This window comes from Emydura macquarii, unplaced genomic scaffold (genome assembly GCF_026122565.2).
Source record: "Emydura macquarii macquarii isolate MOO-44397 ecotype Brisbane River unplaced genomic scaffold, CSIRO-AGI_Emac_v2 contig_1253, whole genome shotgun sequence".
NCBI lineage: Eukaryota > Metazoa > Chordata > Testudines > Chelidae > Emydura > Emydura macquarii.
In genome coordinates, this window is record NW_027131390.1 from 46,903,548 (window position 1) to 46,975,636 (window position 72,089).

Below are 72,089 nucleotides of genomic sequence, written 5' to 3' on the forward strand. Positions count from 1 at the left end.
CAAAAGCCAAAGCAGAGGAGGATGCTGGTTGGATGCTGTGCTCAGACAAGTCAATAGGTCACCTTGGGTGAGAAGGTTCTACTAAACTGAGCATCATAATTTGGTCCACAGTAAAATGAATGTCTTCCAATTTGATACCATCCATTCAGCACAGCAGCGCATCCGTAACTTGTGTGGCATGCCACCTGCAGTCCAAATCCTGACACAGATGGCTCCGTCAGGTTGACTCTTCCCTTCCAGTTTACAGGTGAAACCCTGGCCCCATTGAAATCAAAGGTAAAGCTCCCATTGGCTTTAAGGGGGCCAGGACTTCTCCCTAAATATTTTCACATCCGTGTAATTCCACCATGCACGCATGTCAATTGTTTTATCACAGTGAATGGCGCATAATGCAGCTCACCTCAGAAAGGTAACCGCTAATCATTAATTTAGTCATTGCTCAGACAGCGAGCTGTCTGTGCTGACATCCAATTGGCTCATGATGCCAGCCTCCACTAACCACTTGCTCAATTGTCAAGCAAGTACTGTTGTGCTTTTTGCCCCACATGAGTGGGAGGCACTCCCAGCAAACATCCACAATATCACTTCATTATCCTCCAAATCCCTGCTCACAACTCTCCTTTGGTGTGATGCCTACAAGAAATCTGATGATTAGCTGTTTGTGTGCTGAGACCCCTATCATACTAACATCATCTCTTTGTTTCCTTGTACTCCGGTCTATTTGCCTTTATCTATCGTCTCCTGTCTTATAACTACACAGCAGCTGGAGGACTCCCAGCTCAGGCAGATGTACATGTACTAGCTCTGCTTGAGCCAGCACACTAAGGATAGCAGAGTGGCCATGATGGTATGGGCGGAGGCTCAGGCTAGTCAACCAAGTGCATATGTAGGCTGTTGGATGGAACTGTACTCAGGCAGCCAGCCCGAGACGCAACCCATGCCACTATGGCCACACTGCTATTTTTAGCACACTATCTCAATCAGAGCTAGCTCACGTATGTCTGCATGAACTGGGAATTACACCTCCCAGCAGCAGTGTAGACATACCCTCAAATTGTAATCTCCTTGCTCTGTGTTTATACAGTGCCTAGCACTACGGGGTCTTATTCCATGACTAGGACTCCTAGGGGCTACGGTAATACATATAATAAATAATGATGATGCTATAAATTAATACTGAAACAATACTACTATAGTACAGAGCCTTTTAGCAGAAAGGCTGAGATAGCAAAGTGATAGTCAGAGACATGAATTAAGTACCACAAGCCCATTCCCCTGTAAGATAATCAAGTATTATCCCATTTTACTCAAGCAAAGAAGAAGGGCCCAGTTGCACAACCTTTATCTGCAGTGAACTCTTACTCACATGAATAATACAATTCTCTTCAGTGAGATTATTCAAGTGAGCAAGATTCCTCAATGGGAATTGGACGTCTTTAAGGATCTAAAAAGTGCTCACCAAATGTGAATAAGGGTTGTGTAAATCAGACCCTTTACCTGTGAGACATACAACCCAAGACTCCGGGTTTAAGTCTTCCTTATTTTGGGGAACGGGTGCTCCTTCTCTCACCTTGCATAGTTAGATATGGTCATGCTCTGTGACCCTTTCAAATACAGTCCTGGGTGTGCGCGGACATGCAGCTTGGCAGCTCCCTCTCTGTTAAAAGGGGAGAGAGAGGCAGCTGTTTGTGTCTTTTCATTATACGCCTTTTCTGCCACTTCCAGTCTTCTTACCTGCTTTACGTCCAGTCTGTTCTGGCCTCCACGGGGCTACTCAGGTGTTTAAAGAACAGCCATACAGGGTCAGAGCGATGGTCCATCCAGCCCAGTGTCCTGTCTTCCGCCAGCGCCAGGTGCTTCAGAGGGAGTGAGTAGAACAGGGAATCACCAAGTGACCCATCCCATCGCCCACTCCCTGCCTCTGGCAAACAGCCACCCCTGCCTATCCTGGCCAGCAGCCATTGAGGGACCTGTCCCCCAGGAACTTCTCTCCTTTTTCGACCCCCACTGAAGCTAGGATGGGTGCCCTTAAGTGTCCTGCCTATGTGGGAGGCCTGGGTGAGCATCGCCTCCCAAGCAGCCAGGGAGTCAGTCACTGCGCTGGGGCAGGGGCTCCCCCTCACACTCGCACCTTGGCGAAGCCGGGCGTTGGGGGCGGCCCCATTCCCTCATCACTCTTCTCCGTGCCTGGGAGGCGGCGGGGCGGGAGAGGCGCTGGGATCCCCACCCACACGCCCTGAGGCGAGGAGCCGGCTGGGTGGGTTTTCCCGCTCGGCAGCGCGAGGGAGGCACCAGAATTAACCCCCCCACAGCCGGGCGGGGCGGACGGGCGGACCGGACCGGGAGGAGGCGGCGCTGCTGCCGCCGCCGGGCCCATGCGCAGCCGGAGTCTGGGCAGGGCAGGGGAACCCCAGGCGGGCGGCGGCCTGCCATGGTAGCGCGGCCGGGCAGGCGCTGGGCCGGGCCGCCTGGTGGGTTCGCGCGGCGCGGCGGCTCCATGGGGTTGCGGGAGTGGCTGGGCGCGCTGTGCTGCTGCTGTCGCTGCTGCCTGGCCGAGGCCGCGCTGCCGGAGAAGGAGCCGCTGGTCAGGTAAGGGGCCGGCGGCGGTGGGGAGCGGGTGTGGGACCCCCCCAGGGAAAGGCAGGCAGGCAGGCTGGCTGGCTGGCTTCTTCCCCCGCATCGAGCGAGCACCGGCAGCACCTCCCTGCCCCTGCCCCTGGCGCACGATACAAACATTCCTCTTTTTTTTTTTTTTTTTAAAGCGATTTTTCCCCTGACATCGGATCATTTTGAAGAGGGGTGGGTGGGAATGAGTCCGGTTCATTTTACACCAGCGGCGAGGGCTTAATAACATCCTCAGAAACGCGAGTGGATGCACAGGTGCTGCGAGATGTCCTGGGAATGTCTTGTCGGTCTAAATAAACCTGCTGCAAGATCATTCCAAGTGGAAATCTGGGCTCCAGGCAGGTGTATCTGTAGGTATCTTACATTAAACAGCGTCCCTATGGAGTAAATTACTTAATTCTGTTGTGCTTCTTGACTCCCTCAGGGAATTCAATGGACAAGGGTGATCCGGTTGATATAGTGTACCTGGCTTTTCAGAAAGCCTTGGACAAGGTCCCTCGTTAAAGGCTTTTAAGGAAACTAAGGAGCCATGGGATCAGAGGGAAGGTCCTGGATCAATAACTGTCTAAAAGATGGTTTCCAGAGGGGTAACCGTGTTAGTCTGTTTTCAGCAAAACAATGTGAGTTCTGTGGCACCTTAAAGACTGACAGATTTATTTGGGCATAAGCTTTCAGGGGCAGAAAAAGCTTATGCCCAAATAAATCTGTTAGTCTTTAAGGTGCCACTGAACTCTCGTTGTTTAAAAGATGTGTGTGTGTGGGGGGGAGGGTAGGAATAAATCACCCATTTTCAGAATGGAGAAATGTGAACAGTGGGGTTCCCCCAAGGATCTGTACTGGGACCTGTGCTGTGCAACATAGTCATTGATGATCTGAAAAGGGAGTGAACAGTGAGGTAGTGAAGTTTGCAGATGATACACAATTATTTAAGATACCTAAGTCAAAAGCAGACTGCAAGGAATTATAGGCAGATCTGACAAAACAGAGTGACTGGGCAACAAAATGGTAGGTGAAATTCAACATTCATAGGTGCAAAGTAATGCATATTAGAAAAAATAATCCCAACTATATATTATAATGATGGGTTCTAAATTAGCAGTTACCATCCAAAAAAGAGATCTTGGAGTCACTGTGGACAGTTCTCTGAAAACTTCCACTCAGTGCATAGTAGTGGTCAAAAAGGCTAACAGCATGTTAGGAACTATTGGGAAAATAGAAAATAAGACAGAAGATATCATAATGCAACTTTATAGATCCATGGTGTGCCCACACCTTGAATACTTTGTCCAGTTCGGTCACCCCATCTCAAAAAATATATAAAACGAGAATGTCCTGAAATTGACTCTGAGCTTAGGGAAGCTACTAATAAAATAGATTGAGTAACATGAATATTTAGAACATTTGAGGTGAAATAAAAGCTTGGAGTCAATTTCAGAACATTTTTGTTTTAAGTATACTGTATTAGTGAAAGATCATAATCCTCAAAGTCTGAATCCCTTTTTTAAAATAGTTATTCTATTCCTTAGGAAGAATAGCCTTAGTAAACCAGGAATATGAATTTCAAAAGGAGACTACTTCCTTTTATACAAAGTTTTACATGGTAGTTCTAGTTGTGTTACTATCTGTTATACAAGAATTCTAAAGTATTTCCCCAGCTATCTTTATTTTAAAACTCTCTGTAGACTAATCTCTGTGGTTTTCACAAAGTCACATTTAAAAAAAGCAGACATTTTTTCAATTTTATAAAAGCATCAGAGGTATAGTGCACCTTCAGTTTCTTTTCTTTTTTTTTTTTTTTGTATACGGAGCATGCATGACTTAAAACGCTTCCGATTTTATCTGAAAATGGTGAAAACAATTTCTCCCTCAATCATATGAATTAGGAGTTTGATCCTGAAAAGACAAGCACATGCACAACTTTGAGTGTTTTGACTAGTCTTGAAATCAGTGCAAAGTTAAGCACTTGAATAAAATGTTTCAGGATTGGGGTGCCTGAGGAACTACTCATGGGGACTACTCCCACTATGAATTGAAGTCAATGTTAAGTACGTGTCTGTGTGCTCTGTCAGGGTTCTGGGCAGGCTTGGATTGACCACAGTGAAATATGCACTGTTGTGGAATCACACCTCAGGACTGTAGTATAAACAGACCCACTCTCTGCAGACATATTTTGGAGACTTACATAAACTGTTCTGTGAAGGGAGAGGAGAAACTTCAGTCTCCAGGGCTGTCAAAGCAGAACCAAGTGACCTAGATTCACTTCTGCTGCAGAAAGCTTATGCAGTCAGGGTCTTTGTGGCTGAACTCTGTGAGTGTGGAGGAAATCCTTGACCCACCCTGGAGTAGGATGCAGTGTCGCAGCATGGTGACTGGAGCAGCAGTTGCAGTCTCCCTCTTCTTCTTCCCACCTGCTTCCTAACATCACTTGTGCTATTAGAGCCTGATCCAAAGAGGTATGTGGGGGAAATCTTTCCAATGACTTCACTAAACTTTGGGTCTGTAGGCCTTTACATAGAATAATGCAGGGGTAGGGCTATTAGATTCAATGTAACAGTGTCTTCTTATACACCAGTCTGTTCAGGCCACCTCCCCAGATGGGAGAACCTCTCTATCTTTAATGAGCAATAAAGGGGTATGGATGTGACAAACCAAGGTGGGGAGCAATAAGGATTTAACTGTCCTGAATTCCTGTTTTTAAATAAGCTACCTAAATAATAATACAGACAGAAGTTTAATCCTGACCTTGGTGCAGACAGCTACAGGAAATTCCTATTAACTTAATGAGAGCTAATGCATGGAGAGAGGAATAGCCCCTTATTGTTTCATTGACCTGTGAAGAGTGAATCTCTCTTCAGTCTGTGAGCTGATTACACGGAACACCTTTCTTTAGTAACACCTTAAAATAATGATCCAGTTACTTAATGCTAGCTTTTCATAAGAAATCCAATAAAAGTACTGTCCAGCTGACAGCCACATTTGTATCACGAGTCCGTCGTTGCTATTAGTGTCCCTACAACCCAGTAATTAAGCCGTTATTTGAAAGAGTTGCACTTTTATTTAATTTGAGGACCTTGCAGTCATCTTTTTATTGTTTGGAATTTCAGCTCCCCCATCTGAGTTTTAGAAGGTTACTCTGGAGTTCTAATTCCCGAATAAGTGAAGTTTGAATTAAAAATCATTAAAATTTCCCCAAACCCTAGCTGAATGTTTCATACTGCATTAAAATAGCATATTACTCAATTGATGTCAGAGAGACTTTTCCCCCCAGTCTAGTCAGGTCTCGCTCTAGACAATAGTGAAATCTAGTATAGCAGAGCTTTCCATCTAAATGAGTTGCTGAATGTTTAATGTAACCTTTGTAAGTGACAGACTGATTAACAATTGGTTTGGTAGCTTCTTCCATCAACCACAAGAAACTCATGTTAATCTGTGTCTCGCCCTGAACATGAGCTCTCTGGAAGTATGGCCTTCTCTGGATGCAGCTGAACAGAGAGAACTGAAGCTCGTAATATTTGAGAATGAATAATCTAGGCTGAAAGCTGCTTGGAGCAGTGACCAGTTCATAAAACACGAATTCTCAGCATTTGCTGGATAGAGGCCAGACTAGGCAATGTGTCAAATGCTATCAACTCCCATTGAGGTTACTATATCTGGGAGGGTGTGGTGCTGTTCTAGTGCTGGGTCCCCCCCTTCCAAATCTCTTCCTTCTAAATGTCACTTAAGAGCATTCATCACTATGGGAATAAGCTGAGATCGTGGCTGGCCTGCATGGACACTTTAAACAACTCCTCCTGGCTCTAGCAGGCATTTGCCCCAGCATCCCAACAATGTCCCTCTTTGCACAGTCTTGAGTATGTGCTACATGGTGAGATGATGCTGCCCTCCACCTCAGAGGTGGCTGCGTTTCTGTGACACTGAAGTATGTGTAAACCACTTGTGGAGAACTTCTTGGCTGGAAAAAAGTATTACTGCTCTAAAAATGTGAATAACAAAATATTTGAGGTTCACCCTAGCTTTGTTCCGACCTAACTGAACTTTAGGTGACCATGATTTAAGTCCTGTACTCGTCCGAAGATGGTCCAAAAAGATGATTTTGTGGCATGGGACAGTATGAACATGCAGAATATCCTGAGTTGTTTATCTTGCTACATTAGCCGAATGAGTAAAACTTTACTGACATTTAAGATCAAATAAGGACGTATAATTGAAATACAGCTTGAAAACCTATTAAAATATAGCGAGCATGCTGGTTTTATATATGACTTCTTGCTCCTGTTGAAATTAAGAGCGAAACTCCAATTAATCTTAATGGGAGCAGGGTTGTGCCTTAAATGAAGTGGTTGGGATATAAAGTGAAGTCCAGAAACATTTAATTTGGAAATGGCTTTACTGAACACCTGCCAGCACTAGTATAGAAATAATGGTGTTGTGCCATCCTTGTCTCTGAAGTCTCTTTCCTTTGCTTGTTTTTTAATTATAGTTTGCAAGAGATTAAACGGGTCATACAAAGAAAACCAGTTTCTGGGCTAGTAGAAGCTTAAATAAAATTGCTGTATGGATATCTGTGGTAAAGTACAAAAATACAAGCTAGCGCTCCAATAAGTACAGTTTATAAGGGGCCTTATTCACAGGTAAAATGCCTATAGGGTTGTTAAAGGCTCTAATAAATACAATTTTTAAGCACTAAATTTAAGGTAACAAATAGTGTAAATATTGGGTCCAGTCATTTTGTCCCTGACAAGAACTGAGCAGATCTACTTCTCACCTTTCAGAATCCCCATCTGATGTTTTTATTTCTTTAAATTTAAGTGGTAATTAAAAAAAATCTAGTCATTCTTATTAAGAAAACCGAATTAGAGTTACAACAACATAATAATGACCAGCCGCACTCAGCAGGATTACAGCACCCAGGCTGATCAGCACACATGCTGCGCCCACCAGCCACATTAATCAATCCAGTAAATCAAAACAGCAGAAAATCTCTTTGTATCACTGTAGCAGTGAGGGATCCCACTGTGCTAGCCACTGAGCAAAGCCCTAGACCGAGACAGTCCCTGCCCCAAAGAGCTTGCAATCTAAATAGGCAAGACAAAGGCAGTATTGTTATCCCCATTTGACAGACAGGGAACTCAGGCACAGACACTAAATGACTTGCCCAAGTTTGTAGAGCAGGTCTGTGACAGAGCCAGGAATTCAGCCCAGTTCTTCCCAGTCCTAGTCTAATGCCCTAAGCACACATCCATCCTCCCCTAATGCTGCTGAGTACCCAGTGTCCTTATTGGTCAGGTATGTGCAGGCATATGCTCTGCTGCCCTATCTGGGGTTCGTATTTATCCAATGACTTCAACATCCAGGTTTTGAGCTGATAAGGAGCAAGCAGGGTGGGAGGGGTACAACTGTGTCCCTAGCCAGGATAAAGTGCCATTGTATTCCAATGACTTTCCCTTCTCGGAGGGATGAAAGGAATGTAGACCCTGTTCTGCTGGCCCAGGATCTGTGAGAGGGGGTAGGAGAGGCATCCTCTTCAAATCTGCCCCCTTTCAAACTTCATGGGATCCCCTCAGTGCAATCTGCATGTGGATGGACACTTGGGAGGGAGGGGGGTCAGCAGGAATAGTGTCACTCCGTGTCTCGGGAAAGCTGGGGATTTTCTAGCTTAAATTAATTAAGGCCCTTTCCGCATTAAGATAAGCACGTTCTGCTCTTTCAAATCCTATCAGGAGGCAGGGGATGAGGTCAAGGCCTCCCAGATCTTCAGCTGTCTGTGCTGCCATGAGGGATGGGGAAGGATCTTCTTGGCCTCTCTGCAGATTCCCCTGCCCTCCTTAAAGGATCTGTGATCCCTTGAGGGAGTTTTCCTTACAGTTTCCCTTCAAGACTGGTGATGTCTGCTGGTTGGGATTATGTTTCCTCTGCAAACTTCCCCCTCCCTGCTGACCGCAGGGTACCTTGGGAACTTCGAGATTTTGGGCCTGTGGAATTATTGGATTATCTCTTGCCCTGGTTAGGTTTTTCTGGGGGACTGGCATGTTTTGGTCCAGAACCACTGCTATAATATGTATGGAGCATGCAGGCCATGAATAACACATGTGGGAAGTTAATTTCTTAAATTGTATGCCTAGATGTATATTATCTTTTATATGATTGGGGGCTGAAAATTTTCCTGGCATTTAACATGCTGAGTACTCGGAGTGTTTTCTAGTGTGAAAAATATTGATGCCACTCCATCCTCCACACCAACCAAAGAACCAACTGTTAGACAAAAACAAGCAATATAAGCAAGCATGCACTTTTAAGGCTTTGACAAGAGCAGGCACAACAAGGTAAAAAAGCTCAAATGACATTCTCCTCTGCTTGCGCCTTTTGTGTCTTAAGCAGACTACAGGAACTAAAATGCCTGCAGACAACAGGAGTTAAGGATGGAAAGCCAGCTTTCTTGAATTTCCTTGTGTATTGGCAGTGGCACACAAGGTCAAACTTGACATAAACATAGATTTTTGGGTGTGTGTAAATAGTGGGTTCCATTAAATATCCGTACAGTCCCAACCCACCATTGCATGTTTTATGTAGTTAACTCAAAACTCAAATTGAGTAATTTACAATCCCTGCCCAGATGTGGTCAGGGGCTGGGCAGGGCAGGAGATCAGAGCCCTGCCTTTGAAGATGACAGGGAGGATCTTAGTCTATGCTGGACCTGTGGCAGAGTGTCCCATGATGAAATCTACAAAGGGTGAAGACCCAATGGGGACCCACCCTTAGCTATAAAAAGAAGCGGGAGCTGCTGATAGCTGCCTGTGCTTCTTGCATAGCTGCTATGGGAGTAAGTGGAGGGATCTCTTTCCTCCCCTGAAACACTTGCTCCTTTTCCCAATGATAGCTGCAGGACTTCTGTGCCACCAGTGGAAATAGCCGCAGCTGCCACTGCTACAGACTCCTTCTCCTGCTTGATAGTAGTGAAACTCTGCCACTGGCTATTGGCATCCTGAAATATTGGTTTCTTATCTGGCTGTGGCCTCTCCGATGTCTGCCTCTCAGTGAGCAAAGGCAGGTGAAGAGGCCCCTGAAGTCTCTGTGCTCCTGCCATGGATTCAGCGGTCACATGGGAACTGGGAGCCAGGATAAAACACAAAGGCAATGGTCACACTGAGAACTAGACATAACCTCTTAATGCCATGGGATTTGTAATGATCAGAGCAGTGATCCAAGAAATCTTAGTGACACTCATGGAAGCCATAGGCTTATTGTTATTCAAAGAAATAAAGATTCTGGGAGCTAGTAGAGAACAGACTTAATTTCCACCTCTCTTGGTCTGTTAAATATTCAATGCTCCCTGCAAAATGTACTGGAGGCTTGAAATCCGCAGTAGCTAACGCTTCACCTCTCCTGCCTCTTGCCCCAGGCAGCGAATGGTTCAGCTAAGTGCAACCCCTGTAGTGATAGCATGCAGAAGAGTTGGAATGTGGGCAGTGTTTACTTGTGATCACAGAGGCTGGTGGGATTGAAGTGTCTGGACAAGTGGTAGTGAATGAGTTTTGTTGGAGGGGAAATCATTTTTTCTCCATATAAGGATGAAATTAACTTTTCAAACCAATATAAAAGGGACCTGGGGTGTTGGAGGAAGGAAAGATAAGTTATATCTCAGTCCTTGACATTTCCTCCTATTTCTGATTCAGAAATTGGTTCTGGGAGTTACAGAGCTTTCTCCTCACCCTCTATGTAACTATGGGACCCGTGGGACCAACGGTGCCACTTTAAGAATTTGTAAAGAGATATTTAATATGCTTTTTGAATGCAGTAGATTGGTTAATTTCCCAAGGAAAAGGGAGGCCTCCTAGTGCTACAGCTATTATTGCTAACTGTAGCAACATGTATTGGAGTCGACAGTTAGCAAACTCGGTCAGCATGCAGCTGACTTAGAAGTTCCAGAGCTGTCACTGATGCACATCAGAACCCATTGATTGGAAGATGGCCGCTGTACCAATGCTGAATGGTATGCTGTGGGGCTTTAGAATAGAGCATTTAGAAGAATAAGTCTGCTTTTAAGGTAGTGCCTTTCCAAAGCAAGGCATTCAGCTGGGTCCTGAGTGGTTGCTGGGTAGATGATGGTGGTAGCAATCAGGTGTCGAATGTGATGGATGTCATGACCTGTTGTATTGTGTAGAGGGATGTTGGTTTGAAAAGTGCCATGTGAACTCTTAAGATGCATGGGTTTCCTGTACTCATCCAGAGTACAGCACCTTTAACAGTGCAGCACTATTAGTAATGCCTAAGACAAAGACCAGCGGGTACTAGACCATATTTTAGTGCCAGGCTTGCACACCTGCTTTTCTGTTTCAGAGGCAAAAGTGTTATCAGCTGAGCCATACAGACATCACTTACTGAATACACCTGACTGTAGAACTCGACTGAAGTTCTCCAAACTCAGTCACTGACAACTGCACCTTGCCATTTTCCCCATTTCAGTAATAACCCGTATGCCTCATTTGGATCCACCCTGGCGAGGGACGAGGAGAAGAACCTGTGGAGCACGCCTCATGACATGTCCCACACTGAAGCGGATGATGACAGGATACTGTATAATTTGATTGTCATTAGGAATCAGCTGGAGAAAGATTCTGAGGTAAGGATAAAGGACTGGTGTTTACGAATACACGGAGTCATTGAATAAACACTTGGTACAAACCAACCCCAAACTGCTGAATAGCTGAGAACAGATGTCATCACAAATCCTGGCGGTTGGTCATATTAGAAATAAACTTAACCAAATGGTAAGTCTGGTCACTTTCTGGATACCTTTCAGATCTGTATTGAACATTATTGTGACGGTAGCTTAGTTGAGTAGCGGTATCAAAGAAGAGGAGGTTATACATCATAATGTTAAATATAGTTGAGGCAGAGCAGATGTTTCTATTCCTCCCATGAAAGGAAGTGTATCTTCCAAAGGATTACATCAAACACTTGCTGATGGGGTTCGAGGTTGTGTGTATCATCTGGTAAGTATTATTCTGGGAAAGAGGAATTTTATTTATTCTTCCTGAGTAATAATTTGGTAAGAGGTGAAGTAGGGAAACCTTTCTATTCCCTGGTCAAAGAGTGGGCTCTGTGATACATTTCCTATACTGGCACAGACACTTAAGGGTCTTTCAGAATCCTATTAAATTAAACCACTACATACACCAAATAATTTCTCTTTCTTGTCTATGCAGCCACTGAGAGTCTCTGCCACAAAAAGCTTACAGTGTTGTTAGTGTTAGAAACACACTAATTAAAACATCTACTGTTTCTAATACAATGGGATCTCCATCATGGCTAGGTCCTCTAGATGTTACTATGGGTATGTCTACTATGCAAAATGAAAAAAAAGCCATGGTGCCAACTCTCAGCACCCGGGTCAGATGACTCAGGTTTCTGGGCTCGGTCTACGATGCTAGAAATAGCAGTGCAGATGTTTGGGCCCAGGCTGAAGAAACCTCCCCCTCACTGGGTCTCAGAGACCAAGCTCCAGGCCAAGCCTGAACGTCTACACTGCTATTTCTAGCCCTGTAGGACGAACCTGAGTCAGTTGACCCAAGTGCTGAGACTCTGCTGTGGGATTGTTTTTTTTTGCTGCGTAGACATACTCCATAATAATACTACTACTGCAACTAGCATACAAAGAAGCAGTGGCTGAATGGCCATTCTGATCTCCAGATAAGACACCTCTGACATAAGCCACGACTCTATCCTGAATGACAATTCTCCAGAGAGCACATCTTCTGGAGGGTCATGGGATTAAACTTCCTGCTTGATTATTCACGTTGCCATTATTAGGCATGTCTGTACCTTATTTCTATATGTTTGCCTTTGCATGCTCAAAGCTGCTTTCACTACTCCTTCCCTCGTGTTACCACCATACTACAAACTTGACATTTCCACAGGAATGTTAATGCCCTTTTGCTGAACTTGAACGGCAGTAGCTTGTGAAGTCAAATATTTCTATAATCAGAATATGGTAATTATCAAGTACAGAAGAACTTTTGCAGCTGGTTAGTATAGTAGGGAAAAATGGTCATCCTTATATAAGCTATATTTTATAGGCCTGATTTATTTCCTAATGGACTTCATGTGTGAGACATTAATGACCTGGGACATGAATTCAAACAGGCTGTAAAAATAGTCTTTTAAAATGAAATTGACACGTCCTTTTGGATAGTTATTACAGCTGTGAAACATTTGCAGTGAAACTTAAAAGCATATAGTTTCAAATGTAATTTCATTATGATCACAAGAAAATGATCCAATTTTATTAAAAATAAGTCTGCAATGTAATGATTTTTTTTCTTTTCTAGGAATTAGGATGGCTTTTAAGTATAAACCCAATTTTTTAATGAATGCCTTACGCTTTTTGAGATTCAGTTGAAATGAGAGAATACAATTTTTGCATGTATTGGTATCATTTAATGGGCTTTTGGGGTTGTTAGTGTTAGTCGTTTTGTAGGGGTGGGGGAAATTCATACTGGGGCTAAATTACGGGAAACAAAATTGCAACAAAGTTCTCATGACTGCACACAACCCTTATTGCTACAGAAACTATAACTTCTCTAATGCTCAGACCTCATGACCACTTGTTTCTTAATTAGAAACGATGATGAAGGCTTGAGTTGGTGCTGGCCCATTGAAGCTAATGGTGATCTTTCTATTGACTTCAATAGGTTAAAGTTTGGATCAGTCTCTAAATTACTGTTCAGGGGTTTGCGTACTTTAAGCTAACATGATGTAAAGAAATACACCTGAGTGAGTAATGGCTTGTGACTTGTGTCTTCATATGTTAAATATTTAATTTATTCTAGATTAGAGCAGTTCTTTAATCTGATTTAATATGATCATGAGCTAGAACGACTGATGATGAAAGGTGTTAATATTTATGCAACAGCATTGTAAGTGGGTGTGGTGCTTACAACATCAGATCCTAATCCTGAGGACTTCAGAGCCTAAATGAAACTAAACACAATAAAGGAAGATGGGAAGCTAAAAAAGGCAATCATGAGATATGATGATTGGCCCATGTACATTTTACATCCCAGCCAGTCTAAGGTACTTACATGCCCCCCTCCGCCCATCACTGTAGTGTCTCCCATTCTTTAATGTATTGATCCTCACAACACCCCTAAGAGGCAGGGCAGGGCTGTTATCCCCATTGTACAGATGGGGAACGGAGACATGGAGATGACGTGAGTTGCCCAAGGTCATACAGGAAGTCAGCAGCAGAGCAGAGAATTGAACCTGGGCCTCCTGAGTCTCCATCCTCACACCTTACTGACTGGACTGCCCTTCCTATCTATTGAAAGATACATTTACTACAACAGATGTTGGATCAGGCTGCTTGTTAGTCCTTTTTTAAAAACTTTCAGCCATTTTGAGTCGTATCTGGAGTGGTGATCAGTGTTGGATGGGTGGAGGCTTTAGCTCTAGGAGAGTCACAGACACCTAGGACACTAATTCTTCGGGTTTCCTGTGTGTCTCAATCACTGAGTTGAGAATTGAGTGTCAGAATTAACTCCTTTGACCTTATTTTTATTAGTGTTTTGACCTTAACATTACTTACTTTAACAGTGACTGAGGTTTTTGTGAGTTGAAATCTTAATAGATCTTTATTCTGGAGTTTTGTAACTAACATGGTTTTAAAAATTTCTTTTGTAGCCTTAGTTTGTTAAAGAAGAAGAACATTAATATCAAGGGTTGAAGTTTCTTTGTCTGGGTGTAGGAAAAAGAAGAATTTGTAATATGCATCAGCATGAAGTCTACTTCTCTCTTTTATCACTACTTCTAGTCACCAACACGAAACCAGCTGGAATTCTGTGTTGGAGGAGGAGCCTCTTTCCTACAGACAAACTAAGCCCTTTTGACGTTAATGTGAAACTCGCCATTTTGTTTGTCAGAGCTGCAGTGGTGTTAATGGTTTATATAGTGCAGTGTTGCTTGAACTCCTCATTCCTACTGTTGTCCCTATGCAAAATGGTATCTGGGTATTTTCTTAACGTAACGTTGGCATATAGTGTAAATAAACAGTCCTTGCACAGAAGTGGTCACACACAACACAGTGAGAAATCTGTGCTTCAGAAATCTCAGCTCAGACAGTTCCAAGGAAGAAACTTTGCCCCTTGGATTGGCTCTTGTTAGGGAGATTATGACAGAGAGCAAACTGTCTTGCTGTTTGCAACAGCTCCTCTAAAGAGAACCAGCAGCACAGGATGTTTCTTCAAAGACATGCTAAGAACTTCTGAGAATGGGTGTAACAGTGCCATATGGTGACACCTACCTAATAATGTGATCAATTCTTTGTTTTGTTCTTTCTAAATACAAAGTGATGTTGAAGTCCCTGGGAGCTTTACTTGAGTATTGAGTGCAGGGTGTTGCCCTTGTTTGACTGACTATATTCATCTTTTGAAACACTTCGTTTTTAATCTTTTTATGCAATTAATTTTAAAAATCCTGACTGAATTCATGTGAGGAATGCAGGATCATTCATAGACTCCAAGGTCAGCAGGGACCATTGTGATCTAGTTTGACCTACTCTATAGCACAGGCCATAGAACTACCCTCCTCCCTCCCCTCCCAAATAATTCCTTGCATACATCTTTTAGAAAAAATCCTGTCTTGATTTAAAAACTGTCAGTGATGGAGAACCCACCATGATCCTTTTTAAATTGTGCCAGTGGTTAATTACAGCCCTGTTGGTCATTCACAGAAATACATCCTTTCTGATGCAGTATTTCCAGGATTGAAGTGACAGGTCAGCTTCTTGGAATGTGGTGTACCAAGATAGAATAATAGTTATGGAAGCTCAGACATGGTGCTCTTAATCTGTAGATCTCAACATGATTCCCAAAAGGAGGCGTCTTTTAAAGAGGGGGAAACTGAGTCACAGGAAAGTGAAATGTTTTTCCCAGCATTGTGCAGGTTAGTGACAGCCAAGAATAGAATCCAAAGATATGTCTGTACTATACAGAGACTGTATTCATAGCTCTGTTGGCATATTTAAGCAGATATAATTTCTCTGTAGATTGGGCATAAGTCTCTTGAGTCCAGTCTAATGTCTCTGTAATGTTCACACAGTGGTTTTTTGTTTTTTTTTGCAAACTGGGGTTAGCTCACGTGGGCTAAAATGACAGAGAAGACCCAGCAACTCAGCTTTTAACTGAGGTTAGCAGCTTGAGTTAAAGCCTATAGGAGAATAATTTGAGTTATCTTCACTGCTATTGTAACCTTAGTTAAGAACACTTTTTTGTAGTGTAGACATACGCTCTAAGTCCTGTATCTTAACATACATCTTTCTTGTTTTCATATTTTCATTGCAGATGACTGTTCTTTGTTAGTTTATTTCCAGTGATATTCATATAACTTAAACCAAAAAATGTGTGGATGGTAACAACTAGAAAAACCCTTATTGGAGTCTCTGCGGCTGCTTCTGATTCCAGCTCCTTCTGACAGACAAGAAAAGCTTGGCCTGAGAACCCAACATTCCTGTGCTCTGTATAGTAATCACATATTACTCCAGTGAGCATTTTACAATTCGGCCAAACAACTTCACCCTCCTCTAATGAGAGCTCAGTCCTATGAGAGAAGCCAAGGTTTTAATTGCAACATATAATGGCTTGTGAATGCTAAGCATAATCTTCTTTGGGGACCTGTTAAATTCTTGCTCTCCAGATGAGTGAATATGGCTCTGCTCTTCAGCTGCAGTCTTAGCAGAATAGTTCCCACAGAGAGAGCTTATCGAAGTTGCAAAGGAGATTATGCTGTCTCTGGGAATGAACAGGATCGCATGCTTGACTATTTGTGATTTCTCCCATGATCTGATTGCTAGAGACTTTTTGTTTTCCACTGGTGGTCAAATCAGTGTTAGTAAGAAGAGAATTCTCTCTTACATTTCTAGGTTCTGATTCAGCAAAGCACTTAAACATGTGCTTAAGTCCCAGTGACTTAATTGTGCATGCTTATGTGCTCTGCAGAATTGACCCCCTAGCATCGTTGTCTCCCTTAAGGACCTGCCAATACAAGTGTTTAGAGGAAGGGCCATATTCCACCAAAGTTATTTGGTTAAATTCATGTACTTGGTATCTGCATGAAGCTCTGATTTTCTCTTCCCTGCAAAAATGTGGTGGCAAGTTGTTTATTTTTTAAAAGCAGCAGAGCTAATGTGCATTAGCTATCCTATGTTAACATCCTCGTGGAGTCCAGGCACTATAGTTATACCGTTGTGTAGCTAGATGAACTCAGCTATGAGCTGTGGTTTTAATGCTCACTTCACCTATTTACTCTGCAGTTAAAACTACATTGCCTTATCAATGGAAGTGCTAATGCACATTAGTTATTGCACTGTAACACACACTTTTTTGGCTTTGAAGACAAAGCCTTAGGCCAGGTCTACACTACAAATTTACATCTGTATAACTTTGTCGTGTAGGGGTGTAAAAAATCCAGCCCCCTGAGCAACGCAGTTATACCCACATAATCTCTGGTGTAGACAGCGGTATGTTGACAGGAAGCTTTCTCCCGTCAACATAGCTATCGCCTCTCGGGGAGGTGGATTAACTATGCTGGTGCGAGAAGGTCTCCCATCGGCATAGTTAGGGTTACCACCTAGCTGTTGTTTTTTTTTTTTTAATGGATTTTTTTTTTTACGTCACATAGTAACATCTTCGCTAAAGTGCTGCGGCTGCCCTGTACGTGTAGACAAGCCCTTAGCAATGGTGATAGCAGAAATTCTGAATAACAGCAGGGTAAATTATAGCCCATAATGACTTGATTTTAAAAAGTATTTATAAATGGAGGAGTCTGTATTCTCTCTTTCTTTGAGTCCACCCTTGCAATATAAATAGTCTCTAAGGCTGTGACTTGTCCGAAACAAATTTTGGTACAGTTAGAGCTTTGCTGCTTTATATTCTGCTCATCAGTAACCCTGTCATTCTGGCACACAAAGAGTTATCTTAGCTTTTTTTTTTCACTTGCAGTTTGTAAATCAAGAGTGGATGTCTTTCTAAGCAAAGTAAGCTGTCATGGGATAAGAGGGAAGGTCCTCTCCTGGATCAGTAACTGGTTAAAAGATAGGAAAAAACGGGTAGGAATAAATTATCAGTTTTCAGAACGGAGAGAGGTAAACTGTGGTGTCCTCCAGGGTCTGTACTTGGACCAGTATTGTTCAACATACTCATAAACGATCTGGAAAAAGGGGTAAATAGTAAAGTGGCAAAATTTGCAGATGATACAAAACTACTCAAGATGGTTAAGTCCAAAGCAGACTGCAAAGAGTGACAAAGGGATCTTACAAAACTGGGTGACTGGGTAACAGAATGGCAGATGAAATTCAATGTTGATAAATGCAAAGAAATGCACATTGGAAAACATAATCCCAACTATATATATAAAATGATGGGGTCTAAATTAGCTGTTACCACTCAAGAAAGAGATCTTGGAGTCATCGTGAATAGTTCTCTGAAAACATCCACTGTGCAGCAGCCATCAAAAAAGCTAACAGAATGTTGGGAATCATTAGGAAAGGGAGAGATAATAAGACAGAAAATATTATATTGCCTCTGTATAAATCCATGGTACACCCACATCTTGAATACTGCCTGCAGATCTGGTCGCCCCATCTCAAAAAAGATATATTGGAAAAAGTACAGAAAAAGGCAACAAAAATTATTAGGGATATGGAACAGTTTCCATAGGAGGAGAGATTAATAAAACAGGGAGTTTTCAGCTTGCAAAAGAGGTGATGGGGGTTTAATGCAGTTTAACTATTTCACTTCACAGTCACACATTTTAGTTAATTTGGGTTAACTCTCCTGAGACAAGCCCTTAGACACTGCAAGATGAAAGGAGAAAGTCACTCTCTAAAGGGCTCCAATATTGATGATTTGTCAGTGTAGTTCCTTGAGTGTTGCTGTTGCACAGATGTGAGCATATGACATGAGCCAACTCACTCCCATTTTGTCTGTCTCCAGTTGACTAATGCGAATACTTCCAGCCAGAGATCTTTCACTCACTGGGGAATCTGCCCCATCTCTACATCGGCAAACCCTTTAAAAATAGACAGAGCCTAAATTTCTGCTCTTTGCTAATAATCCTTAACTTCTATCCAGTGGTCTCCATCCATAGATCTCAAAGCATTTTTCAAAGGAGGTCAGTATCATTATCACCTTCCCCATCTGTAAAATGGGGAGGCACAGGGAGATGAAGTGACTTGCCCAAGGTCACCCAGCAGGCCAGTGGCAGAACCAGGAATAGAACTCAGGTCTCCTGAGACACTGCCCAGTGATCTATCTACTAAGCAACACTGCCTTCAATCATATACAAATAAGTTCAGCCAATAAATCAAACCTGCAAAACTTGCCCTGTAACTGTCCCAGATGTATATACCTTCAAACTTCCTCCAAACCCTGCTTTTTGCAGCATGCCTGGAAATTAATCTCATTCAGGATTATTGAGGGCCAAGGTGTAGGGAGGTCTTTTTTTTTTCAGAATATGAACACAGATCCAAATTTTGCAACCGATCATGTCTCCAATGGGCTGAACCAAATCACCAGATCAGAACAGCCCCTGAACGCTGGAGCAATACAGGTCTGGATTGGTAGTTTAAAACTGGGCCCCTGTTTGCTAATCTTTAGGCTGTTTGACCTCATTTCCTAAATAAAACTTCTGAGAACAGCACTGCAAATTAACTTCAAGGGAATAAAGAAACAGCTCTGATGGAGGATTGCTTTGGAAGTGTGAAGAAAACCGCCTACTAATTAGGAAGTTTCTATACCAGGAGGAGAGTATTTGATAGCATCTGTCTGTATTCTTTTTGGCACAACTTTTTGTTCAGCTTCCAGTTCTCTGCCAGTCTGGCTTATACTGAATTCCTAGGATTTCCCCATTTCAATCTGGTATTTAAACACTTAGTACATTGCACTGAAGATTCCATGGAAATTTTCCAGGTAAATATTTGAACAGCTGAGTGTTCAGATCAGCAAGGCAGGCTGGTATGTGTGTCTGCTAACACGGAACTCACACTTTCTCGCAAGCTGTCTATGATACATGCAATTAGTCATCACTTCCCTTTGTGAGCATTCATTGGCCTGAGATTGAGATTTCCAGGAAAGCGATACTGATCTGATATTGGAACAGTTGCCTTTGAGAGGCAGCAGCATTAAACTATAAGGGTGTGTGTTTGTGGATGTGTATAAACTGATTCAGGCATCTTCTGCCCCCTGCTATAAACTGGGGAGCGCGGGATCCGTGTGGACTGAATCTAACACAGATGGCTTTGGCTTACTGCCTGGGACAGACAGTTTGGGAAGAGCTGAGTTGGCCAACACGATGACTACTTGAACGTAATGTTTTTGCAGCTGGCATGGCATAGCATCTTGTCTGCTGTCTGGTTGTCCTTTGCTACAGTCTAGTGGTACAATCTTGTGAAATTTCAAGATGTTGCTGAGTCTGCCTAGCTGGTCCCAGGGCTGCTGACAACCCTTGATTGGGGTTATGTGATTATTGCCAGTGATGTAGGGATGGCACTGGCAGAGGGGAGGAAGCTAGAGCACTAAGACAGCACAGAAAATTAATGCAAGAAGCTATGGTTACTTCTTGGACTACCGCTGTCTTTAGAACCATATTTCTGTGGCAGTTCTTATACTTTCCACTGGTCATTGTATGTGCTGCTCTTTAGTCTTGCATCAAGGCTTTTCTCTAGTCTTCACTGGCATAGTTTGTACAACCATATGCATGGGGGAAAGGAGGAAATTATTTTGCATCTAGGGAACCAAGACACTGAGAATAAGTATCATGCCCAAGATCGCACAGGAAGTCTGAGTGAAGCCAGGAATAGAATCCGGATGAGTGCTTTGACCACAGTCCATCCTGCCTCTCCTGTGCTGATGTCGTTTCCCTGGTTGAAGCACACTTACCACAAGTAATAACAATGAGCTTTGTGGCCCACCAGGCAGCATGTGCCTGGGTGACCGCATTGTAACTTGGAATGTTATCTGTAAGAACAGATTGTTTAATACAGGGCTCGACAAACCCTGGGCGCCAGGTCGCGATGGTGCCTAGAAATCCGTCTGGCATCTAGTATTTCTCCGGGGGGGAGCGGCCGCTGTGCTCCAGCCAGGGCGCCCCACTGCTGGGCCCATGTTGTGGGAAAGGGGCGGGGAAAGGGGTGGGGCCGGGAGGGGAGAGCGGCTGCTGCGCTCTGGCCAGGGCGACCCACTGTTGAGCCCATGTTGTCTGGCTTCGTAATTTTTGGGCTGGCTCCTAGCTCCAAAACAAATTTGTTGAGCCATGGTTTAATAAATGGATTTATTGATCTCCATTATCCAACCCCACCATTAAAGATGACCCACAAAGGAAGAAGAATAGGCTTGTCCTCTTTTTTTCCCTCTGTGATTGATAAAGAATCAGGTAGGGCTTTTTAAAAAATAAAAAATTCCCCTCTTATCACATTAAATGTCCAGGTTCCATCTGCCCTGGAAGACTAACTGGAGAATTAATGAAGTGGCAACATTAAAGGTCATGAAAGTTGAGAGTGAGGATTTTCAATCTGCTTTAAAATGTTTGGATTTCTTTTGCTAACACCCATTTAACTTCAATGTCCAATTAACATTTGGGAGAAAGGACATCTTTGTTAAAGATTCACCATTGATGAATGTTCAGTGAAGGTATGAGAGCTCTGATACATTTAGTATATAATCAACCAAACCAGGACTGACCAAAGGCAACATTGCTCATATTTCTCAGGGTTTGTCTGTATGTTTTTCCCTCCCAGAGAGGTGGTAAGTCACTCAGAAGATCAGATCTTCAGCTGGTAAATTGTCATGGCTCCACTGAAGTCAAGAGCACATGTCTGGATGCTGAATTTTATCATTCAATAAGAATTTGGAAGCAATTTCCTCCCTCTCAAATGAAACAGTTTTAATATCTGCTTTCTGAAGGGGTGTGGTATTTGTAAGTGGCTGAACATCGGAGAAGGGTTTGGCTACCATTTGTAAGGTTCCCTACATCATTTTATAGGAATAATATTACTCAGCATGAGTGGTACAAGGATCAGTCAGTCAATGTTTCTGCAGTGCTTTGAACTAAGCAGTGGAAACAGAGACAAAGTTGTGCAATGTGGCACAGCTGGGATGAAAACTCTGGACTTGGGAGAGCTGTGCTAAGTGTTTTCAGCTTATCCATGAGCAACTTCTGTCCTTTCAGGGGTTTCTGCTGCACTCAGACCATGCTCCTCCAAAGGTCTCCTCCTTTGTTAAAGTTCAGACATGTTTCTTTTGCAGCCTGTCCTTATTTAAAGTTTCCCCAGTTATCGTGGGGACAGCTGCAGTTCTATGTGGTGGCCACAATCTATTTGCGGGGTCTTGGGGAGTCAGAAACAGCTCAAAAGGTTGGCTTTATCCAAACACACTCTGGAGTTTAGATGCACGGAATCACTGGTGTGTCGGAGGGGTGGTACAGGAAAGGGGTGGGATGCGATGCTAGTGATACTATGCTGGCATTTGGTTCTTTTCAAAAAGCTTTGTTAGGCCAAGCTAGGACCTCCTGCATCCTTTGTACTATTATTATTTGTGTTGCAGTAGCAACTACACCCCCCCAATCAAAGCCCGAATTCCCGTTGTACTGTTCAGGAACATAGGACGACAGTCCCTGTCCGTGGAGCTTCCAATCTGAATAGACAAGAAGTAAGAGGGGAAACAGAGGCACAAAGAGGTGAAGTTACTTGCTCACAGTCGCACAGCAGGTTAAAGGCAGAGCCAAGAATCGAATCGAGTTTTCCGGTGCCTCACTCTTTAGACCATGCTGCCTCTCTGCTAACTTGTGCTCTGGTGGCACAGCCCTTCCTCTTCTTCCATTTGCCACCAGCTGTGGTGTTCTAACCTGGCAAAGGGTCTTCTCTTTCCCACCCATTCTCTAAGAATGAGTTGTCACTTCCTCCCTAACTGTCAACACTGGGAGCTGGGATTGCTACTGCACAAAGGTTGACAAGGAAACATGTCACAGCTCCTGCCCCAACCCATGTCTCAGTTACAAATAAAGCATGTGTGTTAAATTCATTTGCTCTCGCTTGAGGCCGTGCAGCAGTGAAATGAATCCATCATTAAGTTAATAGTCTGTTGCTTCATTTAACAGGTGAAGAAATTAAAATGGCCAGAATTTAGGGGAAGGTGTTCAATGTGTTTAATTTTAATAGGAGCAAAACCAATTTAATTTCCTAAAGGAAAGAAGCTGCTTTCTGCAGGATTGTTGGGAAAACAGGAAGCAGTCCTCATAAGCGTTTTCTCATGGTCATGCTTTTGTGTGTTAACAGATTTTGTTGTTTACAAAAACTCTTCAGTCTTGTTTCAGCCCTTTTGTGTGTTATCTTTACATTCAAAAGGGATTGGACACTTATACAGATAAAGACATATCCAGAGTTATAATAGGTAATGTTAGCAAAAATGTTAGAAGGGCATTACACTCCTGAGGCGCATATGGTTTAACAGACAGCTCACAGTATATAGTAATTCTGACTAGACTGTAGGCATGTGCACCCTCTAATTCATCAGCTGGGCAGGTTTGATGGCTTCAAAGGTTGTAACAAGATGTGCGACCTTTCACTTTTAGGACACTAGTTATGTCCAACCCATATTAATATTAACTTCCTCTGTTAGCCGTTAAACAGGAGTCCGAAGCTAATTTGACATAACTTGGTCTTTGTCCAGCTCTCTTTGGACAGCTACAAAAATCTACCACTACCTAGCCGCACCACAGTTACTGTTGAGGAGCAGTTTCTGTGTAAAGGTGAGATTAAGCTATTATCTCCCGAGGGCAGGGAAGGTGTATTTTGGGGGGGGGGAGGGGAAGTTGCTGCCTGTGCTATATCCTTTAAATGTTAATGAAATCATTCCGTGATTAAAGTTTTTAAAAGAAAGCAGTAGGCTAATTTCTAAACAAAACAGACAAATGCAACAAATTCTGCTGTTCTACTGGTGTAAATCAGGAGGAGCTCATTTGACACTAATGAAATTGCTCTGAGTTTACATTTGGCCCAATAATTCTAAGTGCAATTACAGACAGACCTGAATGAACATTGCTGCTGAAGGGTACTAGCAGTAGCAAGGTCCCTGTTAATTTAAAATTCAGGTAAAGAGAAAGGGACCAGGGGCTTTTGGGTGATTAGTATAAAATAATATGGTACAAACACTTCCCACCCATCCAGGGCTCCTAATAATAGAAACCAATTATTGGCTTCAACTCAGATGAGCAACCAGTGTGTCTATTAAGAATTTATTTGCCTAACGAGGAGGTCAGAGAGCCACAGACCTGTCCTTCCTTCCTTTCTTGTTAATACTTTGGGTCATGAGGGTGTTGGCAGGATTCCAAGGGATCCCTGCCAAAGTAGATTGGGGCAGTAAGTGCTTCGCACTGGGAAGCTGGGCTTTTGCTCTCCAGGTGGCAGTAAACTTCCCCTTGAGCTCCCACTTACAATCTGCAGTATCTTTTTCAATTAAAAATCAGCTTCTTTCTCGTCTTACTGAGACAGAGTTCAACACCGTAGTGTCCAGGCTGCATCACAAGAGAGAGGACTGCCGGGTTGTTACGGTATCCTCTCCTTTTCAGAACAAATGGAAATGGCATATCAGCTCCTGTGCGAAACCGGAACAATGAGGCCATTTTCAGGCTCCAAGGTGGCAGGGAGGGGAAATGCCTCTGCTTTGCTTTGCTGACCGGTGAACAGCATCAGTACTCTTCCTGGCTAAGAGTGAAGAATTTCTTTCTACTCCCAGGGTAGAGGCTGGAAAAAGCAGTATAAGCTGCTGTGTGCAGATCTGAATTTGCCTTGCTCTCCGGATCTAAATTCATGACTATCAACATCAGTGATTCTCTCACTCAAAATCATAATCTCAGAGGAGTTCCTTTAGTTATAGTTGGGAAAACAAATGGTTCACCTGGAATGCTGCCAACATGATTTTACTGACTGCATGCAGGGAAACTATAGAAATGGTTTGTTCAGCCAGTTTTCACCATGTTTGTAACCAGAGAAGTTGAGGCCAACATTTTCAAACCCGAGTGCCTAAAGTTTGGGTCCTAACTGGGGAGTTAGTTGCTTAAATAGTGGCCAGAGCTATACTGAATGCCCACACTCAGTATCTCTAAAAATCAGGCCACTTCTAATTAGGAATCTAACCTTCGGAGCTGGGTTTACGTTATTTTTTGGCATAAGTATCTAACCATATTTGTTAAAAGCAAATTAAAATATTTGAGTCATTTCAGTGGTTTGTAGGTACAAAAGAACATTTCAATTAAATGAAGCCTTAAAGTGACTTACTTAAAGGGTTGCTTTTTTAGTGTACCTCAAGGGACTGACCCAGTTCTCAATTAAGCAGTGGATGTTTTTTTCCACTGATTTGAATAGTTGGATTAGGGCCTAAACTGACTTGTGCTTCTTTGGGATAGAAATCTTCTTCAGGATGCTGCATATCTAGGAAACTAGGTTCTGATCTTATAGGTCTGATAGTCAGCAAGAGGTCAGCCAGTACAGCTCAGTGAATTCATCTGATTTTTGCAATGCGATTATTTTTCATGGATTGTGCCAAGCAAACAGGAAAATGCTGACTTCTAACCATCATTCAGATACAAGAATTCAGACTAGACTGAGGCCAAGAAAACACGTGAAATTAAAAATCACTTTCAACTGTATAATGCCACCTTGGATAATGATTGTATTACAGGAAGTGTTAGGGTTAAATGCATGTTGGTGTTAGACACTACATTAAGTAGAGATGCATTCTGACCCTGAATACTGTAGATAGTGCCTACGTGTGAGTCAATGGGCGATGTATCAGAGTGAGAAATGTGAGTGTTTTATGGCTTGATTTCTTCATAGCATTCAGATCAGTGAGGCAGGCAATAGGAGGGGTTAGGTCCTCTTCTTATCTTGGGTCAGGTCATGGTTCCCACTTGAGCTGTTCCGTGTTCAGAGTCTGTGAAATCCGTTCGGAGTTAGTTTCCTTTTAGACTGCAGGTGATTGAGGATCTTGCTAAATGTTTGTGGCTAGTACTCTCACACACTGTAGCTGCCCAGTTCCAGGAGTGGGAAGCTGGCAGCTCTGCTCTGACATTACCAGCTTCATACTCACAGGGCCAGATCCACAGCAGGGGCTGAGAAGCACTCAGTGCAGCTGGTGGGGCCGCATGTAGAAAGTGGCCGTAAGCCACTTCTGCTGTCCGTGATTTTAGGGCCACTCTTTACTAGACCTGTCCCCAGGGACAAGTGAGCCCAACCTGTAAACTTCTGGGGGTGCCACAGTTGTGGGGGATGGCTCTCTTGGTCCCCAGTGTCGCAGGTGTGATCATAACCACAGTGCTGTTTCTGCTCTTGGTTCTTTTTCTGGCTCACGTGCCCGTGACTCTGTGTTGTGCTGGAGTTCAGTTCAGTTTGAGTCACACGTTGGCATATTGACAAGACGGCAACATGGAGAAAGGGCAGCAAGGGCCGGTGACTGCCCAGTAATGAGCAAAGAGAATAATGCACCTGTTTGCTACTGTGCTAAAAACTGAGGTTGATGTGTTCAAAGTCAGCTAAGGGATTTAGATGCTAATTCCATTAACTTCAGTGGACAGGTGTGGCTAAATCCCCTACTTGGCTAATCTGAAAATCTCTGCCTGCAACTCTCATACATTATCAATGTAAAATGGATTTCTCCATCCTGTAAATTTAGTTTAGCACAGACACAAGGAGGCAGCAGCCGCACCCACCTGCCTTCCTGATGTGGGAAGGTGAGAGAGTTTGTTAGTGAGTCAGGAGAAAATTAGTGACACATTCTTGTCTTCATCCTTTCTTGCCTGAGCCTCAATTTATGGACCACGCCCAACCTTGTTCTAAATATGATTGATAGCCGGATGTCTTGAGTCACTGGCGGAAGAACATGGTGTCCTTCTACTCAGTTCACCTAAGGTCCTTTCCCGTTCCAGCACGTAGGTGTGCACAGTAATTACACAAAATGCTCTAAGTACGACTGTGCTAGAGGTGCAATATGGAAACATCCCATTCAGTTTGTCTCCTAGTAACACACAGGTGTTGTGTCACAAGTCATTTTAGGAAGTGCTGGTATTGAGGGCAATATTCCATTATAAGACCCTGTTTGCTGTTGCCTTTAGTTTTGCCAGACTGTAACAGCTCAGGCTGAAATTTGTATGCCTCAGGTTAATTGTTTTTCAGGGTGTATGTGGGAGATGGGGGGAGGGGGAAAATTGTTTAGCTGATTCCAATTTCTTACAGTAGCTTCCCTGAGAGACTCAAACAGCCCTGAGCTTTGCACCAGGGACTTGATATTTGGCAGGAAAGTTATGCTGGTGCCAGGGACAGGCCTTTGCTTGTGAAAATCTGGCCAAGTTATACACTTCTGAAAATCTCAGTTTCTACAAGCTGAGAAGGGGAAACGGCGGTGACATCTGTGAACAGCCTGTTCTCCATCACCTCCCAGCTCCTATGTGCCAACTAGACTCTGCACGTGCCATCCCCCCATCGTGACTGATCATGCTGCATTCAAGAGCTGCCGGGTCTGAGCAGGACTTTCCCTGCCGTACCGCCTCCTTTTGGCTGGGAGCCACTGTGGCTCTGGACACAAACCGAAAGCATGAAGATTCTCTGTCTTCAGTGCTTCTGCTGCTGGTGCCGAGGCGGAAGAGGAGTCTGAGTGGAATTCAGAGGTGTCAGAGCTATGCGCAGGGGACCAAAGGTCGGCAGGGGGAGAACAGAGAAAGCACTTTGAGGATGAATTGGGGCACAAGGATCTGGAACCACTAGAGCACACAGCCTTCCAGAACCAGGAATAGAACCCAGGATTCTGGAGTCTCAGCATTCCTCTGCAGTCTAGTAAATAGCTGTGAAGCCCAGAGGCAAAGAGTGTCTCATCACGTTGTACTGGCTGGTCCAAATAGAAAATAACTGCCTACTACTGCTGTTAGTTGCTCTTGTAGCTCAGTGCAGTGGATCTAAATATCTCAACCTTGCTGATGACTCTGGGGGGACAGACGGGGGTGTCAGTATGGTTCCACATGATGGAATTTCTACTTTTTCAGTTTCTCTTAAACTCTCATGTTTCTTCTGAGTTTTTGCTGCAGGACTCTGGGGGATGGGTGGGTGGGCTGGAGAATTAGCAAGGTTATGCCCTTACAAGAGCCACAAATCCAAGCAATTGAGAGCACATGGGATTTTTGAATTTTGTTTTGTTTTGTTTTAATTCCAAACTTTAAAAAAAACACTTGAAAGGAACGTTGTGTATGTGAAAGATTAAAACGTGTGACCTGTCAATTGAGAGCAGAGAGAGAGAGAGCCCACTTCAACTGTCCAGTCCAATCTGCTAACAATGAAATTTCTAGGTTTAAAAAAAGCAAACAGAACCCAACACTCCATCTGCACGTAGCACTTTTCTACACAGAAATTTGATCAAAATACCTGATTGGCTTTAATTCACACCTTCTTTTCTTATTTCAGTGCAAGTTTGTGGTGTGGACACTTACTTTGGATTAAGAAATCCCAACATACTCAATCGAAATAGGACACAATGTGAAGTTTTGGGTTTTTTTAAAATATTTAACCTGGTATGAATTAAAACCAATTTTGTTATTTTGGAGCAAATGTAAGCAAAAGCAGACTTTAGGAAAAACCAAAACAAATATTTCAAGAGGTTATTAATGCCTGTTTAAATTTTTTTTTTAAATGGGACATGGTCCTGATATCTGCAGGTCACCTTTTTAAAGCTAAATTAGCATTTAAAAGTTATATAGTAATTACCTGTTAAAATCACAAGCTTCTCTTGCAGACCTCCTGTGTAATTGTAAGCAAGTTATCAACATAATGCATTTTACTATCATGATGATAACACATCCTTCTTTAATTGATTCTTCCAGACACGTGCTTATACTTTTAGTTAATTGCTCTTAAACTTCTGGAAATTAGAACATATGAAAACTACTTTAATTAAAATGGCATGTTAATGAACAAGATGTATACTAATGTGCAGGGAAAGGTACATTGTATACAGCTGTCTGTAACTCTTTCTTACAATGGTGAAATGGGATTAGAAAGTCAGATATACACTGCAGCTTTCTGATTGGCTGTTGGTGACAACTGTCTCTTCTGTAACGGTTATTAAATATATGGATTTGTTCTCTAATATGTAATTTAACTGGTTTGGATTGTAATAAAATTTCCAGGTGTTGATTTTTCACAGCCTTTTTCACAGTCATCCTGTAGATGGCTTTGTGCCTTTCTGAGTTGTCTGTTTTGTTTTTAAAGGAGGAGTGGTTGTTGAGAAGTGGGTGGGACTGGAGAGAAAATGAAACATCATTGCTTAAACTTTCCAGAAATCTTCCTCTACGAGCAGAGATCAGACTTGGAAATTTACAGCCCAAAAGATGAAAGTTATGAGTAACTGGAACAGGTCCTTTGGAATGAAGTGATTGATCACATAAGTTTATTACTCGTTTTTGACAGAGAACTAACACAACTAGGAGAGTGAGCTGACTTCAACCCCAGCTTATATATCAAAGGTTTTACTACCAGTCACTTAACGTGTGCAAATCCACAGACTGCACAGGTGTCATTGATTGCATAATTGGAAAACAGTGGGATTGCACATGGGTTGTTGAACATATTTTATTATGTTGATTTGATAAATCAGGTGAAAAGAATCCAGTTGGATTTTTTGACCCAAGGCTGAGTTCACATAGTTTGAGTAACTGCCAGTCCTCAGTGCATTAGTTAGGAAAATAAGAGATGAAAAAGATTGACGCCTATCCACCCCATGGTGCCAATTTTACATAGCTTCTACTTTGAAAAATGGACTAACTTTCAGGTATACATTTGACGTGTTTATATTAGTAATATATATCAGGAGCAGCTAAGGGCAGAGTATTTTGGATGACTGTACATTAAGGTATCCATGTAAAATAGTAACTAATGGGTCCAACTCAACCTCAACTATACAATCACATAACTATATCAGAGGGCAGAACGGGGCCACATGCACTGTGGGAGTGCTGTGATTACTAGGGGAATCTTCTGTAGTTTCAGTTTAAACACTAACACACAAATAGCTATACTAATGTCACTTTTACAGTTCCAGTCCTTTTACAGTCACAGGTGTGGGGTACCAGATTAAAAGATTAGTACAAAATGACGTTAAGAACACCGATACTTTGTATTCCTCAGCACAACAAATTGCATAATAACTCTAAATTTAATGGAGATTGCATATGCAAAGCGAGTTGTTCAGTCATTTTTAACTTTAACTAGTGTTTTCAATTAGCTTGAAGATTAGTCCTCAATTCAGACAAGTCCTGGCTTGTAAACATCAGCCATTTCTGAGTTAAGCATGGACAAAACAAAAATCTTGCTTTTTTTTGCTATTTAAATAATAGCGGCCTAGGTTTTCTAAAGGGGTCAATTTCCATTGTTCTCTAAGCACTTCTGAAAAATCTTCATTTAGGTGCCTAAATGGGAGCTGAGCTCTTCTGCAAATTTGGCTCTTGCATAACTGAAGTGTGTCATTGGGTTATGTTCAAACTTTATAAAACAAAACACTCCCATGAGTTGTGATCAAACATGGAAAATTACAAGCAAAAGGTACAATTTCTGTGGAAGTTACAAGCATGGGAAAATAAGTTGCAATGGAAGGTATGGTATAACTAGATAAGAAATCTTCACAGGAATATCTTTTTGTGTGTTCACATGCCAGGAAAAGCTAGGGTTTCTGGTGGGCTTTAGACCAACTGAGTGGGAGTGGGAATGAACCACTTCCCTCCAGCACATCTTTTTCACCATCCTAGGATAGTACTGCAGAATCCATCAGAGGGCTGGGTTGTATTTCTAGATTATTCCTTTTTCCCCATGTAAGCAAGGAGTCAATTTTCAGCTATTGGATCCATAAATCATGGGGAACATTTTCAATAATTATAGACTAAATTCCTCAATGACTCCAATATAACTTGAAGACTCAGGGATTACACCAGTGTAACAGAGCAGAATACAAACTCCTTATATTTACAAAGAAACCCAACATTAACTAGTGTTCAGTAGAGCGTGGCCATGTTTTGAGATAATCAACCTAACAACTCCCACTGAAATAAATGGGAGTTTGGTCAGTGACTTCAGTGGGAAAAGAACTGGGTCCAACTGAGGCTGGCTGAAACATTCGGGTCCATTTGTTTTTTGATGAAAAAATTGCCGGGGGTGGGGGCAGGTGGAGGATGGAAATGTTCTGTTTTTTCAACAGAAATAGAAAAGTGTTGTGGATTTTAGCTTTCTGTTCTTCATTTAAAAAAAAGTTGTTTCAACATTTTTTCACTTACAATACTTAGCACTTTCCAACCAGCTGTGGGTTGAATGCTGTGGAAAGATGAGCAAATACTTTAAAATGCAATTTCACTGGGCCTTGTGATTAGAATGTGGTTAATTATGTTAATGCTTGAGCCAAAATCCTGCCTGTTCTCACATAGCTGTATTGACTCCAGTGGCAAAAAGGTTAAAATAGTAAAAACTTAGTTGGTAAAGTAAGGAGTTCTGCCCCTAAATCCACACTGGCAACAGATCTCTCGAGTGAGGTGAGTGAGTGACTTTTTTATGCATCTTTGAGTGGGACACGCTGTAAGCGAGGAGCGTCGCTGGGAGTAGAAATCACTGAAGAGAGCCATGTGGGATGGGCCGTACAGAGTGAAGAAAGCTGAATCTGTTCTCTCGTTGCTTTGCAGAAATGGCAAAAACTGAACTATGACATCTATGCCTTGCGGCAAATCCGAAGGGAAGTGAGAAGCAGATGGAAGCGTATCCTGGAAGATTTAGGTAAACTTGAGGACATGGCTATTTATTTGCAGCAGCCCAACTGTTCAGCAAAGGCTTTTAGTGAGGCCTTCGTATCTGGGGGTAATCTCCTTCGCCCCCCTCCCCACTTTTTTTGTTCATAGATGCAAAATGACAGAGCCACCAAGGCTTCACTGAAGAGGGATGCAGTTGGAAAGAGATTGCACAGAGGGACACTGGTCTTTTCCCTCCCAGCCTGCTGACCCCTGCAAAAGAGTACTGTGCAGTGGTTCTCTGCAGCAGCTCCGGGGTGGGTGGGCTTGGAGGAGGGGTGTGACCACTGGCTCTGTAGACTCCATATGGGTCTATTAGTCAAAAAGTTACATGGGGGTTACAAGGAGTGGCGGTAGGTGCTCCACCAGATGGGGAAAGGGGTATCCCCTCTGCCCCACCACATCATGCAGTGTTCATCTGTTTAATGCCTGCATCATGATTGGATACACAGTATACTTCCACTTATCCAAATCCCTATTGTCCAAACTGCCACATTATCCAGATCTCTTCCTTGGCCCCCACTACCTCTCCTGCTGGGGGGAGAAGGAAGGGATCTGGATAAGGCAGAGGATCAGATAATAGAGCAGAGAGCCCCGGCCAGCACTGTGAGGAGAAGGATGAGCCCCTGTCTGAGGGAGGCCACCCTGCTGCCAGCTGACTCCTCTGGCCGAACTGGGAGCCCTCTGTCCCAGGAGTGAGCGAGCAGCATCATGATAGTGGAGCTGCAGAGGTCGGTGACACCCAATCCCTGCAGGGTGCAGGGGAGTCTGCTGTCTTTGCAGGGCAAAGCAGAGCAGAACAGAGTCCTGGCTGGGAGGTCTCTGCTGCATCCCACACGTTGCGCCTGCAGGAGTCGGTGTCACCGGCCCTGTGACAGTGCAGGGAGACTTCTCAAGCCACGCTGTCACAGGAGTGAGGGAGCAGGGCAGAACAGACACCCCCAGACAGGACTGGGAAGAGAAGGCCCTGGGGAAGGCCACCCTGCTGCTGGCTGGTTGGCTGGCTCCTGCCCCCTCGATTATCCGAACTCCTGCTGATTATCCAAATAAAATCCCTGTCCCCCAGGCTATTTGGACAACTGGGAGTATACTGTATTTTTAAGAGCAAGACAGCTGAAAATGAGAGCACACCGTTTTCATTAAAAATACATTTTCCCAAATCTTTTTCTGATAAAAGTGATGGGAAGTGATCCATTTTCCTCCTCTGATTAATACCCAACATATCAGAAGAACTGTAAGGAAATTTAAATAGGGTTTAAATAAATAAAACTACTGGGTAATGCCTTTTCCTTTTCACTGCTCTGCCTAGCCGTCCTGGAAAGAGTAAAATCCACCTTGTGATCAAAACACATCTGGCTGGTCCTCTGGAGGAAACTGCAGTGACATGTGGGGCAAGAGTCCCCATGGCCTTGTGTAGTTATTGACATACGGGCAAGACAGGTACCAAATTCCAGCACATCAGGAACGCGGTGATTTGTACTCAGTCTTCCACGTGAGCACTGCATCTTCAGAGCAGGGCACAGGGGAATGGGATCCCTCACGTGTCAGTTCCTGGGCTTTTTGCTTTTGCAAGGACACAACCACTAAGACCAAAGGAATTTGTTTTCCCAAACATGATGATGGAGGGAATCTTATGCCCTTAAACTGTGAATCGTTGTTAACCTTTATCAGCCAGACTGGATTAGCTCGTACGTACCACTTATTACAGAACAATAATACAGGGAGGTTTTTAGATGTAAGGTACTATACTAGCACAAAATCCTTTTCAAACACTAACACCCTGTGATGTATAAGAAATCCTCCACCTGTTTTACAGATTGGTGGGGGATGGAACCTTGAGACACAAAGCAAGTAATTTGATAGGCTTATGCAGGAAGTTAATATCAGAACCAGATATAAACCCCAGATCTTCTGATTCCCCTGTCCCATGTTTTAACCACAAGACCGGACAGACTTTATCAGTAGGATCTTTCTCACGGCTGCAGCCACAAACTTCCTGGGGCTGGGGCTATGGACGGGTCATGGAGATTACGTTCCAAGTCCCTCTCTTTCCCACAGATGCTACCCTTTTTTAGTGCTGACTGTTTCAGTACCAAACTACTACCCGCGCTTTTATTTGTGCAGCATTGCTTATTTCCCATAGTTTTTTTGGTCTGAGAGGTGCTGAATATGTTCAGCTCTCCCGTTAGCACTGGGACTTGCTGGATCATGAATAGAGCAAGGCACCCAGCCTATATTGACTGTACTCACTCTATATACACACAGGGAGCAGGCGAAGACTGAATCCGCACAAGTAAATCAGGAAAACATAATGGATGCCTCGAATTTTACAGCTTATCTCACCGGTGGCCTCCCGTTCACCTTATAGCAACTGTACACAGAGGAGCCTGCCCAAAGGAAGTGCTAGTTCATTTTATCCAAGTGCGCTGTATTTTTTCCTGTCATGGGGTATAGACTAAGAACACTAAAAGGCAAACACACAGGGCAGAGGGGGAATAGAGAGCCTCCAAATACATACTGAGCTGTCTGCTAGCAGAAAGCTGGATTGGTTAGTAGGTTCTTTGCAGGAATGTTATTGCCCGCTTACAGCCTGCCACATTTAGTTCCTTTCATTTAAACTGAACTGATCATCTCTCCTAGGGTTTCAGAAGGAAGCAGACTCCCTGTTATCAGTGACTAAACTTAGCATCATCAGCGATTCTCAGAACATGAGCAAAGCCCGGGAGATCCTGTTAAAGCTCTCCGAGGAGACAAACATTTTCCCAAGCAGCTGGGAGCTCTCAGAGAGATACCTCTTTGTGGTGGTAGGTAGCTAAATGTTCCTGTCTTATATAATCTCCTATGTCTCTGCTAGTGAGGTCACAAAAATGGCATGAGTAGTGAAATGCACTGGATCAAAGCTCAGTATATCTCAGTCTCCCCGACATGAGTGTCCTTTCCAGGGCTGCACTGGCATCCCCCTTGGGCACAAATAGAAACATTTCTGCACTGTAGACCATGAGCCTGACTCATCTGAGAGTTACTCCAGGTTTATGCCATTCTTTCTGTTGAGACATGGCACTGGCATAACAGAGCGAAGGATGAGGCCTCATGTCTTTTTTTAAGCCGGTCTGAGAGGGCATTTTTGAATGGAAACTGTGGCAAAGTCAGGGATACTGGCAGTTCTGATGACTCCATTACTTTGACAGGATCGTCTTATTGCACTGGATGCGGCCGATGAATTCTTTAAGATCGCCAGCGTCACATACCCAAAGAGACCCAATGCAGCGACAGCAGAAGACAAGCAGAAAGAAATGCAGTGCATCCTCGCCCCATCACCCTGAAGAGACTGCCTGGGCAGGAGGTGCGCTGGGTTTCCTTTCCTCTCGGGAGCTGGCTCACTCACGGAGGTTAGCTGAAGCGACGGGATTTCTTTCCTTCGGAGGAAATGAGTGGATTCACAAGAGCAGTGTGTCCACGTAAAATGACTTTATTGTGCGCAAGGAGCATGAGGGTGGCCCGGGCAAAGGGATCTGGTGGGGTTTAATAGCAGGCCTTGATACAGGGATGTCTTCTAGTCGAAAGGAGTAAGTGCTGCTATGAACCCAAATCCTGTGGATGGAAGAATATAAGAGACCAGTATCTGAGCAAGAACATGGGCACGTGTCGGGAGGAGAGAACTCACTGTACAAAGTGTTGCTCTTAATAGCTGTAAAGGTTGGGATGCTGTTAGTTAGAGCAACGTATAAAATTCTGTATTTCCAGCTGCTCCGTGGCATCTCCTAACTGTATATTCCCTACATTGTCCTTTGTAGTCAGGAGAACACATGATAGACTTTTTTTAAACCTCCTTTGATTAGAAGTATATTCAGCCTCTCTCCCTGGTGCTCTCGTCCCTTGACTAAAGTGGGCTACGTTGTGTATTATGTAAATGAGGCTCTCTTCCCCCATTCCCTCGGCAACCCAGGTAAGGCATGGGGACTCAGCATTCAATAGGCAGCGGGCGAGTAAGTTTCTGAGTGGACTTCGTTGCACGTGTCAAGGACTGCACTTGTCAAATGATGCGGCAAGATTCTGATGCGGGTATAATTTCCCATTTCAGCGGCAGCGCTGCATGAGGAGAATATTCCTCCTTATTTATTCAGCCCTGTAGTTACTCTTGCAGGTGAGGTAGCAGAAAATCAAATCCTATTCCTCCGGCTGACATCTCTCCTCCTGAGAATGAAAAATGGTTGTTCAAGACTGAGTTCTGTAACTCAAGCATGAAGCAAGTGCTGATGTGAAGGATCTTTGTTCCATGTTTCGTTCCCAGTGAGCTTCTGTTCTAAAGACTTGTTTTGCAAAGCATGTGTGACGTTGAGTTATCAAAACCTTTTCATTGGATCTTTGTAAACATATCGGCCAAGGCCTTCGAAAGCGACTAGTGATTTCCGGAGGCTTCCACTGTTTCATGCTCAATTTGACACTTTAGAGGAAACTGGTTTTCAGGGTGTGCTAAGCACTCACTTGTGAGGAACAGGCTCCTTTAAGGCATCTTTAGTTGGGCAATGAAAATCACTAGCCGCTTTTGGAAATCTTTGGTCGTCATAACTGCGTTATTTTAAATGGAAAAAAGATGAGTACTGTGCAAAAAAAAGTATGCTGCTATAAAGCTTGTGATATGAGATTTTTAATAACGACCCTGAATATGTCATCTTGCTGTTTTATCTGGTAATAAGCAATAATTTTAAAACACTGGACCTTAAGAATAAGCAGTTCTGGTTCATCAGTGGTTAATAGAAATGCTGCTGACTGGCCAGCTGAGGGAGTTGGTTTCACTGGTGGCTTCTCAGCAAACAAAATAGCAATATAGAACTTTTATTTGTTTATACCTACAGTGTTAACATATATATAGGAATTGTAAATGTTTGTCACTCATCCTGGAAAAAAAATGGTCAGTTCTGTATATTGATGAAACCTTACTTTAATAAACAAAATTCTGTGAAAATCAGCTAAGGTTCTCATTGGAGGGGGCATCTGTCCCTGTCTGCCTCCACAAGGACCTGCTCCGTGCGTCTTTCTCAACCAAATATCAGCAGCTTCACAACTGCTTGTTGAGTGGCTGGGGAAATACAGAGCATATACTTCACAGACCTGTCTACTACACTCAGCGTGTGTCTATGCTAGAAATGCTACAGCTGTGCTGTTGTAATGCAGACAGTTACTACAGAGATGGAATTTGTTCTTCCCTCGCTGCAGTAAATCCACCCCTCCTAGCAGTAGCTAGATCATAAATCCACCCCTCCTCAGAGTAGCTAGGTCGAGGGAAGAATTTTTTGATGGACCTAGCTGTGTCTACATCATGGCTTAGGTCAGGTTAATGACACCACACAGGGTGTCACAGTTTTCCCAGCTCCGAGCGATGTAGTTCAGCTGACCTACCTTTGTAGACCTCAGGCACAACTCTCACTGAAGTGCGCTCCGAAGGGAGTACGGCTGAGATTTTCAAAGAAACCTGTGAGGAGTAGGCATTCCAACCACACTGGATTTCAGTGGGATTTGGGCACCTCACTCACTCAAATTCCTTTGAGAGTCTGCCCTATTGGGGTGGAGGAGGGGAGGGCTGTTTAAAGGCATAAACAGCAGCTAGGGGCTAGATTCACAAAAAGATGTAGGCATCTAACTACCACTTTAGGCAACTAAATCCCAGAATCAGGCCCCCCCATTGGGGTTCACAAAGCCCCTGCTCAGCTGCTGTCAAAACCTGTAGGCGCCTAAACTTACTCAGCACCTATATTTTTGCAGTAAAACTTTCCTAGGTGCCAGTGTTCCTGCTCTGGGTGTATGCACTGCAGCCCTGCTCTAGGTGTCCAGAACCCGAGCCCCAGAATGATGCATGAATGGGAGAAGAAGGGTGGAGAAATGCCTAACATGCCTGCAGGGCCCGATCCAGTAAGCATGCTCAGAGCAGATCTACTGCATTGGGTCCCTGTAGATTCATAGAGTGTAGGGCCAGAAGGGAGCTCAAGAAGTTATCAAGTCCAGCCCCCTGTGCTGAGGCAAGACCAAGTAAACCTAGAGCATCTATGACAGGTGTTTGTCCAACCTGTTCTTTAAAACCTCCAATGACGGGGATTTTGAAGCCTATTCCAGAACTTAACTATGCTTATAGTTTGTTTTTTTCCTATGATCTATCCTAAATCTCCATTGCTACAGATTAAGCTGATTACTTCTTGTCCTATCTCCAGTGGACACGGAGACCAATTGGTCACCATCCACATTATAACAGCCCTTAATGTATGTAAAGACTGTTTCTCAAGCCTTCTCTTCTCAAGGCTCAACTTGTCCAGTTACTTTAACCTTTCCTCATAGGTCACGTTTCCTAAACCTTTCATCATTTTTGTTGCTCTCCTTTGGACACTTTATCTACATCTTTCCTAAAAAGTGGCACACAGAATTGGACACAGTATTCCAGCAGAGGTCTTGCCAATGTCAAGTAGAGCACGACAGATACCTCCCATGTCTTATTTATGACACTCCTGTTAATACACATCAGAATATTAGCCTTTATTTGCAACTACATCCCCTTGTTAACTAAGATTCAATTTGTGATCCACTATAACTGTCCCAGATTCTTTTCAGCAGTACTACCACCTAGCCAGTTATTCCCCATTTTGTAGTTGTGCGTTTGATTTTTTCCAACCTAAATGAAATACTTTGTCTTTATTGAATTTCATCTTGTTGATTGCAGACCAATTCTCTAGTTGATCAAGGTTGTCTTGAATTCTAATCCTGTTCTCCAAAGTGCTAGTGACCTCTTCCAGCTTGTGGTCAGCCGTCGATTTTATAAGCATACTGTCCACTCCATTATCCAACTCATTTAATGAAAATGTTAATGAGTACTGCACCCAGGACAGCTCCCTGTGGGACCCCACTAGACACGCCCCCCCAGTTTGACAGCAGACCATTGGTAACTACTCTGAGTTTGATCTCTCACCTAATAGTAGTTTAATCTAGACCATAGTCCCCTACTTTGCTTATGAGAATGTCATGTGGGTCTGCATCAAAAGCCTTACCAAAGTCAAGATAGATCATAGAATCTGTGGCAAACGGCCAGCTTCACCCTAATGGGTCTCGTGCTTTTGCCTCTTGTAGTGGGCCAGGGCGTCACCAGTTACCCTGTCTCCCCAGGGAGGGGGGGTAGCGACTCAGGCCTGCCTGCTCCTCTGGGTCTCAGCCCAGGGGCCCTATGAGTAGTAGCTATGTGCTGCTGGCACCATACTCATAGCTGCCATCTTTTCCCCTGGTCTAATTTCCCCCCCTTTGTCCTTCTGGCTTCTTGAGCCCGGTAAGTTCCTCAGCACTCCTTTCTGCTTCTCCACCCACTCTGCACTCCTTCCGGCTCCTTCACACAACTCGGCACTCCTGCCCACAGCACAGCACTCCCACTCCTCCAGCTCACGCTCTGTCTGGCTGGAGCAGAGGGTTTTTATCAAGCACCTGGCTGGGCCTTAATTGGCCTCAGCTGCTCCTAATTGCCCCATCATGATTTGTAGCTAGTCTGCAGGGAACAGAGTCCTGAGCATTCTGGGGGTTACATACCTCCCTTTGAGCACTCTCCATCTATAACACCAGGGAGAGGAGGTTGGCTGGGGGGGGAGGGGCGCCCTCCATTCCTCCATCCGTTCATGCATCTGGGTGGAGTTCCTCTGGGCGGCGTCCGCTGGCTCCCTTGACACCTTCCGGGAGCAGTGGGAGCTGTCCAGGGTCCTCTACCTGGTGTCCTCTTCCGGTTCCCTCCGTTTGACCCTTTGACCCTCACGCCCCTTCCTGTTTTCTCATTTGTTGTCCCACGAAATCAGTTGAGTCCTGGGTCCAGTCACTCCTCCCCTTAAGCTGGGGGAGGAGCCTTTAGTGGTGGGAGGGCTTGCACCTGCCCGCCCCTCCTGGCACTCAAATAGTAGCACTCTCCTACTGCCCTTGCTATATCACAAATCATAGAATATTAGGGTTAGAAGGACCTCAGGAGGTCATCTAGTCCAACCCCCTGCTCATAGCAAGACTAACCTCAGCTAAATCATCCTGTCTACTGCTTCTCTCCATTCACTAGGCCAGTCAAAGAAGGAAATTAGGTTGATCTGACATGATTCGTTCTTGACAAATCCATGTTGGCTATTTCTTTTCACCCTGTTATTCCCTAAGTGCTTACAAACGGATGGTTTAACAATTGGTTCCAGCATCTTTCCAGGTATCAAAGTTAGTATGACTGGTCTATAATTCACCTGGTCCTCCTTGTTCTCCTTTTTAAGGACAGATATTGTGTTTGCCCTTGTAGACAATCTTCTTTGTGAATCCAGTCCAACTGCTATCTGTACCTTGGAAAATCCCCCCTCCCCTCTAGCTTTTAGTGTGTGGGGATCACTGCTCTCAAGACTTCCTGGATGAAAGTACCATTTGATTATGTGGAGATGAAACACCTTTAGAAATTCATAGCAGAAAGAGCTTGAGATGGGGGAAGGTGCAGGGGTTATTAAACCCTTTAAATGCTAGCCATGATGGTACTGGTGACTATTCATATCCATTTTGTAACATTACTGGAAGTCACGAAATGGCGCCACTACAGATGGTTTGTTTAGTTCTGTTGGACTATATGTGACTTAGATCTTGGGGGCAGGAAATGCTTATTGCTAGCTTTAGTGCTGTTCCTTTCAGTGTCTGTTCTGTCTGCGTATCTCTTCATGAATCATTTCTGACTGTAGCCAACGCCTGCAAGTTACACCTTTAGTTAGTTAGTCAGTCCCCCATTACACCTCTGACGTTTAAAGCAGCAACGAAGCTTGTCCACTCTTGTCTGTTTCTGGCAAGTCTTTCCATGGTTATAGCTATACTACAAATGAAATGGGGTATGTCAAAAGAGGTAGAGGGCTCTGACCGACTGTAGGACAGAAGCAATCTAAAAAGAACAATAGCCAGGATTAAAGATCTGTGGGAGCTTAGCTGTGTAGATAAACAGCTAAAAGAGAGGGCAGCTGATGGTTTTGTGGAGACAGCCAAACAAGCAAGGAAATATTGCCAGGTGAAGGTCTGGCTTCAGGCTGGTGCACTGGTATGTGCTGTCCAAAATGTGTTTGGACAGTGCTCTATATGCTCGCCATCACAAATAGGTTATGGAGGTGAACCATTCAATTTAAAGATGCGGTGTGTGAAAGAGAATGTGTAAACACAACAAGGATGCAGAATGGCTAAAGGTCTCCTTTTTAAACACAGAAGCCCATCAGAGCTTGTTTTAAGACTTGCTCGGATCTTAAATTGATCCATCTGGTAATATCAGTGGCAAGTAACGCCTCCAGTGCTGTTAAGTCTGAAGCCTTCCAGTGAAGTATTGATACTGCTCTTCAGCTATAGATATTTGAAATACAGATGATAATTAAACTTCTAAATATTTCTGGTAATGCCTCATAAATTGGAAGCTTTAAGATTTCATTTACTTTTAGATTTGTCTGATGTAAACTTCCTGCACATGCAGGAGGGAGAAGCACAGGTCACAGAGCAAATGAGCAAGAGTCCACGACGAACATTGGTGTAGAAGGTATGCAGGGACTCTTAAAACTGAGTAGGAATAAAGAATGGGTAAAAAAAGAGAATAACATACTATCCCAAATAAGCTTATTCTGAGCTCCAGGGCAGCTTGATTTTGCAGCAACTTGTATTTTCTCATGCTTTGATTCTCCAATTTGACCCACAGTGCGAGACTGAGTTGGTGAGTCATTTTAGAGCAGAGTTTTTGCAAAATACGTTGTGCGTACAACGAAATCAGAACACTTAATCAGATGAGTATGGTCCTTCTGGAGCCCCATTGATTGTATCCAAGGCCTTCAGATTCCACAACCAGACTCAGCATTAGGGGTGCAAAACATCCCTGTGCAGAGGGACTGAATAAAGTGGTGAATAGGCCGAAATTGAGAGTTTTGAGGGTGGTTCTTGAGTGGTGCACATGCTTTGGGCTGGCCCTGTGCACAGGGATGCATTTTACTTGAGAAGCACCGTGATTGCAGAGTTCATACCAACCAGTCAGCATATTTGTGACCTAGCCTCTGCACATCCATCTCTTTTAAAACCTTGATTGTTAGAAAGCTGACTGAACACTAGATGCCACTGTTGTCTCATCCACACGCACCAAGGTCCATGCTAACAGAATCCGAAGGCAATACAAGGAATTTGTCAGACCGTTATTGCTTGCCCAGTCTCGCCTTGTGTAGGCTACAGCTGGCTTTCTGTTACTGGTTGATTTTATTTTTAACATTTTCTCTCAGCCCTTCAGTTTCTAGGAGCTGGTCTCACCCCATCTCCCTGCCATTTCAAAGCAGCGCCAGGTTGCTATGACTCCACCCTGCTTTCTGTGTAAATAGCTTTCCATGTCAGCGACACATGAACAAATTCTGGGAGCTGTAGCTTGTTCCCCTTCCTAATTTTAGGGAGAGATTGGGTTTTTTTTCTTGTTTTACCCTCTTTTTACCATTCCTTCTCTCTCATCATTGGGACTGTTTTTAAATACTGTGTTTCTGGGTGTATTTGGCCCTTGGTTAGGAAAATAACACCTCACATTGGCTTTGTTTTCAGCCACTGCTTAAACAGAAGAAAAAAATTGTTTTCCCTACCCCTTCAACTAAATAATGGTGTTCCAACTGGGTGATTTTCCTTTTTTTAAGCAGCACTGGTAAGAAGTATACACAACTACCACCATTGGGGTCAGGTTTTCAATGGGTATAAATTGGTGGCGCTCCACTGGAGTTCCTTTGATTTATACCAGCTGACAAGCAGGCCATCAGTCTATTACCAACCCCTCCACACAGTAACTTGCACTATCTTAAGCACTAAATCAGACCATTTAGCAGACCTGTGCAAAAGTCTGTGGCTATTGCTGGACAAAATAGGTTTGACAATGTGGAAAGAGTGCTTTGTCTCAAAGTGAGTATGATGGCAACTTTAGGGATGTAGTCTTTTGCAAATCTCTTCTCCGCTTAGATCAACTAGTAGAGAAAGAAAGGAGCTGGAGTATGTGTGGGGAAAGACTCTCATGTCACAATATGCATTTGAATCGCAGCTGATATCAGGAAGTTCTGGCGATTTTTACACAAAGTGGCTTGAATGCACACGTGGCGTGAATCGCAAGCTTGAAAATGTGAAAAAGCTTATTTTTGTTTTCTCTATCACACAGGGCAATTCATTTCCTAACTGCTGTAGTATGAAATAGCCAGAAGGTGGCAGTGTAGGTGTTTGTCTAAGGAAAAAAAAGGTGGGGTGGGGAGGAGAGGGATGGTGATGGCCTGTAAAAGTGAGACTTGCACTTTTACTTGCAATGGAGTGACATAAGCACCATCTGAAATTAATTCTAAGGAGTAATGGGAATGGGCCATGTAGGAGAAAATGTTTTTTCTTTTTATAAGCGCAACTCTAAAACTGAAAATATCATTTTTGAATGAATCAGATTCATCAGTTTCTAATATAGGAACGACAACAGTTTGTGTACTCCCTCTCTTTGCGGGAGAAGGTTGTACTTTTCTAATATAATGAAGACTGACTGAGTCAATTGCAAAATAAGCCTCCACAAGCATTGGTCTGAATAAGAATGAAGATCTTGCTTTGATATCACACGCCACCTTTTCCATGCATTTCCTACCAACATTTATATGCAAGGTTTCTTTAAGAGAATGTTTGGAAAGTGAAAGTTTCTCCTCACATACGCCCCAGGAATAATGCCAATGAAATTAATGAATCCATACTCTTGTAAGCCTGGCGTAAGCGAGAGGACACTTGGGGCCAATGGGTTAAATTCATCTCTCATATAATCCCATTGATTTCAACAAGTTTATACTGAATGTGGCCATTGGTCAGACAGCATCAATCAAATGGAACAGTGGTGATATTATTAATTATTTGCCTAGTGGTGGCACCCAAAAATCTCTAGCCAGGATTGTGGTCCCATTGTGCTAGACACTCTGCAAACACATGAAAAGACATGGTTCCTGGCCCTAAGAGCTTGCAAACGTAAGAGACAAGACAGACAAACCATAAATAGACAGAGCAAACAAGCAGAACATTTGAGGGGATGTTAGGGACGTGACTTGTTCCTTTTCGTATTCACATTTTTTAAATTTGTGTTTTAGTTTTGTTTAGTCCTGGCCCCGATCCAGCAAACACTTATGCACGTGCTTCACTTTACTAATGCACGTAGCCTATTGATAGCAATAATAGTAAAGTTAAACGTCATAACAAATGGTAGTAAAGTTGAACATGTGCATGTTTGCGTCCTTTCTTTGTTCTAGCCCCAGCCTTTTATTTTTTAAATATTGTCTGTTTTTATTACTTTTCTAAATATCTTTTTCTGCTTTTTAAGCCACTGGCTATTTTCTGATTATGCACTGAGACCACAGCTGACAAATATTACCTTATTGTTTTCTTGTACTCCCCTCTCTAGCTGTGTTCATCCATTGTTTCTTGTCTCACAGGTGGATTATAAGATCTTTGGGACAGGGACCATCTTTTTGTTCTGTGTTTGTACAGTGCCTAGCACACGGGTCCTGCTCCATGATAGGGGTTCCTAGGCGCTACGATAATACAAATAAATAAAAGTACATTTCATTACGATGTATTTCAAATTATTATTGCCGTCGCATGTTCTCTATATTTGTGCTTTACCTTTGACACCTCCCTAGTTTCTATTTTTTATTATAAACCTATAAGCTTTTAATATTAACCTTATGCATCTTCTATTTTCATTAACCCAATCTGATTATCCTTTGGATAGAATTATTAACTCATGATATATTACTGCAATTAATTATTCCCATAGTTCTCTCAATAGGTCTAGAATGTAAGCTCTCTGGGGCAGGGACTGTCTTTTCATTCTGTGTTTGTACAGCGCCTAGCATTACAGGGTCTGGTCCATGACTGTGACTCTCAGTTGCTACGGTAATACAAATAACCAAGGAGGCCTAGAAGTTTTATGGTGTAAGGTGGAAAATAATTTTGGTGCCCCCATCCAGAATGGCCAAGAAAAAAACCCCAGCCCCATGGCGCAGCAGTGCGACACCCTCTTGAAAGTTGGCGCCTTGGACGGCCGCCCTGCTTGCCCACCCCTAGAACTGGTCTTGAGGCCTGACTCTGCAAAGACCCACACAGGTACTTAGCTTTTCCACACTGTAAAAAGCAGTGATGCCTGCAGCTGTATGCCTGTTATGCACGGGGCATATCACTGATGGTGGCAAGGTGGATCAGGGGTGGCTGCCCTGCTCACCACCTGAGTTTGGCCCTGCAGCCCTCTGCCACTGGTAGTGTGACCTGCCGTAGGGGGGGTCGCAATGCTGCTCAGGTTTGGCTTTGTGGCCCCTCCATCGTGACTGGGAGGAATTGCACGGACAAAGCTGAGTGAGTGCACCAGCTTGCAATGCCATTCACTCAGTTCCGGCCCACCTAGGGTCGTGACAGAGGGGCCACAGAGCCAAACCTGAGTGGAACTCACCCTGCTTCCAGCAGCCTGTGTCCTCGCTCAGGGACAGGGAGTGATGCTGCACCTGGGTGAGCCAGGATGGAAGGCGGGGGCTGAGCATGGCACAGACTTGGCAAGGGAGGCGCTGTGCCCAGTGGCTGCAGCTGGGATGGCTCCATGGGGATTTCCCGGTGCGTACCAATGGGAAACGTTTCTGGGGGCACCGTGGTAAGAAGTCCCATTGATTTCAATGGGACTATTCACAGTGCACCAAGTTAAACACGTGCATAAGTCTCCACAGGATGAGGAACTAACCCTCTTTCCCATGCCTCAGCCCATCTGACCTGGGATCCTGAACTACTCCATCCCATCCTTTGAGTACATCCTGCCACCCAAAACACCCCCCTCGCTGAGGGCTGTGACAATCAGGCAGCAAGTGTCTGAAGGCCCATGGCCCACCGAGTCTGAGGCCACATAGACTCGAAAGTGGCTGCGACAGCTGCTCCCAGGTCCCTCTGGGGTAATAAGGGGAGCAGGGCTGGCTAGTGTCGGAGATTACCAGGTGTTCCCTAGACATAGAGCAAGACATAAGGACGTAGCTGTTAGCAAAGCTTCACTTCTAATAGTTCCTTTTGTAACTAGGTATGGCGCGTTTAATCACTAGGGGCTCAATCCTTTGCCTGTTGAAGTCAATGGTAATTTTTCCATTGATGTCGCTAGGCATTGGATTGAGCCTGAATGTGGAATTTGGAAGGGGAAAATTCCCCAGGACGCACAGACAGGGATCAAGGAAGGGAGAAGCTCTTTTTCTGGAGCACTGGGTTGGGATCATCCCTAAGGATCACAGTCTCACTCACTCACTGTCCTGTGTTTGCAATGGATTGGGGTTGGTAGCAATGTATTTCTCAGTGTTGCTTTCTGTGATTTTCTTTTTCTATGGGACCATTTATTATACACTTATGATGAAATACCTTTGACATACTAACATAAGGCAGAGAACATTCTTTACAGAAAATCAGCAGATAGGACAGTGAAAGCAGATAAGTTTGACCTTGTAAACAATATCTGTGGCGGGTTTGCTTGTGCCATAGATCTTTACTTCAGCCTCTAAGTTGCAACCATGAAAGTTAAACCTGAAGGCTCCTAATTTCCTCTGAATACACAAAGGGCAAATACGAGCACTTATCTGGCAATCATTTGTGCTAAAGGTTTTTTTATGCGGGAGCAGTGAACTAGGAATAACTAACAAGTCTATCATGAGCTCATGAAAACATCCAGTTCACAGAGCTTCTTGGGGTTCTCATCTGTATTTACTACTATTAAGCACACTGAACACTCATGGTTTTCACCTGTTTCTTTCTGCCAAATCTAGTGGTGTGGGTGGGATAACCAAGTATTAGCTCACTGGGAACTGGATTGGGCTTTCTATGTATTTCTGGGCTGTGTTCTTGATGCAATAAGATCTTGCTCCTGCAAGGTGGTGAGCACCTGGAAACTGCTGGTCCTTTAGGTCCAACAGGGCTAGGCACCTCCCATTATTAGGCCCTAAAAGAGAGTAGAATAAGCTATCGAATGAAACCTTTTCCCTTGGGCTTCTCTTCCAACTTATTCTGGTACCAAACTGGCTTTCTGTTTTGTGAAAAGTAATGAATCACATCCTTGGCTGGTGTATGTTGACTTATCTCCATTGAACTCAACAGTGCTATGTTGATTTGCACCCGCTCAGGATCTGGCCCAAAATCTTGTATTTATATGGGTCTAGAGCCTTAAAAGTATTTAGCCACCTAATTCCTCACTGATTGCAATGGGAGGACAGGGTCTGGGCCACACTTTTGTCCTGAAAGATCCCCAAGATGGTTTACATCCTTTAACTACGCACATTTAAATTCACCAAACAGTGAAGTGCAGAGATCTCTACCATGGCAGCTGTGCAACAGTTCTCAGTAGATCTACACTCAGGGGAAGTGAAGTGAATCTGCTTTGATCCTCAGAGATCACGGGAAAGGGAGCACAGTGATTTTTAGCTGTTAACGTTTCAGTTAACGTTAATGTTAATGTTTTAGTTCTGCAGAAATCTACAGATCTTTATTAGAGTTTTTAAATGTCTTTCCCACCGCTTGGAAAGGCAGGAGTGTTTATACTGACTGTTCACCTCTACGGCTGCTTCGCCTTGCCTATTTCAGCAGCTCAGCCTAACAAAACAAGTGGGCCGAGTGGATGTCCATCGTCATATCAAATCCACCCCTAGGAAAGAACCAATTTTAGCCCATACTGTTTTGGCTTTCATTTAGTTTCATTCTTCAACAGTATCACTATTCATGAAAAGAAGAAGAATACCCTGCCAGATTGAAGTTAGATAATTAGAAATTAGATAAACAGAATTTTTGGGAGCGGGGAGGAATTGACCATAAAGGGACACATTTATCATGACAAGTGTTCCTATTTTTCATTCAGGTCTAGGTAATAATGATCAGGTTTAGTGAGTACACTTAAGCTCTTGGAAAAAAGATCCATGAGGTCACACTACCCAAGAATTGTCAGTGTTATACAGGAAGGAAACAGATCTTTTCGGTGAGAATGAGCTTGATTTTAGATGGAGAGTTTGATCCAGCTCCCATTGAAATCACTGTGGGCCCCTCCATTGATTTTAATGGCATTTGAATCAGGCCTGAGGAGAACAACAAAACAAGAAAGGCTGAGGATAAAGTCTCCTCCTTGAAGCAGGTAGTGTGCATCCTTTGTGCTGAGCTCAGCTCTAGCAATACAAACAGCTGCAGAACTCTGCACACAGTGAGAATGCAGGGAAATTTAAAAGCACAAGACAAAGGAAGCAAAAGGTGCCATGCTTCATGCACCACAGTCAGACCCTTGGAGTTACATCTTGGGAAAACAAATGAACTTAACTGGGCTGCTGCTGTTTTCAGACTAATTTTTGAGAATGGGACTTAGTCACTTATACCATGCAATACTGAGTGCAACCAGACTTAAATACCTTAAAAAACCTGGGCCTCCGCAAATACTGGCTGGACCAACAACACACTCTTTGGTTTACTCTATTGTTTTCCTCTGTTTCTAAAAAGAACCTTGGACATCCAGAACCAACCCCAGGTTGTGAACCTGTCCTACAAAAGGCAGGCAAACCTCCACAATATGGGAGCTGCTATAATTTCTGCCATTTCTTGTGTTCCTTCTCTGAACCCTCAATACCAGCACTTCCATAGACTTCTCTGGGCTGAGTCTCAGCCAACTAGCTTTCATTCATCTCAAACCCTCCAGTCCCCCTCTTGGTCTGACAGATCTGGGATTTATTGACCCCCACAAAACAATTCAAGGCTTATCTTTTGTCCCAGGTGTTCTTTGAGAATGGTGGGCTTGAGTGAGTTCTTAAGGGGTCATTTGTATTGGGTTGAGTGGATCTTTTTGTGTGTGGCTTTTGATCCATTTATAATTGTATGTGTGTTTTATTAAGTATCTAAGGGACCTAGCTGCCCTGGTGGAATTGTTGGGGGCAAGGAAGGAGGCGATGGTCTGTGGATAAGGAACAGGACAGGGATTTTGCAGACCTGGGTTCAATGCCTAGCTCAAGGCCCCACGTGACTGTGACCAGCTTCTGTGGGCTGCATTTTCAAGTGTTCGCTCTCCATAAGTGGGGGCAGATTTCCAAAAGAGCGCAGCACTCGGCCACTTATCTTTTGAAAATCTAGCCCTTAATCTCTCTGCGCCTCAGTTCTCCATCTGTAAAATGGGCTTTATATTTCACAGTGATGTTGCAAAGATAAAGTCATGAATGTCCAAGAACCCCAGAGATGGTATAGGAATGGGAGACAGCCAGACATGTCGATCTATCAGGCACATTGCAGGAGGGTCTCACGTTTGTCATTCCCATCACAGGGAACGACCTCAATATGAAACCACATAGGGATCAGAGGAAGTTGTCTGGTAGCCTGTGCATGGTACTAATGGGCAGATGCATGGCCTCTGCATTCATCGTCCCCTGTTGAACTGCACGTTATTCTCTTATAACAGACATGAGCCTATTAAACACATTTATTCATGTCTGTTTTCTCCCTGTGTTCTCCTGTTGAAGAATTTCATCCCTTGCCTGGCTGGTTTCCTGTCACTCACGGTGGAGGAGCTATTTAAAGTCATAGCTGCACTCCCACAGGTTGAATGTCGAATTAAAAAACTTCTGTCTCATCTCGTCTCTGCTACACCTCGTTTGTGCATCAGAAGCAGAAAGCCAGGGGCCAGACTCGACATTGGGTCGGAGGCAGGGGAAAGGAAGCAATATGCTGGAAAATCAGGCACCATGGGCCAAAAAAAAGGAGATTGCCTTAAAATGGATGAGCCAGTTAACAGATCAGACAGGTGGCAACCATGCTTTCAGTATGGCAACATCTAGAGCTACACTGATTTGCACCAGCTGAGAATCTGGCCCCAAGCCTTTCTATTCATTCAGGAGAGAAAGCAGAGCCAACTGTAAAGAGAAACATAAAAGGTATCAGGGAAGGTATTTAAAAAGCATTTATTGACATAACTGTTCAGCTCCCGGCCATGGCCTCCCTTCTCCCGGCCATATCCGATTCAGACCTGGCAGCCATGCCTGACATACCATTCTGGGATCAACTGCTTGAGTTGTCCTGCAGCACTTTCCCTGCCTCTCATTCACAAATCATGAGAGAATTAAACCCTCATTCTCTGGAGATCATCGCCTGACTTGTGCAAAATGGATTTACAGTGGCCCTGCTTTTCCATCAAATGTCTAAGCAAATAGGGGAGACAGAAAACCTCACAACCTCTTGGGATCTGCTTGAGAGAGAGAGAGAGAGACACACACACACACACACACAATCACTCTACAAGTAGTATACGACACCAGGAAATGAATGCATCCCATACCAACACAGCCTGAAGGTGGTCTCAGTGAAACGAAGGAACTTCTGTACATGCACTCGAGTGTGTATGAGGAGTCAATATGTGGTTCAGGCTTGTGTTGGATTGTATGAATTACGCGGGCGATGTCTTTTGTGAGATCAAGGTGACACGCTCCAGCTGTATGCAGTGAGCAACAGTGAGGTCTAGATAAACAGTGGAGCCAGCTCCTTCGTGCTGCTACTCTGATTACCAGACACCACTTCTTATGAATCCCTTTGCTGCTCAATGTTGGAACAGAGCTGGAGGGTTTAAACAAGTTTGTTCAGCGGCAGTCCAGGCTTCCACGCTAACAAGGGATCACTTGAAACAAACTGGGAGTAGCCCTAATTCTGAGCCACCAAAGCAGCCTTACACAGGACATCACAGACAAGCTTTCAAAGGCAGGGTTTGTTTAGAGAGCACATGTTTCAGCTGGTTCCATAGATATTGAATATGCAATTACTAGGCAGCCTTGAGACAGATGCTTTCAGGCTGGTGGGATCGCAGGCTGTGGGTTTACCACAAGGGGGTGAATGGCACACATGTGTTGTGTTGGCTGGCAGTTGGGGAGGTTGAAATTGCTGTGTGATGTCCGTTTTGTATTAGTTCTGGCCCATCTGAACCACCGGATTTACTCCGCTGATTTCACAGAGATGGAAGCATTGCTGTCAGCACCACTTCTTTCACTGTATTTCTGTCAGTGAAGACTTAGTGGTGGATGAAAGCCTGACAAAGCAGAGAAGATTATATAGGACCTATGCAAAGGCCACCCCATTAACACCAGTACTCCTGGGTTACGTTTACCAACAGCATCACCCTTGTACCCTAACCCTTATGTCCCAAAAAGTAGTTTGGGGCCTCATGTTTCTGATCTGTCTGGGCGACACATTGGTTGAGTCCAGGGATAGTCAATAGGTGGACCATGGGCCAAATCCAGACCAACAGACGCTTTGAACAGACCCAAAATCTTTTTATTTACTTATCATTATTGTTATTTTTTTATTATTTTCTGTGGAGTCTGTACCTTGACTATACCTTGACCAAGAAATGTGGACCTTGACAAAAAATAATCCATTAATCCTGGTTTTAAAAAATCCATCCCTGTTTGCATTGTGGTTGTGTGCAGGGAGAGAGAATCCTCGACTGTCCAAAGAGCCTTGTATCTGCAAACAGTGAAAACTTTTTTAGTCACAGGGGGAGAAGAGCTATTTCACCAGAGCTGAATCCTAATTCAAATCACTACTACAAATTCAATCATTAGTAATAATTCAAATGTTTAACACATGTTGGGAGGCTACCAGGTTTTCCTGAATGTACGTTCCTAGTAATTGTTCATCAAGTTAGTTGTCCAGAGAAATTACAGCCTGTGAGTTAGCCACAAACTTAGCACTTTGACTATTAGTTGTATGATTGGTCTCCTAAGGGACATGGTGTTGTTTATGTTCCCTAACTGGAAGGTTTAAGTCCTAGAAACAGATGTCATCAAATCATTAGACTTTGACTATCACAGGAACAGGAGCAGCATTTATGGGAAAGAGCGAAGGGCCGTGTTTGTGCCTCTATGCCCTTTATTGACATAGTTCATAGGACAGTTGTCCCCAGATGATGATGTCTCTGCATCCTTGTCTAACCACCCTTTCTCATGGTTTGGGGCTGGGAAAAGATTAAAAGTGTTTCTTTTCCTTTACTACAGAATCCCCACTCCTGCCTCCCTCTCCTTCTCATGAATGACCACTCAGTTTGCTAAAGCCCTGCCTACGTTAAGGAGGTTTGCACTAGTGTAGCTACACTGATGTACACACTGTGCTGTTGTAACCCCTCCCACTTTGTACCACTGCAGTGTCTCTACACTAGGGATTAGCGCCAGTATAACTGGTTACACTGGTACCAGCTTCTGTAATATACACAGGGCCTCTGAATTTAAATCTCTGACTCTCTCATAGTTAGTCATTCCCTGCTTCCTAACTGCTAACACTCTTGCTTCCAAATGAGCAATGCCAAGTGGATGTGGGGGATGGGAGTGCTGTGTGGGGGGGACACGCCAGCACTCCTGGCATAAATGACCATGATCATGTGTGACTATTTGTACTGGAATGAGTTACAGACCCTCTGCTGAATATTCAGGCAGACAGACACATGGCCATCGAAATGGACAATGGAAAGGAAAGGGATACCAGTATGGCTGAATCAAATGCAGGCTGGATTTAGTGAGCACATTAACGAATAGAGTTCTCCATTATCACATAGCAACATAATCACTGCTGCAACATATCAAGACATGAAAGGCCATTCCACAGGGTAATGAAGAAGTCCTAAAACCTGAAATATTTCTCCACCTTCAGAGGCAAGCGTCTGGAATTCACTGTACACTGTATCTTATCAACAGTTTGGATTATGGATGGCTGCATAGCAAATAAAAAAAGATACACAGGAGCTGATCAAAAGCCCTTCATGTGTGGCAGGGCTGTGTGCTGCCCTCCAATAGATCTGGGATCCTGAAGCTTCTCTACCAAGGTGTTTCACTAAGATCACCACCAGGAATTAGAAGAAGTTCAGCCTCCATAGCCATGCACTTCTTGGCCTTTTTGCAGAGCTTCCCTCTAAGAACACTCAACATTAAAACGGCTGATGCGAGTAACCACCAGCTCATTTCATTTTGGTCTCCAAGGAGCCTTCAGCAAGGAACAACGTCTTGCCCATGCCCGTTTGAACAGGACTCGAGCTATTGATCTAAAAGTGAAAGCCCCTTGGTGCCTCATTTACTTTTCTTTTGGAAATACAATGCCCACAACTCTCACTGCAATTGTACCGATGGACTAGATTTTCAGAAATGAAGAGAGATTTTCAGTGCCTCCACTTCTGGATGCACAGCTGGAGACTGAGGTCTATAAGCTCGAGGATCCATAGCTCAACACTTCTAACAATCAGGCCTCTTTAATGTGTCTGCAGTTTGGCACCCATCTCAACCACGAGTGAGCTGTGCCTTTTCTCTAAGTAAGGTGGGTTACAGAGAACCCATGCTCTAATGCCCAAAGGCCCAATAGTATGAAAGTATATTCAAGGTTGGAGATGAAGAAGATACTAGACATCCCAGATACTATGGGGCGGTCACTTTACACATATACACATGTGTATAATAAATATTGAGGAGCGCTGCGGACATGGAACGTCTTAGAAAGGAAACCGAGATTCCCCCAAAAAAATCCCAAAACCCAGCTGCTTGAGATCACCAGTCACGAGCAGGTTACACACGTGGCCTTAATAAATAAAGCTGCAAATGGGCTATTCTGCATAATAGGACTATGCTTCGGAATTTGGTCCCATCAGAACTACGTTTAGCAGGACCTGGCCACCTCTTTGCCCAGGCTTTTCCAGCTGTCTGAACTATGAAAACCTGGACATCAAATCCCACTTCAACATGTCCAAAATCTGCCATCAGCAGAGGAGTGTGGAAATTTGCTCTTCTTATCCGGGCTATGTCAAGTGTGTAATGTGTAATAAGAACAAATATAATTGAAAGATGATATAAGGCATTTTACCTGCCGAGTCCTGAGTCCAGGCCCTTAGGTATCTCCTTTACCAGTTTATGATGTCACCAACTCTTAAAGCAATTAATGCAGCTGCCTCTTGACTGTTGCTGTAGATGTTGGGTGATGACGATAGTTTAAAACAGCTCTGATTATAAAGTTTTGTTCCAGAACGTAGTTATTTATCTGCCTCTACGTTCTGCCAAAGAAGTGCTTTAGGAGCTCAGATAAATGGCTTAGGAGTCCCCCCACCCCCTCCAAAAAAAAAAAAAAAAAAAAAAAAGAGTTCACCTTTCAAGATATTTTGGCCCAATATGTTTTTAAAAATAGAACGTAGGAAGATGAGGCTACTAAATAAACAGCCCACAATTCACAATACCACCTTCAGCAACTGCCTGATTCTTCAACAGTGTACCCTGTTTTCCTCTCCTCTTGTTAAATATTTACTGTCTGTCTGAATTTATAAGGGAGATCTCATGCCCAAAACACGTTTGTCATTGCGGCAGTGTCTCCTTCCAGGTCATCCTGTTCTTTTGGGAGGCAATGCTTCACACATGCACAGTGTGCAGAAGCACCAAACATAAGTCATGGCCAAAAAAAAAGTTAGTAAAAAGTTACATGCATAAAGGAGAAGCAGCGAATGCCCTATCTTTCAATGAGTTAGCAAGCATGCAGCATCAAAGTCGTGCTTGGTTGAAGTGGCTGTAAATCCACTGAACTCAATGGACCATGTTACACCCAATTGGAGTTGCCCCTTTTTGTTTTTACAGCAAACTTATTAAGTTAACTGCCCAAATCCTCAGGCTTACAAGCATCTTTAGGCCCAAGATAATAAATGCTAATGAAAATAAGAGCTGAGAAAGGAGCCATCTGCCGTTAGCTATTGGTTCCTTGCCTCCCCCCCCCTTTGCTTTGTTACTATGTTTGTCTTCAGCAGAGCTATGAAAAGCACGCAGTTTGACAAACATTACATCAATCTTGGTTCAAGTCAAGCTGTGTTCATGACATAGCTGTGACTTGCGTTAGCTTTTCTTTGGGTCTGAGGATGTTGCATTATAGCTAAAGATGATTTATTAGTTTTCTCTGGATATCTGCAACCACAGAGCACTTGTCTACATGGGAACTTTCCCCCAGTCCCCACAAACAGCCCCTCTCCCAGTCAATTTCAAACAGGACAGAGCTTCTTCTGGTGGAAATCATGATTTTTTTTTATTTGTGGGTTTTGCCCTGGTACAGCCACCCTGGGGCTGACCACTGATTGCTAGAATCAGGGCAAATCCCTTTGCAGACAAGGCCTGGGGATCCTGTGAACTGGTGCAATTCACAACTGAACAAACATCTATGTGGGGGAGGTGGGGAGTGGAGGAAGCTGACTTGTACTGCGAGTTCACCACACCACCATTTACCCCCTCTGGGGCATGACTGGCACCACGGGCCTGATCTCTCAATTGCGCTCCCCAGCATTCTGCAGTCAAATTACAGATGTGCAGGTACTCAGGGGGGGTGGCCATTCATTTACTCTTCCCTCTAGTGCAGGTGAGGCGGCAAACACATTGGCCCTTCAGTGATAAGCTTCCTGTGAGCATGGGTTAGTCTGTATTTATGGAGTAAGATTCAGCCCTGTAGTTTCTAAATGGAAAAGACAGATAACTAAATAGAATGGAACATGCTCTCCCTCTTATGTGCAAAATCAATCTATTTTCCTAAACTTTTCTCTCTCTCTTCCCTATCAAGCTTTTGGCTCCCAGGTTGGGAGTGCCACAGTGGCTCAAAGAAAAGAGAAAGTGGGACCCCTCCTAAGCAAGCAGCGTTCTACATTTTGAACCTTTCAATCCACATGTGCCTTCAAGGCCCAGAGAAACAAACCAACAAAACAACGCAAGCTGTTTCCATGGGACCAGCGCTTTGTGAAAAGAGGAGCAAAAGCACGATTGCTTTGCTTGTGCCCAAAATTACATCTGTCATAGAAGTGCGGGGGTGTTTTAAACTGTAAAAAGGGAGCCTTCTGTGTGAAATTCAGCATGAAGCTATTAATTGCTATTTTTATTTGTACAGTGGTAGCTGGGATCAGGGCCCCACTGAACTAAGCCCTGGACAAACAGAACAAAAAGTCTTGCCCCAAAGTGATTGTTTGTTCCTCGGAGTAATGCAGAGTTCACCATCTTGAGTCTAGTTGTTATAAGAGTTACTGGAGGAAAATTCTAACTAACCCCACTACTTCACATGGTTCAGAGAGCCACTGAACTAGCTGAGTGAAATTTACCAGCATGAAGCCTACACCGCACTGAGATCACTTGTGTCTTACAGTGAGGGACATAAGTTAATATATTTACAAGTTCCTCTGAGTAAATAACGAACATACCCGTAAAACAGGGAGATAAAATTCTTTGGCAAAGATCATTAGAAATGAATATGTCTAAAAGTTCTTTAGTGTAATGAATACCACAGCGTCACCCAAACTATTACATTACAGATAGGTAAAAGTCATCATTCTTTATTGCTTTATCCTGACATTTTGTCTTTAAAAAGCCCATAGCAAGGACAACATTACCCCGCAAGTGGAACAAGCAAGTGTCTCAGTTGTCAGTATCAGGTAAAATATTACACACTCCATATCAGGTCATCCTGGATAAAGGAGCTTCCGCAGAAAAGAGGCTCCGAACCGGGTCACACGTTACTGCTCCTCGACCACACATTTATGGAAACATTCTTTGATGCTACTCAGATCCTCTTAGAGTGAACACACAGGCAGGTCACGGATCTGTTAGTGTACTAATTAGCAGAGTGGTGTTGCATTGGACATTATATCCCATTCCAGAGTCTACTCCCATATCACAAAAATTCTCACATATTAGCGAGCCCATCCTCAGTCATCTTCCACCCTATATGTGCAAGTCTGGCAGATTGCTAGAGCCCTCCTGGCTACTTTGCTGGGCTATTTTTTTGCAGCATCCATTTCCAGCTCACCCACAGCCATACTCCCGTGCAGATGGAGCCCTTGGCCTGTGCAAGGTCTCTCTGGGTCATTCACCCCGAAAAGGGGGCTTCAGAGGACTCCATGCCACTTTTAGACCCTGAAGACTCACATGATGAACTTTGATCCCTGATGTAGACGGGGCTCCTCCCGCAAGCACAGTAACACAAGCGTGGAAGCATTTGCACCTTAGAGACCCAGGGGCAAGCTGTTGGTTGTGAAAAACATCTTTTCAGACTACACATAACAGTGATCACCAAGAAGCAGATATTTTCAGGAAAGAACAATGCGAAACTCCCCCAGAAAACTGGGGCACAGGAAAAAATAACGAATTCATGTTAAATAATGGTGCTAGAACCTGAAGGTAAAGCACTAGCTGGCAGGATGACCCTGCTTGAATTTCAAGAGATTGTACGTTGTGTGTTCATGCGTTACACTGTAAGCAATTTGGGGCAGAGACCACATTTTCATATGCATCTGTATGCAGCAGCTAACACAATGAGGCCCCAATCCTTATGGCATCAAGGTTTCTGGCCATTACAATAATCATCATCATAGCAAAACATGCTTTTTATAGCTCCACATTGGGACACAACATCCCTCCCAGAATATCTAATAGCCACAACTCTGGAGACTTTAGCAGCCCACGTCCCCAACTGAGAGGCAGAGCTGGTCTAATTGTTCATTGTGTGATTAATGTCTGAGCCTTTCCGCACCGATTGCTCACAGACCCATCCTCAATGCATTCATCTTCCAAGACTGGTATTTACATACCACTTTCCCAGGGCCCGACTTGGGTAACTGCCCTGATGTAGCTCGCAGGGTTGCAGAGAGGATGAACTAACATCAGATAGGAAACATAAGTAGTGTCCTCTTACCTATTTGTGTGTGCTACTATGTATGGATTCACAGGTCGCCTGGATATTACTGGGGGTTTTTATTTTGTCTTGGCAGGATATCTCAGGCTCTCTTTAGATCACAGGCAGAGAAAGGATAAAGTTATTTAAGTAATTTAAGAGTAAATAGCACAATTACTCAGGTCCCTGAGATCCACAGAGGGAGGACCTTCTGTGTGTGGTACTCCCACGCAGGGCCCCCACATGGGGGGGGGGAAGGGATACACTTTACCGGGGCCCAGAGGCCCAGGCCCAGGAGGCAAAATTTTTTCATGGCTCATGAGATTGCATGTATGGGCTGAGGGATTGTGGGATGTGAGTGGGAGGGGGCCCATGTTACAAGTTTGTACTGAGCCCCAAAAAATTATGCTTGGGCCCTGCTCCCACATGCCCTTCACTCCACAGCGCCGTGTCCCCTCTCTTGTATCCTGGCATCATCATGGGATCTGGGGTCGTTGGTGATGGGATAGGGAATGAATGTGTGCACACGTGTGTTTGGGCATGCGTGAAACCAGGGTGATGCCCGTGGTCTCCCCCTCTGGTGTTGCAAGATGCCTAGAAATAGTTAACGAAGCCTCAAGCTGCATTATTTCTGCTCCCATGATGCCAGGTGGAGTCTGTGGTAGCAGGTCTCCAGTGGAACCAAGGTGTCAGGGAGCTGGGAAGGGGCAGGAGTATGGACTCTGGACTGAGGGTGGGAGCACCACAGCCTTTTCCGCAACGAGACAAGCCCTACATGTCTCACAGGGTGATGTGGAGTGATCTCTGCTAGGAGGTTCCCCTCCCGCTGGGATTTACAAAGGGAGGAGAAGGTCTGGCTCTTTATGAGGTAGTATTCCTACAGAAATCCTCAAAATCAGGTCAAGCCAAGCAGCCTTCCAGTCAATGGAATCAGGGAGATTGAGACACCACTGGGCGCTGAGGCTCTCTTGTATCACAGTGCTTAATTTGATGGGACCCTTATTCAATGTGTGGTATACGACTGGCTTCCCTCTAGTGGGTCTTGTGCTTTGCTCCCATAGTGGGCCAGGAAGTTGCCCATCATCCCATCTTCCCTGGGGGGAGGGACCCAGGCCCACCCGCTCTTCCAGGTCCCAGCCCAGGGGCCCTATGAACAGCAGCTGTAGACTGCTGGTTCTGTATTTTGGAGCTGCAGCCTCTTCCCCTGGGCTACTTTCCCCCCTCAATCCTTCTGGCCTCTCAGGCCCTCTGTCTTTGCTGCCCCTTGCTGGGCTCAGAACCTCCTTTGGGGGTGGGGTGGGGTTCAGTTCACTTCACTCAGCACAACACTTCTGCTTCCTCCAGCTTGTGCTCTGGGTGTTGGGGGGGGGGGGGGAGGGGGAGATTGGGAAGCCCTTTTATGGATCACCTGGCTGATCCTTAATTGGCCCCAGCTGCCCCTGGTTAGGCTGCAGGGAATAAAGCCCTGATCATTCTGGAGCTGATGTACCTCCTGTTGCCCTCTGCCTATCATTGCAAATGAAGTTCATAAATAATCTTTGTTGACCTCACAAAATACCCTTGTGTAACCACACTAATTTCAACAGGGTTGTCTAGTGTAAATAGGGGGAAAATTAGACCAAAACTGTATCGTACCACTTTTCTGGGAGGGTCACAGGCTCTCATCAAGTTCTTTGGTCTAGATTTCCTGCCCTCAGTTACGTTAGAACTCCATCTAATTTATTCTGTTGGTCATCCACTGAAAAATGGATCTCAACTGTAAGTTTCCTGGGTCAGGGACTGTCTTTTTGTTCTGTTTGTACAGTATCTAGCACAATGGGGTTCTCGTCCATGACTGGGGCTGCTAGGCCCTATCACAGTCCAAATATATAATAATCAATCATCAGATAGCAGCAACAGCAGCAGCCTCAAAGAGACATAGCAGTGGGGATAATAATTAAAGGGGGCAAAGGGAAATATATACAGTAATTTCTCCTGCAAAATGACCACTATGAGAGCTACACATTGCAACAAACAAGGGCCCAAAGTTTTTAAGGGCCCAGTTCTTCAGCTGCCTCAAGAACAGTACCCCTACTGAATTAAGTGTGAGTTCATGGCCTGCAGTGCTTGTAGGATCTGGCCCTAATGCCCTCAATTATAATATAGGAATTAATAACTTACATTTATATTTACAGCCCTTCACTCCAAAGAACCACAAAACTCGGCTATCTTATTTATCCAGTGAACAACCTTTTGAGGTTTATAATGCACCTTATAAAGAAATCCTATAGCGAACATTATAATACCTGTAACTGAACTGAGAATGTGTGCACATGATGTAGGATACAGTATGAATATATGCACAGCGTGGGTACAGGATCTATAGGCACTGCATAGTATTGACAATTTAGATCGTGTTGGTGGCAGTGAAAGTATCAAAGCAGCACAGCATGCAGCACTAAGCATTTTCTGTTTGGGAAGTGCATATATACAAGACTATACAGTGTGGAAATCTATCTTGAATCATTAGTCTGCTTTACGCTTAAGACACTCAGCAAGCTTGCTGTTTACACTGTGGCAATCCTGTGGAGATTTTATCAGATGCTACCTTTTGCCAAATGCTTTTGCTCCTTCTTTTTTTCCTCCTTCATTGAAACATCTCTTCCAGACCAATCACACTCTTCAGAGAAACCTCTCTGCTTGTGCAATTATTTACACAGAAAAGAGCTGATCTTCACAGAGGCTCATGAAAGCTCCTGAACTAAGAGAGAATCTCCCATTAAATTACACAGATGGCAGCAGTTGCCTCTGTAAATCCAAATGGGTATATTTGTGAGAAGCGAAGAATTATATTGTTTGGGCTAGATCCTCAGCTGGTGAAAATCAGCTTAGCTTCATTGAGGTCAATTATCCTCTACCTTGGAAATAATACTGGGGATAAGGAAAGAGTCTAATCTGGAAGGACAAGGGGGAGATATCTGGCTCATATTTTTTTCAGCGGGTGGGATGTTTAAGACTGAAGGTTAATAAAAGCAAGAGGCAAAACCCTTTCTGGGCTCCTGGGAGGTGTTTATGGACGTGTGCACATGCTGCTACTGAAAAGCGGTCTGTGTAGCTATTGGAAGAGACTCAGGCCGTGACTGTGCAGTACAGTTACCGTTATGGAAGGGTGTGAGGTGTGGCTGCAGAGATTTCAGGTCAACCTCCACTTAGGAAGGTGAGGGGTCAGGACTGCAGGGATCGGAAAGGACTCTGGCAGGCTGCCGCATGTAGCAGGCCCTTGTTGCTGTGCTGTGTAATGTCTGAATAAAAATAATTGAACTGTTAAACACAAGTTTCCCCAGGCTTTAATAAAACACCACAATGATGGCCAATCCAAATTTCAGTAAGCCAATATGACCCAACAACTCTCTTAAAATGTGTGTGTGCTTCAAAAAAACCCAAAATCAATCAAACAAACAAACAAAAAAACCCATAAGAGATGATACACGCCAACTGCCAAACTAACAGATGTGTTTTCCCCCAGATGGAGCATGTACAAACATGTATAAGCATCAGACCATACTCTTCGGCAGAACTGGCTGTATATAATAGCAAATTAAGTAGGTAAATAATCAGGCAGGTAGAAAAGCTAAATGTCAGGATAAAGAAAATAACAGCAAAAACACCGCAAAATGACCTATTGCTATCTCTACCCCTAGAAAAGATTTGTTTTTGAAGCATCTTCATTCTGCTGTGTTATGTTTGCTCCTCTAATAGTCTTGGAGAGATAAGTGTAGGAAACGAATAGAATTCTGTAGAAAAGTAGATGACATGACCATTTCCCCTTAAAATATAAAACAGAATTTTGATCACGCCTAGTCGAGGTCTTATTCTAATTATCAGTATGATTTGGGCTCAAGGCAGTAACATAAGACATTATTCCTGTGGTACAGCTACAATCATATCACAGGTGACATTCTGAGCAATGGAGAGAGGAGAAAGAGCAGATTTCATCTATGGTGAGAAAAAAGACCCATTCTGCAGAATTAAAAGACCCCCTGTCCATCAGGAAAGGAATCTTTTTTTCCCTTGAGGCCAAGTGTTATTTAGAGCAGGCTGAAAAACTGGGGGTGCACGAACAGGACATTTTGTAAAAAAAAATTCTGATTTCTTCTCTTTTCCTTGAAATTTCAAGATTTGAACATTTTTGACCCGCTACAGAGTTGGTTGTAAAATATTTTATCACATTTTTCTCTTTTTGAGGGGGCTGAAATTTCAAATTTCAGCCACAATAACAAACGTAAGAACATAAGAACGGTCATGATGGTCAGACCAATGGTTGACCTAGCCCACTATCCTGTCTCCGACAATGGCCACAGCTTTGTGGGAGTGTACAGAACAGGGCAATTTTGGAGACATCCATCCCATCTTCCCCTCCTGCTGATTAGATGGACATTTAAAACTCAAGGGTGTACACAAAAATTGAATGTAATTCAAAGGAACGGCTATGTGTCTTTCCTTGCTTTCCTGCTGGTCTAAGCCTTGACACCCTGGCACATTTAAAGAGACCATGATTTACTAGCTCAACTTGACTAGCTGAAATGAAAAACAGGTCAATGAAGGAGATAAACAGGTCAGACAAGCTTTCCAGGGACACTAAAGATAACACAAAACAATATTTGTCTAGTTCAGTATCCATTACTCCAGTAGGCTAATTTCTGCACTACAATCAGTGTGCAAATGAGAAAAAACATAACAGGTGATGAAAAGGGTTGTTATAAAGAGGGGGGTGATAAATTGTTCTCCTTAACCACTGAAGACAGGGGAAGCAGTAATGGGCTTAAATTGCAACAAGGAAAATTTATCTTAGACATTAGGAAAGACTTCCTAACGGCCAGGGTAGTTAAGCACTGGAACAAATTATCCTGGGAGGTTGTGGAATCTCAATCATTGGAGGCTTTTAAAAACAGGTTAAATGAACACCCGTCAGGAATGATCTAGATAATACTTAGTCCTGCCTTAGTGCAGGGGACTGGACTAGACAACCTACTGAGGTCCCTTCCAGTCCTAATTTTCTAGGATTCCATCCTGTGCCTCCACAACCATGCAACATTTCATGAGGTTTTGGTGTATTTTTGGTTTTATTTTATTATCCTACCTTCCATTTATCAGGAACAGAACTTGAAACTGGGAAGATAGATGCACAGAACAAAGCAAAAGTGTGCAGCTGGGGAAGAGATCCTGTCTGTTCACTCCTGTCTCCCCAGGCAACAAAGTTCTATGGCTCACTGATGGTAATGCAACTTCAGAACATACACCAGTGTTTTGCTGAATTGGGGCCTCTGTCTAAGGCCCAAGACTGGAGTGTTGATGTCAAGGCTTCCCTCTACTCCGAGCAGGATGGAATCCTGGAAAGTGTAGTCTCAGGACTGGGGAAGCGCTTGGGAGGGAGAAACCCCACGGAGAGCCACTGTTTGGAGTATTTATTTTATTTTTACTTTAATACAAAATGTCCAGTTTGTTTACCTTGGATTCAGAGGGAGTCAGGGGCCCCAGCAGAAATGCTAGGGGAAAATGACACCTCAGTCCAGTCCATCCCAGGACGGGGCTACTTTGGAGGGTTTTGTTTGTTTGTTTGTTTGTTTGTTTGTTTGTTTGTTTGTTTAAAAGCTTCCTGGGCATGGCCTTCTCCAAACCTTGATTTGCACTGAGCTGTTTCACTAAAGTGCAGCTATTTCTATGGCCCTGATGTGTTGCTGCACTTCCATAACTAGCAGCCATACCACCTTGCCCCAGCTGCAGTCCCTTATTTTTTGCATTTGCCAACCTACTCTTAACACTTTAGGCAAAGAATAAATGATACTATCAACAGTTCTGTTTGCATTTAGCCAAGATGTAGTAACTAAATTGACACCACGTTTCCACTCAGCAGCTCCCAAATCACTTTTGTCTTTTACATTTGAAAGAGAAATCATTTGCTCTCTCAATCTCTATCCGAAGCAGATGCAGCTGTACGATCAGATTATCACTACCCCCGATGCATATAGCCTGAATTATTTTTTACTTGTCTATGTGTACCCAGTATTGACAACCCCAAGCATTCAAAAATCATGAGTCAGCTTCCCCTCCCCCCCCCCCCAGCAATGAATTTTGGGTTAAAAATAGCGAGTTTTAAAAACTTGGAATTTTTTAATTTGCTTTCTTACGTTTCTGAGACTTTAGGGTCACATTTTTAAGCTTTTTCTACACAACCCCGAGGACTAGAAATTTACTTTATTTTTCTTGTAAAGAACACTGTGATTTTCACCAACCCTCTCCTTGGGTTTTAAGCTACACATAAGTGTGATAAAATGGTGAGAGTCAGCCACACTGACACAGAGAGTTGGTATTTTGTTGTGTGGCTATGGGTACCACTGATCAACTTTTCTCTGAATTCAAGTGGGATGTGCATTCAAAGAAACTGAACATATTTTCACGAGTGCATCCCTGTCACTTGTGCATGGAAACATTTCCTTCTCCCTCCTCCATGGATCATTCTGTGAAAAGTAGGACACTTTGCAAAAATAAATACGAGGGGCTGTGGTAGGAGATGGAGAAGAGGCAGGACTTGGCCTCCCAGAAAACCACAGCATTGAAAGGAAGGAAAAAATCCAAACCAGATTGTTAGGGTGGCGGTGGGAAAGGGGGAAAAATACACTAAATCACTCAAACAATAGAATAAAATGTAACAAAAAGCGAGGCATATGTTTGTAGTTACTGCAAATAATTCAAACTGTAGAAAAGGACATCTTGTTGCGTAAATCTAGAATGGCTACACAGTGGAGTATAACTTGAAACACATGTATCAGCCCATGGGCTCCCATGGAATTTACAGAAATAGCACACTTAAATTTACTGCGCTTCTCCTGGTTATATTTTAACCATCTGCAGCATCACATTAACCCTCATGTGTCCCACAATGTTTTTTTTTCCCATTGTCTGCAGCTCCTGGTGCAAAATACTGTATGCGAGAGCTTATTGCCTGGATATTAGGGAACTTAGTCAAGTCAGAGTAATAGTGTCTATTGCCAGGGCTAAAAGCGTAGGGGTTGAGGCCGGAGCATTGATGTCAATGTATTTTTGCTATTGACTTCAATGGGAGCAGATTCGAACCCTTAGTTTGCAGAGATTTGGGACTAAACATAAATTGTCCTTGAAAACTGCACTATTGATATAATATAAAGGGGAGTGGGGAGCGTCTAAAAGCTGGAAACTTAGTTAAGATTCCAGCATGAACCTTAACACCGTCCCCGTGTTCCAGCCCACCTTTCAGCTGTGGGTGGAGACCCTCACTATTTGTCCCACCACCCTTCACTAGTCCTATGGATTTAAATGGTATGCTCTTTAGCTGCAGAAGTATATAAACCACACCTACCCTTCCAGGCTCTAGTCAGCAGAGTCGCTTCTGTTCTATGTACCGGGCAGTGTCAGAATGGATTAAGGGCAGAGCCTTTGGACCTAATCATCTTCCCAGAGCTTTGTGCAGGTGTGGCTAGCCCCATTTCCAAGCAGAAGGGCGTGCCAGCTCCATGTCACTCTCCCTTCCCACGTCCACATCCAGGGTCCATATGTAAGATACAGGCCAAGCATAGGAAAGGGGATGTGGTATGTAGATCCAGGGAGATGCAGCAGCAGCAGATTCACATGGCTAGGGTACAGTGATGGTGGTGCTTTGAATGAACTTCCATCTTGAACTATCCCTTGCTAATTTTCTTTCGGCATGAGTCAGTATGGGAGGATTTAGGCAGCATAAATCCCTCCAAATCGCATCTTCCAACCTCATTCATGGCCAGCCTCATGCTCTGCCTCCTCTGGCCTCAGTTTTGTAAACCTTCTGTGAAAGCACATCTTCTTCTGCTCGTTGGATGTGACCCCACCATTGCAGTCCTCTTGTTCTCCGCTTGCCGGGATCATCTAAACATCTTCTCATTGTGACAAAAATCAACGGAAGGTGAGAATACGTCATAACTTTTGACACTGAAAACAGTTTAGTTTCCTCTCTTCAGCTGTTTAACAGCTATGTTTCTGAACTATGATTGTCACCACTACCGTGTCCTGCAGGGAATCTATTTAAAGGTTAATACACACACACACACCCTGGGCAGCTGGTCCAAATTCTATGTTGGAGCCTTTCCAAGCGCAGCAGCTACCTAGAGCAAAGCACTCATCCTTCACTTTTCTCCTTTGGTTATTTAATTGAGCCAGTTGTGTGTATGCAGTTTGCTCCACACATATTGCAGGTTTTAGAAGGAGCAGGAGCTCAGGGACCAGTTGTGCTTCCATTGTCAAAATTGGGCACCTGATCCTGATCCCCATGTCCAGTAAGTTATAGAATATTTGTATGAATTTCATTACATGGTTAGGCACTGGAGGAGGGATTGCTTTTCTATAAACGGAGCTAGAAGGTTTGGATTTTTTACATAGTAAGTATAAGGATCAGATCCTGAGCTGATGTAAGCCAGCATTGCTACATGGACTTCAATGGAGCTACAGCAATCTACAGCAGCTGCGAATCTGGCCTGTAAAATTTAGTGTAATTTAATCTGTGCTGTTTCATGCTGGACAATTCTGCCGAGTGTGTTTTTGAGAACAAATGCTGAAAATGAATTCATTCTGATGTGTTCTATGTCTATATTTTGTTATGCCGATGCATGTTATTTTTTTGCATCATACCTTAAAATTTGCATGAAACAATTCCAAGGTTTGTACTATACAAATGCAACATGGTAAGTTAAAAGGAACATTAGAAGCTGGACATTCTGGTTATATTATGATAGAAGAATACAATATGCATATTTGCATAGAGGTAAGCATAGAGCAATATACACAGAAAACAGGTTTTCCCATCCTACAAAAAACTTGAAAAAGAATTCCCATTCTCAGTTGGAAAAAAAAAATGTTTGCAAACCAAAATTGCAGAAAAATGTTGGTTCAGGTCAATCAAAACATTTTCTTTAGATTTCTCTCTTTCTAATTAGTTTAAATTTCAAAACAGTCATTTTGAAACAGAAAAAATAGAAAATGTTGAAACAAAACTCAACAATTTAAAATTTTTTCAAGCAGACCCTTTCCCATGAAATGGTTCTGTTATTTTCCAACCAAGAAAAGTATTTAACTGAAAAATTCCTGACCAGCTCAAATGACTCGAACTTGGGCTTTTATAAGATAACCATTAGATATAGCAATGCTTTTAGTGGGGGGGCGGGAAGTATCTCGTCTAGTTTCCTGGCAGCCGAACAAAGGAAAATACAAAAACAAATAATGCAAAACAATTTTTTCTTGTTTAGCAGTTTTTTGTACGGAGACACCCACTCCAAATTCTCATTGAGACCTGCTGATCATGAGGGTTTAGTGAGCCCATGAAAATACGTTACAGCCAATAGAATCCACCCTTTGAACTTTCCCTCCCTTTCCCTGCCCACTACGCATGCACTGATGTTGGTATGATGCCAAAAAACGGAGGAAAACGGAACCAGTGGAAACTAATGACTCTTTCACCTTTGTGGAAAAACAATAAAAGAGCTAAACTTCTCCCACCCCTTTTTTTATCTGAGATGTTTCACATCCTGCTAGCTGGATCCCCAGACATAGGTTCTTAGTATCCAGCTGAGGAGAAAGCCTTGACCACAGCATTGTTAATGATGACAGTACACAATTATAAAAACAATGTATGCATATTTTCCCTCCACTTCAAAATATCCATCCAGTTTGTTTGATCGTGTATTTGCTTTTTGCAAGGAGATGCCATGTGTCTGGCCCTGAACTTCGTGCTGTGGTTGAAGTGTATATCTGAAAGCTCCTACCTCCTGCCCTGTTTATCTTTTAGTTCAAAGGGCAGTTGATTTCTCATGTGCCAATCTGGCCTGTTTTTTTAACTTTCTCCTCAGTCATAGCCCTTTTGGTTCAGTCCTTGCTTCAGGCTTTTCTAGTCTCCTTGCCCTCCAGACTCAGATGATGAGGTTCAGGTTCCTGAACCAGAACCAAGGAAAAGGACAACACAGGGGCCCAATACTGCAACTTGCTGCATGTGGGTAGAGCCACATGCACCTTTGTGCAGCTCCATTCACATCTGTGGACACAAATGGCAGGATTATGGCCTAGGTTATAAAAGAGTGGATGAAATAACTGAACAGTGAAGGCAAAGGGGAGAGGTGGAGATGGCAGTGGCAACAGTGAAACAAGGATATCTTTGCACAAGATGCATTAATCATAATTTGCCTCCTGCCTAGCCAGTGTCAGCTGGCCATGTTTTGTTGGCATCACAGCAGAGGAGATGCATCAGCAAAAGGGACACCACAAGGAAATAATTTCTCAAGGTCTTCCTGATATTGTGAGTCATGTTAGGAGACCTCGGCTATAGGAGAGATTGCTGCAGTTAATTTTTTTTTAAATGATCACTGCACTTAATTTTCATTTTAAAAATAAGAAAAAGGGTTGAACAGATTTGGTTTTAATATCTACTACACAAGAAAGGTCATGTCAAGCTGCGACTGAGGAACGTTGCTTGAATTCATTTGGGACTTTACCCCAAGCCCATTGAAGTTCATGCTTTGGATCAGGGCCTTTAAAAACATGATCCTGCAACTCTACGAGTGGAGGAGTGTTGAATCAGCACAATTCCTGACTGCCAAGGGCGGATGTAGGCCTCCCCTCCCAGCCCCCAGCTCTTGTTCTGCACAGCCGGCTGGAACCAGACATGGATTAAAGCAGAGCTGTTTTACACCCTGGGTGATCACTGAACATCACCCCACCCACATTGGGGGCTGAGCTGAGCAGCGTGGGTGAAGCAGCCACGCCTTTCAATGTGGGGCTTTGCATTAATGGCATCACCTTTGCTAACGGTTTGATAACAGCCACCCGTAACCCCAGTGGGGATTGTTCCTCTTTAGGAGATTGCTCTGCTGCTTGTGGGGGTGAGAGGACAGGCAGTAGAGGGAGGACAGCAATGGGTGCATTCCTTAGGGTCACCGTAGCCCATGGAGATGAGAGAATTGTAAGGTTAACAGAAGGAGGAAGGGAAATTGGGATGTGTGCAGGTGGGAGACCCCTAAGGATCAGAGGCTCATAAAGTATGTGGGCTGGGAGAATTGACAGAATAAGGGTAGACATGGCAGGGCGTAGGTTTCTGTGATTGCAGCGCAGGTTGGGTATAAACACTTCAGAGTGCCTTCGATTAAAGTGGACTCACCGCCTTCACTGGGGAAGTTTATTTGGGCATCCACCTGTGGCAACTGCAACCTTTCCACTTCCATATTAGGGAATTCCACGGTGCTGGGACCTGATCACCAGAGAGACCCACCCCCAGCACCCATGCCATTCTGCCACAGCAGAGTTCAATGGAGTCACTCATGATGGAGCACCCTCAATATAACAGGAAGGAAGCCAATATCAGGGTATTCTCCATGAAAGGTCCTCAGCTTGGAATTCACTCCCACGAGGCTTGCCTGCCAGAGGCCAGATCTGTCCCAGATCTGCAAGGCCCAGCTTTTCTCTCAGGCATTTTTGGAGGGTGTCACGAGGAGGGGCTGAAAGCTGGAGAGGTTGTATTGTTTGCTTGGGAGACGTGTTGTTTTTTCCAGGATGTAATTATTTTATGCTGGGGCGGGGGGCAAGCAGTCCCAAAATAGATAAGATTTCATGATGCAGTTAAATTGTGTCAGATTTTCCAAAACTTTGGATCACACCTATTCATGTCTCCATAAATACAAACAACAAACCTGACCTCTAACATTCTGCTTGACAGAAATCAGAAAAATATCCAAGATTTTAGAAGGAAATCTCAGCTGTTTTACAATGATCTCCACCCAAAATCACTTGACTTTGGAACTTTGTGACTGTCACCCCGTTTGTTCCAAGTTTGTTCCTTGCCCGTGACTTTGATGCCAGAGAACAGAGGTATTCTTCAATAAGCCTCCAGATCTTCCCCCTCCCTATCACCCCCCTTCCCCATATGTCCATCCCCAGGACTAACCCCAGCATGATGCATTCAGTCTTGGATCAGGCCTGAGTAATATTAATAGCAAGCACTATTGGAATCCAGTTTCATCTCTGAAGAGAAATAAGGACCTGATCCAAAGCCCACTAAAATTAATGGCAGTCTCTTTGGATCAGGCTGTAACTGCTTCGCATTGAGAGAGCTATACATGATTTCCTTTAAGAGTTGCAATGCTTAAGACTATTTTTTTTTGTCTATTTTTTGCTCTTATTTCATTTCAAATGACATCACTGTCTTCAAAATGTAATTGCAGAAGAATAAACAAGATGTGATTGTCATGTATGGAGGAAACAAAATATTGGTGTTGCTAAGAGAGGGCTTGTCTTCCAATACTTTTCTGATTTCAACTTTTTAACTCATTGCATAAGCAGCATGACTGAGAAAACACAATTTCTCTCCTACAAATTCATTTCCATTTCTTAATTTTGTAAATGACACTCGAAGGTCTGACACTACCTAGCTCTACCATTCCTTGGAATCTTTAAGGCCCATGAGTAACTGGAAGTTTGGTTTTACATGTCCTCTGAAAGATGTTACCTTCAGCATAACAATGTCTGATGACACCATGCTGACTGCATTTGTTTAATACAGACACAGAGGAAGAGGTTGCTAACTGATGAATTATCACACCACTTTCTGCAGAACCCTGGGTTTTTCTTTTCTTTCTTGAGGAATCAAAGCAGTAGTTAATATGGCTGAGTATTTATCTTTGACCTTTATTTTTGCTTTTTTTTGTATCCTAATATGCTTGAGAAAATCCATCTAATATGCTAGAGAAAAACATAATATCTCTAGGAGAAGATGATTCTTTGTGAATTAGAACTTTTCCTTGAAATTGTCTTGTAGACATACTGTACATTTGTGGTTTTATATCTCTTTAGCAAAACCAAAGAAAAGGAATATGGGGTAAGATCTTCAGCTGATATAAATGGGCATAACTATATAGATATTGGTGAAGCTATGCTCACTTACAGAAGGAAAGATCTTTAGGAGTAGTTCCACTGTCTTCAATAGAGCTAAACCAATTTACATTACCAAAGATTTAGGTTATCTTAACTCAGCCTCATTTAACAATATCTATATATCACAGGATATTATTTTATAGAGTCCCAGGGAACATTGATAGGTGCATCTCATAAATATTGGAGTTTGAGTTCAGTTAGCACTTAGAAGTTTGGATGCATATAAAAAATGTAGGGGGACTCTACACTTCCTGAATGTACAAATATGGGCTGCAAATCTCTTGAGAACAAGGGGAGTGGTGAGATTTCTGGTACTTCCTGGTCTTGGCCAGGAAGGAGATATTATTCCCGCAGTACAGTGTTTCTGCCCTCACCCTAACCAGGATTTCCCATGGTATTCTGGCACTGCCAGTCTCAGCTGAAATCTGAAAATTCAGAATTCGATGGATTTTATAGCGTATCTGATTTTGATTTGCACTGAAGACCTTGGATGACACGTCAAAAGGAATTTAAACAACATGAAAAACAATGGAAAAGAGAGTTACCTAAATCTTCGGAGCCTCTTAAAAAAAACTTTGGTTTGGGGTCACTTTGAGTTCAGGTTATCAGTTGTTTTATCCAAACTGGCTCAGCCCGAAAGGCTTCAGAACCTTTTGGATGGCTTTGCCTTGCCTCGTCATTTTAGGAGCCCTGCAGCTGACTCCACCATCAGCTATCACAGAATAAACAGTTACCACACTGCTAAACATACAGCAGTCGCAAGCTCCATGAGTCAAGCCAAACTTCAGCACTGACATTTGGAACTTATCCTTTTGTTTGTTGCATTGGTCCCTTGATAAAATCCTGTTTATCCAAACCAGTGTTCCAAAAGTAAACACTGAACAAGGGAAACTCTCTCTCCTTCGTCTCCTCCTCATATATATTATGAGTGTATTTGTGAAAAGAAACTACTTTCTATTCTAGTTCTCTCCAATCCAGACAGACCATTTAAATTCATGACTTCTTTTTCAGTGTCAGTCCAACAGGGTTTACTTAACTGTGAAAACCCATATGGGAGAAAAAGACAGTTTTGGATGACACAAATATGCTATTACTTTTTGGATCACCATTTGTTTACATGAGGTCAAATGAAAACTACAGAAATACAGAGGAACAGCAGTAAGGCTCAGGTATTTTGCTCTTTTTGCTACCCTTGTGACTTGAATGTTGTGTGCAACAAATGAAATTCAACAAAAATGGCTAGTCCATTTTGTTCCAAAAATGTGGGCCAGATTCTGATTGCCATACTCAGAGTGTGTGCTTTTCACTGGACAGCATGGCCCAAGAAGCAGTCCCTGCCAAGAGGGACTTACAAATCCAAGTGACAGGTGTGTTGTACGCTCTCCCTTTCACCCTTTGTTTATTGACAACATAACTGGGGGTGGGGGCGGGGTGTCTAATTTGCAATGTAAGTTCCTTGGAGCAGGGTTCTTTCTGCACTGTCATGTGCACCTTTGACATTGTGTACATGATAATATCAATCCCAGATACTTAAGTGGCCCCCAACAAAGCAGTCTCTGAGCGCTTCATAATCTGATGTATGGAAGTACTATTAGCCACTCCATACAGATTGGGGAACTGAGCCATATACACAAAGACCGAGTTCCTTCAACTAACTAGACACGAACTAACTAGGCACCTAACTCCCTTCAACTTCAATGAGAATTAACCACCTAAATGTTTGGAGAGTCTGAGTCTGAATGCTCAAGGTCACCAAGGAAATTTGGGAAGGAGCAGAGACGTGAACCCAGGTTAGCACTGGACCATACTTCCTAGGCTAATTTCTCACATGAGCAGCCAGAGAGGTGGTGGAAGGGATGTAGGGTAGGTACACATAGCCAGACTCATGAAGAGGAATTCTAGCTGATTCAGCCTGTGTGCTGAGTGGAAGCCAT

At 43.6% G+C, this 72,089-nt stretch overlaps 1 protein-coding gene and 1 long non-coding RNA gene across 2 annotated transcripts; one reads left to right on the plus strand and one right to left on the minus strand.

The window, feature by feature from the left end:
* The first annotated feature begins 2,047 nt into the window (after positions 1-2,047).
* On the plus strand, positions 2,048-36,448 carry MREG (melanoregulin). The gene is made up of 5 exons (XM_067548696.1): positions 2,048-2,589; positions 11,089-11,245; positions 31,378-31,468; positions 34,120-34,283; positions 34,668-36,448. The coding sequence occupies exons 1-5, from the start codon at positions 2,432-2,434 to the stop codon at positions 34,800-34,802; spliced, it is 705 nt and encodes a 234-aa protein (XP_067404797.1). The 5' UTR covers positions 2,048-2,431; the 3' UTR covers positions 34,803-36,448.
* A 19,043-nt stretch (positions 36,449-55,491) lies between these two features.
* On the minus strand, positions 55,492-58,543 carry LOC137154073 (uncharacterized). Its single transcript, XR_010920058.1, has 2 exons — positions 58,479-58,543; positions 55,492-56,549 (listed from the first exon to the last, which is right to left on the minus strand). It is a non-coding gene; the product is annotated as an uncharacterized lncRNA (long non-coding RNA).
* Positions 58,544-72,089: the final 13,546 nt, after the last annotated feature.

Coding starts and splice junctions, on each gene's coding strand:
- MREG (XM_067548696.1), top strand. CDS start 2,432: ATGGTAGCGCGGCCGGGCAGGCGCTGGGCCGGGCCGCCTGGTGGGTTC. Junction 31,469..34,119: donor GCGTATCCTGGAAGATTTAG/GTAAACTTGAGG, acceptor CATCTCTCCTAG/GGTTTCAGAAGGAAGCAGAC. Junction 34,284..34,667: donor AGAGATACCTCTTTGTGGTG/GTAGGTAGCTAA, acceptor TTACTTTGACAG/GATCGTCTTATTGCACTGGA.